This window comes from Diadema setosum, chromosome 11 (assembly GCF_964275005.1).
Source record: "Diadema setosum chromosome 11, eeDiaSeto1, whole genome shotgun sequence".
NCBI lineage: Eukaryota > Metazoa > Echinodermata > Echinoidea > Diadematoida > Diadematidae > Diadema > Diadema setosum.
Genome location: NC_092695.1, coordinates 321,180 through 386,862, shown reverse-complemented (window position 1 = coordinate 386,862; position 65,683 = coordinate 321,180). Strand labels below are relative to the sequence as shown.

General features: G+C 37.8%; 5 protein-coding genes across 5 annotated transcripts in view; 2 read left to right on the top strand and 3 right to left on the bottom strand.

Annotated features, from left to right (window-relative positions):
- Nucleotides 1-13,916: 13,916 nt before the first annotated feature.
- On the top strand, nt 13,917-24,958 carry LOC140235199 (uncharacterized). The gene is made up of 2 exons (XM_072315233.1): nt 13,917-14,231; nt 24,004-24,958. The coding sequence occupies exons 1-2, from the start codon at nt 14,047-14,049 to the stop codon at nt 24,956-24,958; spliced, it is 1,140 nt and encodes a 379-aa protein (XP_072171334.1). The 5' UTR covers nt 13,917-14,046.
- Nucleotides 24,959-34,825: 9,867 nt separating this feature from the next.
- On the top strand, nt 34,826-40,084 carry LOC140234900 (aqualysin-1-like). Its single transcript, XM_072314941.1, has 8 exons — nt 34,826-34,930; nt 35,362-35,502; nt 36,426-36,552; nt 37,507-37,622; nt 38,246-38,387; nt 38,838-39,022; nt 39,500-39,671; nt 39,954-40,084. Exons 1-8 carry the CDS (start codon nt 34,826-34,828, stop codon nt 40,082-40,084), a joined length of 1,119 nt encoding a protein of 372 aa, XP_072171042.1.
- Nucleotides 40,085-42,010: 1,926 nt separating this feature from the next.
- LOC140234899 (aqualysin-1-like) lies at nt 42,011-49,375 on the bottom strand. Its single transcript, XM_072314940.1, has 8 exons — nt 49,259-49,375; nt 48,229-48,369; nt 46,368-46,500; nt 46,099-46,211; nt 45,576-45,717; nt 44,696-44,880; nt 43,061-43,232; nt 42,011-42,144 (listed from the first exon to the last, which is right to left on the bottom strand). Exons 1-8 carry the CDS (start codon nt 49,373-49,375, stop codon nt 42,011-42,013), a joined length of 1,137 nt encoding a protein of 378 aa, XP_072171041.1.
- Nucleotides 49,376-52,233: 2,858 nt separating this feature from the next.
- On the bottom strand, nt 52,234-57,653 carry LOC140234898 (aqualysin-1-like). Its single transcript, XM_072314938.1, has 8 exons — nt 57,537-57,653; nt 56,200-56,340; nt 55,333-55,465; nt 54,731-54,843; nt 53,835-53,976; nt 53,202-53,386; nt 52,697-52,868; nt 52,234-52,367 (listed from the first exon to the last, which is right to left on the bottom strand). The coding sequence occupies exons 1-8, from the start codon at nt 57,651-57,653 to the stop codon at nt 52,234-52,236; spliced, it is 1,137 nt and encodes a 378-aa protein (XP_072171039.1).
- Nucleotides 57,654-62,147: 4,494 nt separating this feature from the next.
- The window catches only part of LOC140234897 (aqualysin-1-like), a 6,641-nt gene continuing 3,105 nt past the window's right edge, over nt 62,148-65,683 (bottom strand). The window contains exons 4-8 of the mRNA XM_072314937.1: nt 64,894-65,006; nt 64,192-64,333; nt 63,669-63,853; nt 62,622-62,793; nt 62,148-62,281 (exon numbers count right to left, since the gene is read on the bottom strand). Coding sequence (XP_072171038.1) covers nt 62,148-62,281; nt 62,622-62,793; nt 63,669-63,853; nt 64,192-64,333; nt 64,894-65,006 — 746 coding nt within the window. The remainder of the gene's footprint in view (nt 62,282-62,621; nt 62,794-63,668; nt 63,854-64,191; nt 64,334-64,893; nt 65,007-65,683) is intronic.

Below are 65,683 nucleotides of genomic sequence, written 5' to 3'. Positions count from 1 at the left end.
TAAAATAACAAAGTAAGACAACATCATATTACATGCCAATTTAACATCAGTTTGCTGTATATTTTCCACAGTTAGGAAAGGAGTAAGACTTATAGACCTCAGCCATTCACCCGTTGCTGAGCTTGCCACATATGATGGTCCGGGTGCTGATGGCCATGGCAATGGGTGTAATGATGCCCATTATGGTTGACACCTCTAATCCTGTTACCACACACAAAAAAAGTGAAAATATAGCCCCCTCTACTTATTCACAACATTGATTTGATTTACTTTAATAATACTGGTTACAGTAAAAAAAAAAATGGCTATTCAGGCATTTGAAGATTCTTGCGGGGTAGAGATGCTGCCTGTATAGGAGAGACAATCCATCATGGAGTTTTCAAGAAAAAAATAACAAAAATAAAAAACTGAGAAGATTTAGAACGCAAAAGGCAAGAATGAATGATCGCAATGGTCCACTTGAGTAACATATCTCTCGATTATAGATGGTATCAAAAATTACACTATATAGTCGTATCAAAAATTTCACTATATAGTCTTATCAAATTTTCCGCAACCCACTAAACGGTGGCTACGTTATAGTAACTGATAAAACTGCGTTCATGTGTAATGATAAGCTTTAATATAATATACATGTACTTCACGGATATCACATGCTGAAAATCTAGATGAATCAATAACCTGAAAATACATAGAATATTACGGATTAATCCATTAATGAAACTTACATATTCTGTTGAGGAATCACTCTGTCCTTCAGAATTGCATATAAGTTTACGTGATCAGGAGAATGCGCGCAACTTCATCATATTGTATCTTGCTTGAATACCTGAAAAGGAAAATCAAGTGTCATGAGTTCAAGGCCACTGCTCATGCGTGTGTAGTAATTTTGCAGAAGAGATGACTTATGTAAATGTGACTACATAACTCTCTCCATGGCAGCTTAATGTATACTTCAATTCTTATGCACTGCCTTGCTGCATACAGGGTGTACTTAAGTCCACCACTAACACTACCTGACTACAGAGAATTATCCCAGCATAAAAATGAGCGTGCAATGTTTGCCATTATAAGTTTAGTTAGTACACTGGTCTTCTTTTTATCCATAAGTTTATCAACAATTATTCATCAACTTTCGTTCCTTTTATTCGTTATTAATCAAGTGTGGTATGGCACGATGCGATGTATTATCCTTGGGGATGTGTGTGTGTGTGTGTGTGGGGGGGGGGGGGAGGGGGCGTAAAGGTTATGACAAAGGATACACTTCTTATAGGAACATCCGATTCCACGTTTTCTGAACTATTTTGTTTTGTTGTTGATCGGTAAATATAAAGAATTATTTGAAATTTGTGATGATGTATGTGTTCACTATATTGTGAGTATAAATTATGCTTGTATATAATTGTGTATGTAGTGAAAATTGTATCATTTATAATGTGTACATGTACATGAATATAATATGTAAGTTTATGCATGTATGTAGATATTCCTATGTGCACGCCCATATACCAACAAAAAGAATTTCCTAAATGAACAATAAATGAATCGGAAATCGGAAATCGGAAATTGGAATGCCATGACGTCTTTAGCAAGACTTTTTATCGTTAAAGCTGATCTAATTCCACAGAATGGTTACGAAACAAAGCAAAATAAAACAGAAAAAGCACGCATAAAACTAGCCAATTTTAACAGAACTCTAAAATGAACGTTTCAATATTACTGCCTACAAGCCTACATTATAAGACAAGGCTATACAACCAAAAACATAATACATACAAGAAATTTGATGAAGGGTAATATCGAGAGTAAGGCCTTGGTCGAGAACATTGTGGATATTTCAAATCATGCTTTACGATGATATTTTAACTCACCATTTTCCACGTAGTAAGAATCTGCGGGGTCTTGATATTTTGAAGTGGACAAAATAATGTTGAAGTCAGAGTTGCAGTAAGCCGCTACGAAAAGCCTCAGAAGAGCTGATCTGCTGTGGAAATGGAATTTGCGCTGGATGCTCAGCTCAAACACCCATGCACGAGCTGTACAATGAGCCATCTGGGAGTCAACTTATGTGCACATAAGTTCGCACGACTCAACAATTCATTGAATCCTAAATCATGTTTAAGAAAAGAATGAACATGCCCACGCCAGGTGACCAAACGACTGGGTCCGTGAATTTACACTTAAGGAAACATCCATGTCATTATTTTGCATCGAATGTATTCTATGGATTAATAGGCGTTAAAAAAAAAAAAAACATTTTCCACTTTTGATTCTTAATAATTCAGTAATTATATATCAGATAACACTGTCATTGATATGGGTGATAGTTGTATAGTGTACAATTTTGTTGGAGGTGGTTTAAAACATAAATCAGTTTCATGAAATCCATGATCAATTTCACAGTTAGGTTACAGATTTTGCTCTATTTCCAACCCTCTGTACAAAACTTTCACTTTGCACAGGGGTCAATGGGTGTGTATGGGAGTATGTGGTTAACACCCTGACAATGTGTTGAACAATGGCCAGGGTTTGAATGCTTTATTATTTATTCATGAGAAATTTCACTATCACAGCTAGTCTTTATTCATTCTAAAATGTGGTGTTTGCAAGCACATGGAAACATGTGCTTACATTTTTCATGTGCATGCATTTTACCCTTAGGCTTTACCGTGCATGAATCCATGAAAAAAAGGAAAAAAATCAACCCTTAAAAATAAATCGTGTAGTTTGCATCCTTATATATCCGCGATTTTGCTCTCTAAATGATTCTTTTTTAATCATTTCATTTATTTTCACTTAATAAAATATGCATACATAAAATGTGACAATGGTATGACAAGTATAAAACTAGAGATTGTAATTTGTCATCACTGACAAATTAAGGTGATCCGATTTTTTTTTTTAAATCAATGATTCGAGTCCTGATCGCAATAGACATGAACATACAAGTTTCATCTGTGTTTAGAGACATTGGCCGTGTGATGTTTGGATTCTCATTTAGAAAAGGGAGTCATATCTGCCATCTTTGGTACCAAATTCTGTATACACCGAATAACGAAGATACAGCAACGAATACATATGACCTTTGACCCACCTTTACACTCCCAAGATGGCATCTGAGTAAAAAGTGGTTATTTTCTGAAATGATTCTTGCGACATCGTCTATATACGTGTGCAAAATATGGTAAAGATAGGACAGGTATTCACCAAGATACAAAATGCAACATTTATGACCTTTGACCCTCATTTACATACCCAAGATATTGTCCAATCAAGTAGTTGTTATTTCATGAAATAATGTACGTGACATGAACTAAACATGTGCAAAATATGGTGGTGATAGGGCACGTATTTCTTGAGTTATTGCAAAGAAGGTTGCAGAAAGAAAGAAATATTTCAATACATCGTTGATGAGCTTTAATTTCAACCAAGTATTTTGACGTGATACCGACATCGTGTGAAAAAAACAAAGGGCACACCCACGATAGCACAAAGTCTCAGCTACATCATATTAAAATCTGTGAGAAAATCACTCAAGTACAAGTGAGCTAGTGCTTCATAAAGATAGTCATGTCAATCTTCACATCTAGAAAAATTCCCTCCCATAGAGATAACACGTAATAGCGAAGATAGAGAAAGAAGTACATATGACCTTTGACCCCACTTTGCACACCCAAGATGGCATCTGAGCAATTAGTGGTTATTTTGTGAAATGATCCTTGTAACATGGTCTTTACGTGTGCAAAATATGGGAAAGAAAAGACATGTATTTACCAAGATACAAAATGAATCATTTATGACATTTGACCCTCATTTACATACCCAAGATGGCGTCTGATCAAGTAGTTGTTATTTTATGAAATAATGTTCGTGACATGAACTAAACATGTGCAAAATTTTGTGGTGATAGGGTATGTTTTTGTTGAGTTATTGCACAGAAAGTTGCAGAAAGAAAGAAATATTTCAATACATCGAAGATAAGCTTTAATTTCAAGCAAGTTTTTTGACGTGATCCCGACATCGTATGAAAAAACGGAGGGCACACTTACAATAGCCCAAAGTCTCAGCTGCAACATATTAAAATCTTGGAGAAATTCACAGAAGCATAAGTGAGCTAGTGCTCGATAAAGAGAGTCATGTCAATTTTCATTTCCATAAAAATTGCACTGCCATAGAGATTACACGTAAACTGGCCAAATTTGACAAGGTTACCTTCAATCCATTTTTACGAGGTGATGCCGTCATTCAATCAAAATTGTGTTATTATATGAATGAAAGAAGATTAAATAAACTACAACATACTGAAATTTGGGTGAAAATTGGCAAAGGATAAGTGAGATACTCTCGAGTAAACTTGGAATTTGGTGACGTCATTTTGAAAATTTACTTTTTTTACTTTATTAAGAGATTTGATATCTTTCAATCATTTTGTCAGCATAGCAAACCCATGAAATGACAATCACAACTCATCAGCTTTCAGAATATGCCAAGAAAAAGGGGGGTCACCGTTCATCCTGACGAGTAAAATCCGATTTAAAATTGACGGTTTTTTGGCATAGTTGCACTGTGTATCAACATTGACGCACGCGCGGAATTTTGAGTTTGACGGGCCCGTATGACGTCATATTGAGTCGGATTGACTCGAAACTTGGTAGAAATATTCCTTGACATTTTGGACATCCGATCCGTGTGAAAAAACTGAAAATTTCTATTGCGTACTAGCTGTGCGTGCGAATATGTGCGCGCGCGTACGCGTCCGTCCGATTTTTTCAATTTTTCAAAAAATGCTCCAAATGATCTGAAACGTGTGCAAAAAAATTTTGAGCTCGATTGGAGCATACAAATATTTCAACGCGCGCGTACGCGCGCGTTTTAAGATAAATATGAATTTTTGAGAATATGAGTAGATCCCGCTTGACTTGAAATATATGTGACGTAATTCACATTGAAAAATTCCATTCCATTAATGAGATATGCATGAAAATGTGTTTTCATATAATGACGTCATAGTGACGTCACGGTCGACTGATCACTGTGATTTTACTTGCGCTGTCGTCTTTGCGACATGATACATATATGGTATAAGTTTGACATTGATAGGCAATGCACTTTCTGAGCTAACTCTTGCACAACTTTTGCGGAGAAATAAAGAAATAAAGAAAGAAGAATAAAGAATCAGTACAGATACAGAAGGTGATCCGAGAGGATACTCGGATCACCTAATGACAATGTGACAAACAAACAAACAAAGCAAACAAACAGCAAAAGATATCAAGTGAAGGGGTGAGTGAGAAGGCAATTGGCCTTATTCAAAACTAATCCCGGAAAAGTAAATATATTGTATATACAGAGAAAAACATTGGCACACACACTCACACATACACACACATGCATACACAGACAAAAACATGGACCAGCGCACATTAACAATACGCAAGATGTCATTTTCACAAACACACCCTATCTTGCTAGTCTCTTATAAATTCGTAAAATGATATTGGTAACTTCCAGAAAACCTTTCAAGTAAAATACGCTTGAAAGCTTTCTTAGAACTTTGTACCGTTTTCTTACATTTCACATCAGAGTGGATGGAATTCCAGATTTGAGGGCTTTGAAAAAATATTGACTTTTTTTTTTTTTTTTTTTTTTTTGCTGTCCCGAGATCGAGTTGCAACGAAAATCTTTAGCGTGTAGTAGGGTTTGACTCCATCATCGCACAGTAAGCATGCAGGGAATGCTGTGACATATTCCATTTTGATTGGTCAATACCAGACGAGCAGTCAGGTATTCTTCGTTAGTTTGTTCGCAGACCCTTTCATCTCAACTTCATTTAAAAATGCTCCGATGAATGATTATGAAATTATGGGAGAGCAGCAAGTTTTATGATGTCTTAAAAAACATGTACATAGTAGCACCACGACGGTATGCAATATTGTATTCAAGTGTCGATCAACACCACATAGGTCTTTCTTTGAGACTAGTTATGGGCTCAATATTGCACCTTAGCAAGAATGAACCACAAACAGGAAGATATGTCTTTGTAATGGTAATTACGTTTCGACATCCCAACCAATAAGAGATAGGTTAGGTGAATGTTAAAGACACGGGGATACACGAATAGAAATTGCGCCAAAAAAAAAAATGAAATAAAACGAACATTATTCTAATAGGCATGCCTGGGCAGTAATCTGATGTATCTATTGATAAAGAATTCTATTTGAAGAATCATATCAGTTTGCTTTGTCAGAATCATGAGGAAAAGTGATAAAATAAGCCGGCTATCCAGGGTACAGTTTAAGCACTTTCACAAGAAACAGCTCTGATTAAGATTAACACTTTTGCACAATAATATTTCTGTTCAGAATTGACTTTTGCTTGATTTGTTTTTATCTTAAAGTATAGGATTTCATTTCATTTAATAGATAAACAAGCAAAATATAGCCAAAATTATGTTAACGTCCAAAATGAATCTTCAGATTGCTCAGCGAGACGGCGGCATCGAATCCCGATCAGCGAAGGCACAAATGCACCTGTGGAATTGTTTTGTACAGCAATAGAAATCTGACGACTATTTGAATAATTACAGCCAGTTGGAACTTCATCTGTTAAACCTCCTAGGTTATGTGTACAATGTGATTGGTCAATACCAGACAAGCAATCAGGTATTCTACGTTAGTTTTTTTGTAGTAGACCCCTTTCATCATGGACTCAACTTAATTTGAAAATATACTCTCGATGAATGATTACAGAATATGAAAGAAAATTAAGTTTCCTGATATCAAAAAATATACGTTCAATAATATCAGCACAAGGATATGTAATATTGCATTTTAGTGTCGAGCAACACCATAGGAGGTCTTTGTTTTGAGACTAATTTGGGGCGCAATATTGCACCGTCAATGACCGTGGCAAGATCGAACCCCAAATGAACCATATAAGAAGCAAAGTTCCACCATTTTCACAAATCGTGTAATTTGCACCCATTTCCGCGACTTCGAACCCTTCTAGCTCCCTTATTGAACCTTTTTTTCTTAGTGTGTATGATGCGGGTTCCGAACATCACTGAGGCGATTTACTTGATGATTTCAATAACTGTGATATAATGAAGAAAGTTATGATTATGATATTAATGAAAGTTTTGGGTGACAAGAACAATGACAGGAATGATCACTCACTAGTGCAAACGGTAGTAAGGCCATAACCCTGTTTCTACTTTCCCTTATACTGTTTTAACCAAAGTCTTGCAATATTGATTCTCTGTTGTTTGTTTTGTCAACTGGTCATTCTCACTTTCATCAGCTCCACGGCTTGTTCAGTTATACCCGATCCTTGAAGATCCGTTTGTTAGGCTGCGTTCACATAGAAGTTTTCGGTATTCGGTATTCGGCATTCGCTATTCGCTATTCGCTATTCGGGCCCCGAATACACCATCGCCGCAACGTCAACTCACCATCCCATGCAGTGAGGATTTCTTCCTCTTACATCCTAGCAAATCTTATTAACAATTTCTAAACTGCATCAGAATGTCAGTCTACATGCTTATTTTTGCTAAAGGGCAAATCCAGACCAAAATTGTCATTATTTCATAAACGAGAGACGGTATACGCTGCAAGAAAATCGAACAAGTTCGATTCCCACTTTGCTATACTTTTCGCAGCTATTCGGTACTTTCGAATAGTGCCCTCCTATGTGAACCGGTGTGAGGAAATCCTATCGTTCGATTCAAGCTATTCGCGTGCCCTCGAAAAACGAGCCCGAATACCCGAATAGTATACTTCTATGTGAACGCAGCCTTACCCACCCATCCCCCCCCCCTTCCATCACCTTAGCGCACTCTCCTTCACCCCTTTATTCTGCTTTCTTTCACCCTTCCTGGTCTGACAGGTTGTGTCAGGCACGCCTCTCTGTCCTCGTTCCATCTTCTTGACGTGTTTTGACCTCATACTGTCTTTCACGTACTCTCCTCCTATCCCCCGAGAATCCCCGACTTGGGTCCCGACACTTCCCCCATCACTCCCTGTCTCCATCATGTCCCCCTCTCGTCATTTTCATTTTTGAAGCCCTCCACTTTATTCTTCTCCTACCTTCAGACTCACCCCTCCCCCCACCACCCATAACTTTGCCCTCTTTCTTATTCGTCTGTGGCGTTCTCGAACTCATACAGCTGCAGTTCCTAACGCCTAAGGTGTGATGAATCGGTTTCTTTGAGTTCACCAAACAATTATCAGTAAAGAAGGCATTTCCTGAGCTACTAATCCCCAGTGAGCCTTGCGCCACGTCCCGGGTTTCCCGGTGCGTCTGCTGCCAGAATTCCTGCAGCGGACAAAAGTATCCGATTTCTTCTCTTTCGTGAGTCTATGAGTCCTTTGGACATAATAATATTCATCAAGTACAAAACGTTTTACCCTACACAGTGATCATTATAATACAGAATACAATAGTAACATACTTAAAGGAATACCGTAGAAGTGCATGGTGCTACATCTCAAAACGAGAAGTAATTGTCAGAAGCACACTATCTCTTCAAATTAGGCTTCGTGATGCTTAAGTTTCAATACAGCGCATTTAAACTGGGTGAGACAACATCAACAATTTACACTTACTTTGAACGCAAAATTTACCTGCAGGTTAATGCAGAGATTATATTGGTATCTGGATGATCGGTTACAATGTTCACTAAAAACGTTTACTAATGATGGTTTACTAATGATGGTCCAGTTTACTAATGATGGCTTACTAATGATGGTCCAGTTTACTAATGATGGTTTACTAATGATGATTTACTAATGATGGTCCAATTTACTAATGATGGTCCAGTTTACTAATGATGGTTTGCTAATGATGGTCCAGTTTACTAATGATGGTTTACTAATGATGGTCCAGTTTACTAATGATGGTTTACTAATGATGGTCCAGTTTACTAATGATGGTTTACTAATGATGGTCCAGTTTACTAATGATGGTTTACTAATGATGGTCCAGTTTGATGCAGTCTTTGTTTGGATAAGTTCTGCTTAAAGAATATTTGTGAAATGATTGTCCTAAATGGAATGTCGTCAAATTTTGAAAATATTTGGAATTTTGAAAAGCCACAGCCATGTTCCTGCTCTCATGTTGTTGTAACTTTTCTTTGTTTTGTATGTGTGTGTGTGTGTTTTTTTTTTTCTGCAGATAATACATCACCTGTTTGCCGAGGTAAGTCTTAGCTAACAGACAAAGAAAATGTTCGTTATTTCTTCTTACCTTTCTCCTATTAGAAAACGGAAGTACTACTTCCTTTAGCACTAATGAATGGCTGAACGTTAACAAAGAATCGTTGGCTGAGTATTAATTGGCGGTTAAATAAACGCTGCATTCTATTAGCACGTCCTATCCCTACATAGGTCCTATATTCACTGGACTACCACCTGTCTTCCGGCAGATTATATGATGAATTTTTCTCGCCGGACGGAATGTCATAATTTTCATAAACCCTGAAATGATTTTGAAATGATTTCTGTCGTTTTGAGGTTTTAGTTGTTCAGATAATGTCAGAGCATGCCGTAATAGATGAAAATATTCCAATGACTGTAGCTATAGAGATAAAGTATTCCTTTGCACTGTATTCCAAACTTCTTCAGCCATGAAATCAAACTAACTACTAGTATATAGCCTGCCCCTGCAAGATCAGCCAAGTGGTTTAAAATCTGTAAGATGATGTCTCCATGAGCTCAACAAAAAAAGAAAAAAAAAGAAATTTAACAAAGTCAAAATTTCTTCTTTGACAACGTAGATATTACGGTGCAAGATCGTGTATGAAAACACATCGCATACCATTGTTCATATTGTCATTCGCCATAAATGTCATATAAAAAAAAGAAGAAAAAAGTATAGCTCTGTGAAAGCCGATAATATTTTCCAAGACTTAGGCCTATAATTATGCTTGAAAGTTATTCTGCTATGTTATGATAAATTTCTTTCGTTACGAATTTGGACTTTGCTTCAGCTATAGGTACAAGACAAGTTGCGAACAAACTGACGGTACACTGAGGTATTCTGTTTTGATAGAGACAAAATGTCACACTATATCCTAGTTTTGCTTCACAGGTGACGTATATGATATGACTTTGATATCAACGATTCAATATCCATCATATCTGAGAACAATAGGCCTTTGTTTACAATGAAGTTGACTGAACCATAAACTTCACTCCAACGCAGCTGTGACGTATGTGCTATGCGGATGATAAGAAAGGGTGACTAAAGACATCAATAAAATCTATGGTATTCCATTCAGTCGCGAATTATGTTTCGAATTGGCAAATATGATCACAATAACGGGTGTAAAATAGTTATAACGTTATTTTTCTGTTCCAGGCCACTTCAGACAGTGACAGACGACTGGTACAACCAAGGAGGTATGAGAGACCTCCTTGGTACAACCTTTCTCAGTTTGGGACTTGCTCGAAGAAGCTATGTCATTGATCTCAAATGCATTTTATTCTTATAGCTTACGCTTGGATATCAAAGGCTTGTTTCGGAATCTGATTTGAACACGTGTCAGATTTCTTTTTTTAAAGACCAAACTATAAGGCTTGTGCTGACGTACATACATCCTACATTGATATATACGCATACATAATGATGATGATGATGGTGATGATGATGATAATAATAATAATAATAATAATGATAATGATAATAATAATAATAATAATGATAATGATAATAATAATGATAATAATAATAATGATAAGAAGAAGAAGAAGAAGAAGAAGAAGAAGAAGAAGAAGAAGAAAAAGAAGAAGAAAAAGACGAAGGAGGAGAAGAAGAAGAAGAAGAAGAAGAATGCATGGACCACAGCGGAGTATAAGAAACAACTTTTGTCTATCCTTGGATGGTAACACACAAACTAGTTATTTAAACCCTGACTCAGGTCTTGGTGTATCCAGCTCTCAGTCACTGATCATTAATCAGTGTACATACGACGAGAAACAAACATTGCCCCGCTCTGTGTTGACATTATTTCTTTATGACGTCAGAGAAGTCACATGTCGACCCCAAAGCATCACGAGAACTCAATTTAGTGATTAAAAACAAACGACCTTGACTGTGAGAATGCAGAAATCGTCCTCAATTAAAGAAGCACTAAACTCTGGAATTCATCACACCTATAGGACACGGTAGAAAATCTCTGATACATCATTTTCTCTTCATAGTTGAAAAAAAGTCTTGAGAAACTCTGTTGAAATTTTTAAAGAATTAAGCATTCATTGCATGTACATGTCTAACAGAAATAATGAGAATGTATATTATAATCATTTATGTTCTTGTTATTTGCTCTAACAGATTATCAATGAGTTTTGACATGTTGGATAACTCATTTGTCATCTACGTATATTTTGCCCTCTTGTTCTCTGCTTTGGTTTTAGTTTACGTGTGTCCTGAAATCATTATTTACATGTGATATTGCTGGATCTTCAAATCGATAAGTAACGTTTTTTTACTTGTTTGGAGAACCATCTATAAATCCATTTTGTCTTGCCATGTCCTGTCAGTATACTCATGTGTTTCCAATACATTCATTTTTATAACTGGTTCGTTTGTTTTTATCTAAAAGTCAAATAGAACACCAACTTAAACAAACGAACAATCTGATGCTTTAATTCGATCATCACAAAGAAAGACGTATAATTGGATATACAAATTCATCACTTTATTCTCCAGATGCCAGATCTTTCGCAAGTTAGAAAGAACTTATAGATATAAAAAATGCCTCACGTCTCTTCATATCCCTCTTATGTCTCTCAACTTTTGCACTAATTATCTTATACACCAGAGAAACATAGGCTAATGTTGTCAGGTTTTAACATTTTGATCCTCCACTCAAAACTTTAAAGATATCCTATATAAGCGTTGAATTTTGAATATCATTGAAACGTCAGTGATAACTCAATGATGAAAACAAGAACATTAGATTGTATTGATATATGTGTGTACAGACTTCTCTGGCATACTGAAAAAGAGAGTCGGCAGCATAACCTACTAGAAATATTGAATACTGCATATTACAGCTATCATTTCTCTTCAAAACTTTTGGTAGAAAGTATGAAATGCAATCGGTAATGGAAACTAAGACTATGATAAACACGGGCACGAAATTGTCATTTTACGTATAGTTGAACGAATTACTAAAAGATTCTACAATATTTCATCATCATCGATTTAGAACATTGCCCATAAAAAAGAACCATTCACGAGGCAGAAAAGACAAGCGATACTGCAGCGACATTGTAATCAAAAATATCTTCTGAAACCTAAATTCTGAAGAAATGCAAATGGAACCAGAGTGAAATATTGTATTGATGAGAAACAGAGAATGAAAGGTAAACAAACACGTATGTTTAGCACACATCGTCACAACTTGAAAAGAGAAGTAGAAGAAGCCAGCACCGAATTATGAGGAAACTTTCTTGTATGCAATAAGTACAAACTTATATGTTTCATTGCATCAAATTTCAAGTCCTTACTTTCAAGATTCGAGATCATAATCAATCTGATCAGTCTGCTCGGTGATAGAAACGTGATCATATTTAGAGTTCTCTTCTCCGTGCTATTGTTTGGGATAGATCGTGAAGGTACTGTGCCTTGCACTCCACTAATGTCTGAATATTGCATTTTGTAAGGAAAGCAAACCGGATTCGGATTCTTTTCTCGTTCTTAAAGTTATTGTGAACTGTACTTCACAAATGTCTGAATATCGCATTTTACTGTTTGTGATGCAAACCGGATTTCGATTTTTTCTCTTTCTTGAAGTTATTGTGAACTGTACGTCACAAACGTTTTACTGTTAGCGATGCAAACCGGTTTCGAAGAATTTTCTCGTTCTGAGGCGGATTCCTTCAAAATTAATTTTGTCATCTAACCTATTTTCCCCTTATATACTGGAAGTCAATAGACGATCAGAAAATAAATCTGAAGAGAACAAATATATCGTACAACATTTCAGCTGCACTTGAGGCTTTCGCATACTTATGACGTGGTAAATAAGGGTGTTTGCGAACAGAGTCGTCCCCCCCCCCCGCCCGCCTTTCCTTGTATTTCTTTCCTCGCTCGTACGTCTGGCATCTCTCATTTTTCGACGAAGTGAATACAGTATGGACCTAAGCCCCCTAACTTAATGAGGATTATCTACATTTGCGTGCAATAGAATTTTGCCATAAATGGATACTAGTACTTGAGATGAAACATATTTTAAGCAGTCGTGAATACATGCAGTTAAAAAGGAATTTCAAGACGCGTAAATTTCATATAATCATTCACTTTCCGCTAAGTAGTTTGTCTGGATGAACTCTTAATGTAACCGTCAAAAGAGGAAAGTTCAAACGCTGTTCCTGAGTTATTTGTAACATCAAATTAATATTGTTTGTTGCAGCAGTGTCATCTATTCTACCGAAAGAAGAAGGCAATGCGGAATTCTTCAGTACTTTCGAGGGAAATAGAACTATTCATACCAGCAAGAGTTTAGCGAGTTCTCGACTGCACCCAGCCAATAGGGGCACAGATTTCGCACAAGTTGTCTGCCAGCGTGTGCTTCAAACAGCGCATGCGTCAGTTTTCTTTGTTTAGCTGTAAGCTGTCTGAGGGTGGGCGGGGCGTCGAAGCCGTGTTTTGACAAAGACGCTCCACGCACAATTACTTCACGGATGATATTGAATATGTTCAAATGTGAGTAGGCAGTGTTGGGTCCATATTGGCCGAGACACACACGTGGGTTTACAGCTCGCTAGACTTGGAAGCACAGCTGTGCAGTGTCCACGGACAGAGCGCGATCAATATTTGCAAAAAAGTAAACAAAGAATTTTAACGGTATAAAAGCACCAGCTGGTCACGGATGCAGCCTTATTAGTATCACTTCCTCGGCCGAAGGTAGACCGGGGAGCAGAAATAGCCCAGGAAGCTTGTCTGTTCATTCAGCGAGAAGGTGGCTAGTACATCTCAGAGTCACGTTAGGCAATTAGGATCAAGTAATTTCAGTGTAGTAGAGATCAACAGATTGAAGTCAGAATGGAATCGTCAGGGAACCAGGAGATTGTATACATGTGCCTTCTTGCCAGTGTGGTGGCAAACATGGCTGTCTTCTGCTACTTCTTCATCTTCACTCTTGCGGATCTATTCGTCAAAACTTGTCACAGTCCCACGTCTAGATTACATCTGGCCCACAAGCACTGCACAGAGTTCATGCGCAATTTGTAAGTATTGAAGTGCCGTCTCATTTTCCCCATAAAGTTTTTTTTTTCTCTTTAAGATATTATGTGATACTAATGATTTTGCCTCTTGTTCACGTTGAAACATGCATTGCTTCTTCCAAGTTTAGGATCAGTATGATTGGTGTTTGAAGAAAATGTTGCCTCGTATTTCCATCCGTGAATAAGCGTACAAGATGTGATGCAGTAACAAACGATAATAATACACAATCAGAGGTAATACCTCGACTGGATGATGAGAAGAAATATACTGTTACTGGTTACGCGCTTCTTGTAAAATATGTTTAATCTTTGTCAAAGATTTGGTTTTGTCAGACACTGCCTAACTCTCCTTTTGAATCTGCATCATATTCTATCTCCCCTGCCCTTGGCCTCTTCTCTCTCGCCCCCTCCCCCTCTCTTCTATCTCTTCCTTTGTCTCACTCAGCTTCGTTGTCTCCAATAGTTTTCATCCCCAAAGAGTGCAAAACGTAAAGATAATCATCCAAAGACCTGAAGTCATGAATGATCGTTATGTGTCATTACAATTTTGGTGTCTTTAAAAGAACGTCTCCCTAGTGACAAAGGCGTAGATTGATTATAAACCTTTCGGTGTAGAAGAGTAATCTGAACTTTCCCCGTCAAGAGATGTTATCATATCCCAGCCAGCCTCTCCCGTGTGCCACTGTAATATCTCGCTTCTACACACTGTGATTCACCATAATCACGAGCTATAAATATTTCCGATCGCTCGTCCAAAATTATCCCTCTTTTTTTCCCGCAAAACGTCGTGCGAGTAATCTTCGTCGCCGAATAATCAAGGGCGAGCGAAATGTTGTGTCATGCAGCGTTAAAGCGCTGGGTTACCGAACGATTTATCCGAACTGTGATTTTCATTCATGATTCACCATCGCCAAGTGTAATAACTGTGTCGCCAGAACATATGTCGTAGTACAATAAGCGATTGTCCTTCCGTTCAATTTTGTGTCATGTATTTTTTTTAATCCAAGAAGCGCCTTGGTTTATGCGCATGGCGGCAATGGATTATGAGTGCTATACTTCTTTCTATGAGCAGCTCTAACAGATTATATGAAAACATAAAAAGAAACTTGTGTGAAACGATATAATTTTAAACAGATTTTTGTTCTTATCATAGTGGAATGAGTCAGTGATTTTTTTTTTATAATTCAGTTCACGTTTCTTTGTAATCATGTTTGAAAGTAGGCCTACATGTATTAACTTTAAACATTTGTTTCCTTCTCAGGATCAATTCAAAAGGAGCGTTAGCACCTTTGATAAATAATATTCGATTCCATTTTGAGTAGTTGTGACAGTTTTTATAACGAAAAGAAGACATTTAATGTGCTTTCTGTGAGAATGTAAATTGAGGAGATACTCCTTCTTACCAACATAATACCTTTGAGTAGATTTCCCAATACATCAATGGCATAAGTTCATTTTTATGAAGAACTATTGAACTGGGGATTGGCTGCTGCGGTCCCTGTATATCGATATCTTATCTCGAGTTTCCCATGTTGCTATGTAGAGAGATCGGATTCGATCTATCGATTAGTCACGTGACACGTTCCATCTTCTGCCCCCACGTACCACCTGTTTAGTGTAACGTTAATCCTGTGATGCTGGGTAATACGTGGCCAAGGTTTAGTTGAGAATAGTTACCCAAACCATGTGGATGGTGATCTCACTTCATAACGTGGGTGCAAAGAAATATGCGTTTTGATTGGTTTGCACGTGAGCACTCTTATCAAAGTACATAATCTAGACGGCATCTGTTTAGGTTAGGCCCATGAAGATAATGTTTATCATGTCGTCTTCCCGTATTCCTAATCTCAGCGAACAAGTGTGATTAATTTTGATGAAAAATACAAATTAATTCGTATCTTGATTTTAATCAATTCATCCACCTAGAAGCTACGCTGCAGATAAGATAATATCGCCTGAACATGCAACATTTTTTGATTATTTCTTTGGTGGTAATCTATTCATCCTTCACACCTCCCTGAGCCAAAGTCAAGTGATTTAGTGCGTAGGCTGGTATGAGCACGAACTTAAGTCCAGATATTGATTAGAATTTGCAAAGTTCATGCGACAAATTTCTAAACCACCTCTGTTTACTGGTTTCCAGGGAAGATCACCATTCAGTAGCAGCCTACTTTAGTACACAAGGCCAAAAATATCCGAAGCCCACGCGTCTTTTTACAAGTGTCTGCCTACCTAGCCCACGTAAAGGTATAGTCTTCATTATCAGACGCTTCTCGAAATCTCGTGCAAATGGATCGAACTATTCATATTCGGCTTCTCGGATTCATACTGAATAACTCTAGTCCTGCTTAATAGTTGAACATGTTTGCAATGGCATACATGTTACCCAAAGATAATGATTGATAAGTTCCTTATGGCCATCTCGTGACTTGGTGGTAATTGCAACTTTTAATAAAGTTCATATAAACACATTTGATATCATAAGCACTTGACTGTGTGATGAATGAATTCATCTTGCGTCACGTTTGCCAACGAGCCAGAGTAAAACGGTGAACAGGAAGGAGCGATGATGTAAATGCAATCAGACTTAGGTCTCTTGCCAGCTGTGGCAATTATGAATCCTCATCCAGGCCATACTCATATTTTGTGGTTTGCGTACATGACGTGATATTTTCCAGTTTGTCAGGAAGTTAATTTTCTTCTCTTCCTCCTCTTTGAGAGTTGAATTCATTAATCAAAGTGGTGTTCTTTCACTTTCCTCACACTCAGTATCACGCTCCAATAAAATTCCGCTCACCCGCGATCACGCAATTTTACGCCATGATCATACCATTTTAAATCTAAGTGTATGGGACTATCATAAGAATCTAGAATGATTTCTGACTTCGTGACCATGGAGACTGTATACGTACAATGACAAGTGAAACTTTTGGCCCTATAACAGTGACATGACGTGAATTCAGTTACATTTATTTCCTCTCTCTCATCCTCTCTCTCTTTTCATTGTCTGTATTTCGTATAATTCCATTAACTATCCCTATATGGCCCTTTCTTCAAGCACTTATAGCAGCTATGTACGAAATGAACATGGTAGTCATGGCATTGACCCTCTACAAAATATTGCTCGCTACCGTTTCTCTCAGGATTTCTATTTTAAGATGACATTGTCATTATTTTCGCCATTGCCCAGAATGATGCATTTCAAATTTCATCTCCATGTGCTAACAGGTAATGAGAGTGTAGATGAGTATTTTAAATTCTATTGTAGCCACCAACTCAGGTTATTTCAAGGTTGCAAAAAGACAGCGAAATTGTGGCTCAAGTAAAGCCAAAGTTTATCGACAAATTTTGCCGATGTATAGTAGTGAGGCTTTTATCAAGTCGTTACAATGAACAAAACAAAAATGCGTCGAAATGTGGTTTCCTTGTGAATTGTTTTACAGCCACAAAGAATACTACGTATGTTACCATCTACATTCTGCATTCTTGCACCAATACTAGGCAGGTCCATTAAAACTTTAAACTCGAAAAGCATTTCCGAATGGAATTTATATCTATTTGTAACCCGCAAGAATGAATCATCTTACATGTCAACGAAATACTTTGCATGGTTGAACTGAGTCAAAAGTCGCGGAAGTAATGATAATCAACAATAAATTACTTAACGGACCCGTGCACGACTTCCGCCGCCTATTAAAGCGTCACACATACCACTCAACCCACCTGAATCTGCCTTGGACTTTGGCCTCCATATAGCGATCAGATGATCGGGAGCATCGTGATTTCAACACCTGCCGTCCTCAAGCTCGACGTAATCATTTCCACGGCAACTATACGGCTCTTATAGCTTTGTATACAACATCAAAGAAAAACAAACAGTACTATTCGATTGAATCAATGAAATATGATGCTTTGGTAGCGTTAAGCAAGTATAGAGAAATGTTGATTACCGATTCTCTGCATTTATGATATTTCTATGACAACCTAGGAGGAATCATGCCATATACTGAACTGAAAAACAACAGGATGTTTTGACATGGCCGTTGAATTCTCTTAAGAAATATTTGCGAAATATCCACTATGTTGAACATAATTACTCATTGCCATCAGGGTATATCATGTGACTATAGACACAAACATTAGATTAATGAGGGAAAACAAAATAATATAAGAAGCAAGTCCTTCCCAACTTGGCACTATCCACATCATCAATTACTAATGGTATCTACCAAACAAGGTCATAACAAGTGTTTTGAGGCTAATGGGACTTCTTCAACAACTGACTCACGTGTTGTCAACTCAATGAACAACCGCAAAGCCAAACAAGTAACGTGTAAAACAATAAGGTGGTCTCATCCGTCAATCACACGGTAATTCTTCCTCTGCAATAAAACTATAAAGGTGAGTCTATGCCAACATTGATGATAAGACAAAAGTCAAGGTTGTAGTATAGACAAATTCAATCTACGCCTTGTCTGAGGCACTGGTATCCCTACGTCTTCTCGCGAGAACCCGATATGATCAAGTGGTGCGCCATCGATGTCGCACAAAAACAACACATATTTACGTGCATAACAAAGATAATCATTTAAAAAGGTATATAAATTCACTTTAAAGAAACTCAATTGTTAGTCCTCATCCCTATTTGCCTATTTCTTTAATATGTCTGGCATAAACAACTTTTCATCACGCTGTTTAGGTTTTTACAAATTAATGCTTGCGATGATAATCGTATATGATTACGTTCAATGACTCCACGAGAGTTCGTTTTGAAGCTCAGTGAAACCAATGAGCTCGTTGGTGAAACAGCAGGTTTATCCCATGGGCGCTGAGCAAAGAATATGCCAACGTCTAACACGTCTGCTACACATCCGCTATACAGAATTTTGAGAAGATGACATCATAATATTTATAGGAGCTGCTCCAAAAAGGTTATAGAGAAGAGGTTATGGAGAAGAAAAGATCACAATCTATTCGACATATTACTGTGAAACGGTCCTTGTAGCTACTATGTTTGAGTCATTGCTCATCGTCTTTTTATCGTGACACCTTGTATCAGGTGGGTTTATTTTTCACAACTATACCTTGTCATTCTTATGTCCAATGACATCTAATTTTATTTGAGAAAAAAAACCCCGTATAGACATGTTTTCTATCTCCCACTAGCTCACAGTCATTTTCTATTACCCTTTCCCCCCTAAAGAAGCGTAAAATATTTGTAAAAATACTCTTCTGTATCCTCGTATTACATATTTTTTTTTTTTTTTTTTTGGGGGGGGGGGTGAGAGTTTATACTTGACGAAGTAACGACTGGTCTGGGCTTTGTCTGCTGTGTGTGCTGCAGACAAAGAAGAAAGAACTCGTGGGTAAACAAGCATGTCTTTATCTCGTTTTCAACGCCCGGTCATTTCCGATATACTGGTTGAATTCTTCCGTCACATGAGAGAAGCAGTGACCAATGAACGCTATTTGTTGGCTTCATGCAAACGTTAATCCTTATTACCTATACATTTCATCTTCCCTGTACAAAGTTAGAGTTCACCTTAATGAAAATATTGTATCATTTAACGGGAATAGAACTGACTGGAAAAGCATGCTATACTAAAAACACTATCCGTTCTGAACTCTTGCAAAAATGACAGTTAATTATTTGTAGCTCACTAAGATGTAGCATTGTCTAACTCTAAATAGAACATAACAAACGATTAGAAAACTATGATTTAGGTAAAATCATCAATCAGACGTTTTCATTCTTAGAAAAAAAGTAATCGTATTTTTTTTTTTTTTTACAGCGCAACATCGGATGCAGTGGCGGATCCAGGCAGGGAGGGGGCACCCGGGCGCGCCCCCTCCCTTTAATTTTGTAAAGGCCCCCCCTTACGGAATTCCTGAATTCGCCCTTTGGATGGTTCTTGTTGTTCTGTGATCTAAAAATTGTTATCATTAGCATTATTTAAATAAAGTAATGTGGTGACCTATAGGGCATCGGGTATATGCAGACTGGTGACGCACATTAATTGAAGTATAGGCCTACACACTACAATGAAGATATTCCTTAGATGATAAAGCTATTAGTGGTAATAATTATTCATTTATTTGAAGGAACTTCCCTCTGAGGTTTCATCAATATGTATTCTCGTTTTCTTCAAAAGCAAAACGCGACGATCATATGACTTCATACTGATTTCTCAACGCCTTTGGAGCCCTAGATAAAGACAAGCAAATTCGTCGAGAATGCCAATGATAGTTCATGGGGGAATGGATAACAAATCACATGGCTACAGCTTAAATGCAACCTTTGAATATTGTTTTTCCCGACAGTTTCAAGAGAAATTAAATTGGAATAGGGTTCACATGAGGTTTATATGACTTTTATGAAGATCACAAGGGGTAAGAAACGGGGCCATAATTGGTTCTTTGCGATGTACCACCTGTTCCATTTTTTTGGCTGCCACAGTGTCGTACCAAGAAAATTGGGCAGTAAAAATTGATAGGGCGACATTGATACCAGCCTCAGAAACTCGTCTGCTTCATATCGCTCTTTTACTTTTTGTATCTCTCTTTTGCCTTTCGCATATAACTTCTACTTTTCGTATCTCTCTTTGAGTGTCCCTATACCATTTACATTAGATTATCCTTCACATAAACAAGCATTTTTAACTGTTTTATATATCCCCATCTTTCGCTCCACTTCCCCATTTCCTCTCGTATGTTTGTCTCTGTATGTTCCCTGTTCTGTTCCTTCGTTCTTCTTTGTTCTCTGCCTTTGTTCTCTCACACAAAGGATGCAAGCAAGCAAGCGATAATATCCTAATGATGCACCTTGTGCTATGTAGACAATGTTATCTCAATTCAATCTTGTCTGGTTTAGGTGTCATCCATCTTTTTTTTTTCCTCGAGAGATCTGACGATCAGAAGGAACAAAAGTGATACCAAAATCGCAAAGACGTTCCGCCATGTATTAAGACCTGATAGACATGGGTGATTCATCCACGTCACCCACAAACACGAGGGTGTGTGTAGTTTGGGAGATTTTTGAAAACAGAAGCGTTGAAGATTTGAGAGTTTGGTGTCATTAGCTAGAGAGAATTTAAAGACACACTGTATCTATTGCAAGCTAAGATAACTGAAGTGAAATGGCGTCCGTGAGTAACATGTATCATGGCACAGGATCACTTCACATCCTCAATAACATTATTCATTTATGAATTTAGTCAATGTTAAGAAATTACCACAGCTTGTAAGGACTGGCAAATATATGTAGTTCCTCTGTTTTAACCCCCCCCCCCCACATTTAAATCAAAATGGAATGTAATTAATTCAAGAAAAGAGTAATGATTCTGCACTACTCCACTTTTATCAACCCATGAACGATGAATGCTTTAACATTGAAAAGGATACAATAAAACCACATGCGACAAAATCATTTCTAGTCACTATCCATTGCTAACGACAAGGAGTGGAGAGGAATGTTGGGGAAGGGGTATGAGGGCTGGTGGGGATGGGTTGGGCGGGGTTTTGGGTGAGGGGCGAAAGGATGAAGGGAAGTGATAGAGAGAGATGATGGAAATGTTGAGAAATGTTAAGGGTGTCAGGGGAGGGGCGGAGACCGTCGTTGTTGGAATTGGAGAGTGGTGTTGGGGAGACGTTGAGATAGGCATTAGGGAGGAACGAAGAGTGGGTTGGAAATGGAGCTGTTTGGGGAAGGGTGGAGAGCGGTGTTGGGGAGGGGTGGAGAGAGTTGTCAGGGGAGGGGTGGAGAGGGGTGTGGTTATAGGGAAGGGGTGGAGAGATCTGATGTTGAGGAGTGGAAAGAGATGTTGGGGATGTTGAGACAGCGGTTAAGAGGGCGTATTATAGGGCTTACTCTTCAGTGATTTAGTACAACATAATGTTTATCTCGATCAGACACCGCCGCAAAAGTTTGACAATGAACAACATACTTTCACATGTTAACAGCAGGACGGTGATGTTTATACATGTATTACGTGTTTGTTTGTTTTTTTCAGAAATGGAAGTTTCATCCTTTCGGCATGTTAAGAATTGTTGGACATTTTTCTCATTCAGAAAGCGATCTGTGAAACTGCTTTTTGCATTGTCCGAATGTAGTGTGAGAAAAACATTCCGGGAAGCATTACAGTTAACATACGATATTGAAGCTCGCCAGTTGCCCGAAACTTATTTGCGGATCATTATTTCTTACTATTGATTACCTCAGCTACCTATTTACAGGCTTTTAGAGTCTGTGCGTAAGTCTGAGGTCAGATAATCTAACTTTTGAACGTGATACGGAATCTAGAATGATTTTAATGGTGTAATCACACGGTTATATGAGTCATCATTAGATGAATATATCCAAGATATTTACAGCACAGATGTTTTGACGTCACTTATCACGAAACTCTTTCCCCCATGAGTTTACCTGAAGCCTCCACAATGTTCACCCCTTCTCCAGCTGTGAGGCGTGGTTCTCAATATCAATCGTATTTTCGTTCCATTCTCTAAGAATCAAGTTTAAACATCTGATCTATTTGATTGCATGTATTTCTGGCTTCAGTCACCTTCCTTTTGACATCTCATCCTTCTCTACTCACAAGATCATCATACATTCGGCTGCTGCATAAAGGTTCACAGTTAGTTAGCCCCCCGTGACGAGTCTTGTGATGATTGCTGGGGAGGGATTTTCCCTCCACACATTGTAATGAGACATAGCCGCAGTCATCCCTACTCCATCCAGACATACTTTAACTAGCCAATTAGATGATCCTAGAATTTATAAGTTTTAGTCCCCTTATCAGTAACAAACTAACTTATCGAGGTTGATCTTTTTTTATTATGTTTAAGTGATGTTAAATATATCATTGAACATCTGTTAAACTTTGAGTGAGTCGACAGTATTTCGAGATGCGCCGTACAAACGTATACCAAGCATGCAAGGTTCACTCTGAAAAGAGATCTAATTTAATTTTCATGCTTCCTTCGTTGTCGAATGCCAGTCGCCTGCTTTCGGGAGCGTGCCACAATTAGCAGCAATTTGTATATTTAATCCTACAGGCTGACTATTAGAGATTTCATTCTCATATTTTAGAGACTTAACAATTTGCGGCTGTCATAATCACACATAGACACCTTTCTAACGACAGGATTTCAGCTCAGTGTTTGCTGTGGTACATCCTGCCTTACTCTCCAACAAATTATCACCTTCTTCTTGCCACGAATAACGCTCGCCTTCCTTATCTCTTTTTAGCAGTTGTCATGGCCCCTTGATAGTCTCCCAACGAGCCGTTCTCTAGTTTCATGCTCAGACGATTGTTTTAGCAGTTGCCGAAATAGCGCAGACAAACGTCGATTCCGTTTTACTTATTTAACTTTCCCTCCCTGTCTAGCTTACTTTGAACAATTTTCTTTTGTTTGTTAAATCATACAGCCCTTTTATAATGTTAACTTTTGTCAAAGTAACTTTTTATTCATTTTGAGTTTTTAACTGTTTTTTTTTTCTGCAACGAAATACAACAAAATACATTTTCTCAGAGATCGGCCTAACTTTGTCCTATGTCATTCATCCATTAATACCATTCATTCATTCATTCATTCATTCATTCATTCATTCATTCATTCATTCATTCATTCATTCATTCACTCATTCATTCATTCTTATATTCATTCTAACCATCTGTTTAGTTCACATAGATTTGAATGATAAGATTTCTTCATCTATACTTTATGCGATGACTAACCATCATATCGCCTTGTTCTGTTGTTCTCCCAAACACAGCTACCTTGAATCTGCCTTCTATACCATCCAGGGAATATCAGCTATTGTCATCACCTTGGTCTACCACGACAGTGTCCTCTCCTTTGAAGAAGAGCTCATCCCACAGGTTCAGCTCCTTCTGGCTGCTTCTCTTGGCTTTCATCTCGTTGCCTTCTGTCGTGTAGCATTTCTCGGGAAGAGCTGCATCGTCAAGTACACCATTCTCCTCATGCAGTTTATGGTCATCCTCACTACCATCGCTGTTATAGTAACACGTGAGGACGCCCCCATCGGCATGATCATGCTAGTGAGTGAAACAGACATGTTGTTTGCGAATATTGGTAAATTTCACAAAGTCATTCGTTTGAAGGGCACCAGAAGATACCGAGTCATTGTCTACATTGGAACATGTGCAACAATCCTTTCCCGTGCTATCATTCCACTCGGCTACCTGGCCATGGCCCTTCTGGAAGGTAGTCCCCTCAAGATGTCTGTATCAGCAACCACGGTGTTCTTTGTCGGCCTGGTCGCCTGTGGTGCCATCAACACCTGGAGGATTAATTCGGCCCTTGCTCGCATCTGCAGGAAAGAAGAAAGGATCGTGGAGGTGATACCTTATGCAAATCTGTCGGAGGAGGGCGCTAGTACAGGTGGGCCCAAACCTGAGGAAGTTGCGGCTACCAACATTGAACTGCCGCCATCATACAACGAGGTCTTTGCGACCCAGGATGCTGTCGACAATACATCTTCCGTTGGTGCTGCTGTCAGCCAAGAAGGTGGCCCACGACTTGCTTTCACTAACCCCATGTCCCAAGATATCTCGGATCAGACAAGTGGCAGCTCCAGCGTTCCTTCAGAAGAGTCAGCAGCAGCGAATTCGAACGCTTTCATTTCAATTAACCTCAGTCAAACTTCCGGCGAGACTGAGCCAGACCTGACCCACCCAAGCCCCGATTTACAGTGTTCTTCTGCATAGACGCTACTCAGACACTATGCTGGTCTGTAGGACAGATTTGCACTTGACAATCGCCTCAGGAAAAATGTTCGAATTAACTGAGCATTGAATGTTCGGTCTATCGGTGCAACGATATCCGAGTAATCTTTCAACTATTTATACATTGCTGCACAAAATGGCCAAGTTTATTTGTTTCCTTCTCATTTTGGCTTTGATTTGTCCGCTGGAGGAGCTCAAGGGATGTGATGGGAATGGACGAGCCAAATCCATCAGACTTGCCTCACTCGGCTGATGACCAACGACGATTTCACTCAGAAAGAGAGTTGAATGATATGAAAACTGCCAAAACTCAAGCGAAAGTTTGAGAGACATCGGACAAGGATAAAAACAGTTGCAACAACTACAAGTCAATCTAACGTTTCATGAGTTTACTGTGGAAAATAACGACATGACTGTTTGATGATAACAGGTGTATGCTTGATGTAAATATCATCGCAGTCTTCTAAACGTTGTAAAATATATTCCTTTGTGCTGTTGTAAGTAGGGATATCGTATACCAGAGCAGGGCAATGTCATTCGAATAATCATGAATAGTGCCTGAAAATTAGGTGTTTTTTTTATTTCTTTTTGTAAATTTGCAGATTTGCTGGCAAATCGAATTCAAGATGTTAATGGCAACAGGGGAAATAAAATGTGTAATTCTGTAAAGTTCTGTATATTATGCCAATCTGTGCCATATCTGATGCCAAAAGAAGGAAAAACTTGTCGTCTACCCGTCGTTGAGTATCCCTGGTAAGAACATTTTAGTGCTAGAGATTTTGTAGCTAATCATAATGTGATTCTCTATTCAGAATATCTGGTGATATGGATTACACATTCTTAGATGAAAGGTGTTCTTATCTGTCTTCAGTTCTGTTAACTTTCATTTCTGTTGGTCTGTTGTTCTGTCTCGTAGACGATCCTTTCTGCTTGCCTGTTACATTCATCTCTGATTTTCTCGTTTGTTTTCATTTTCTTTTTTGTTTGCTTGTTTGTTTTAATCCTGTGTTCTCATTATCGACGATGCGTTCAAATTTCCGAGACCCTCTCAAGCTATACGACCAGTACTCTCTTATCCCTTCTTCGGCAAGAGATAATGAGAATGAGATTGTTTTATAATAAGGTGAACTGCTTGTTAATCTAATTCAAGTATGGATAGCTGCATCTTCGCCTTGCAGCTTTGATCGACACCGTCGAAAAAATCTGTTTCAAACACAGCATCATTTCTTTTCTCTTTTTTCCCCAAATGCAAGCTGAAATCAAAGCGGTGAAATGCGGTAGACTGTGTCATCTGTTCGTGTAGATAGATTTCTTTCTTTTTTTTTTCTAAACATTTTACAGTGACAACGAAAGAAAACTTGGTGAGCGTATGTAGTTGTTTTGGTTTTACAATGTAGTCGACAAGCCATTATTTATTTGAACACGGTAATAAACGGTGTTGGTTTTGTAAAAATTCACCTCACTTATATACGAGTGATATTTGGATTTCTGTCTAAATTTGGAAATAAGTTAAAACGCGAACATTCGTGTGTGTGGGAGAGAGGGAGAGGGGGAGGTGGAGAGGGAGAGAAACCCATTCAAATCTGCCTTCATAAATCTCAACGAAGTAATGGTGTTAAAGTGCCTCTTTTCTCGTACAACTAATGATATGAGAAGACATATATCAACAATCGTTGGTCACATAAATCATGACAATTTGAATTCTTATACATGTACTGCAGGTGTACATACATAATTTATGTCATACATACATGTAGTCTAATTCATGACGGGTTTCATTAATAGTCTGTGTAACTTTCAGACGTCTGATAACTGTCATGCAGAACTCTTACCCCCCCCCCACTGAAATATATACAATGTATCAATGTATGTATATATATATATATATATATATATATATATATATATATATATACATACATACATACAACATACATAGGCCTAAATACATACAAACATACATTGCAGCATACTTTCAAATATGTGTACACAGCCTTTTTTTGCTCCCCCCCAAAAAACAAACAAACTTGCCATCATGCGTATTTTGAACTGATAAACCTCGACAGTACCAAGGAGCTATTACACCCGTGTGTAACTGATAAACCTCGACAGTACCAAGGAGCTATTACACCCGTGTGTAACTGATAAACCTCGACAGTACCAAGGAGCTATTACACCCGTGTGTAACTGATAAAGCTCGACAGTACCAAGGAGCTATTACACCCGTGTGTAACTGATAAACCTCGACAGTACCAAGGAGCTATTACACCCGTGTGTAACTGATAAACCTCGACAGTACCAAGGAGCTATTACACCCGTGTGTAATAGCTCCTTGGCAGTACTCACCTTGCTCACATCCTACAATGATATATCTCCTAATATTCGAACATCCCTTTCCTGTAATATGCACACTTTTGTGTGAATCCGTAACCACGCGACTTTTGATGGTCGGAGTGAGAACTTGAGACGAACAAAGAGGGCTAGAGGGAGATCGTTGAACTTCACTGTGATGGTCCCTGGAGACCCGTACGAGGAAACCCAGATGGGAAAGACGGGTGAGTTATCTCAACCCAAGAAATCAAGACAAAGAGATGAAAGAAGGGAGGAGGGAAGTGGGGGTGGGAGGGAGAGAAAGAGAGGGGGGGGGGGGGGAATGGGGGGGGGGGGGGGGGACAAAACTTTAAATCAGTCATATGCCAGAGCTTGGTCAGATTGGCCTGGGTTTAGGAGGAAAGAAATCAAGATCGGTTGCATGTCATGAAGATTATCATATCACATTTTGACAATTTCTCGTCATGTTTTACAAATGGGTCTATGGACATCGGGGGACAGGCGTAAAAAATTTTAATTCAAGTTGTACTTTCTAAAAGCCCTCGACAATAGAAGTATATGGACTGACCGCAAATTAACGCCACACATATAAATCTCCCCAGACCTCAATCTCGTTAAACCTACGACGTGATTCTCGCTTCCTCCTAACAAACTCTAAAACAATGAACTTTCGATGTTTTGACAAAAATAGGCGGAACAATAACTTCCTACAACATATCCATAAGTCCTATATATATTTTTTCTGGATTTGGCTTCGTATGATACATGTTATTTGATGTGAGTTCATTGAACTCTCACAGACATAGGCGGAAATGGTAAAATCAGGCATTAGAACGAGACACACAAAAAAAAAGAAAGAGAAGAAAAGAGAGGGAAATGGTAAAAATCAGGCATTAGAACGAGACACAAAAAAAAAAGAAAGAGAAGAAAAGAGAAGGGGAGAAATGGAGAGAGATGGTGTGTGTATGCGTTTGTGTAGTTGCATTTGCCTGTGTGTTTGTGTGTGTGTGTGTATGTGCGTGTGTGTGTGCGTGTAGGTGCTGTAGGTGTGAAAAGTTATAATGGTAGTCTTTGCAAGCATAGTGCTGTTATTAGGACCAAAGGTCTACTATTGTCATTACTGACAATATTTTTTTTCACATCAACACACAAACCAACACCCACCCACGCGCACGCACACACACACACACACACACACACACACACACACACACACCTGTCGGCAGTGAAAACAAACAGGTCATGAACCAACTACTCTCATGAAAACAATGGCAATGGCAAACACTGTTGAAGGAAATACGTGTAATTGAATTTGAAGTGAAAACTCTCATCTGGAGGAGTTGGAGCGGTGTAAGCAGTGCAGGCCAGCGGGGTCAGAAAGGGGACAGCTGGGGTCTCTAGACGCCGAAACTCTGGCCGGGCTAACGGGTAAAGAGGATGTACGCTACAGTTCACTGCCGCTTAGGGAATGGTGAGGGAGAGACCTCAGGCTAGCCACGTATCAGGGCCTGGGAAGGAGGGGAGATGGGACTTGACAACGAACAGTTTTTGTAAAGCCAGACCCGTCATTGATTCGGTTATTATATCGCAGCGTCTAATTAGGAGGACATAAATTAAAATGATCAAGTCAAACAACTTTTCCCACTTTTCCATTACATTGCCAGATCTCCATCATGCAATAACAGTTTTCACTTGAACGCCAATTGCCATAGCAACGGCTACGAAACACTTCTCTCAAACTCTTCTTTTATTTTTTTTTACACTATAGCACTATAAAATACTATTGTTTTCGACTTATTCAAACACTATTGTATCACTTCACCTCCGTGACACTGTATAAAAGACACCCCATGAGATTACAATAATATTCAAATCATATTTTCACTTGCACTTTGCTTTGGAGTTTGATTTGGAAGCCCACGACTTCACAACAATGGACATAGTAAAAAAAATATCCACGTCAATATAGTCACCCCGTGACTATGTTAAACAACAACAACAACGACAAAGAAACAAATAAAAACAATACCTGAAGAATTCGAATGAAAGTACAGTTATAAATACAATATTCATTAAATGGCATACGATTATAAAAAAATGAGGGAAAAGCGAGTATACGATGATTCTCATCATGTGTTATTTCATTGAGCCTCCAAGGGTTTTGGCAAGATGGAAGCACTTTGCACTTTTAGCACGAGGCGCCAAATCATGGCATCGATCATCATAATAATGGAGCACGTGGTTTTGATACCTCTTTCTCCCCATCTCTTACATATACATATACATATATATATATATATATATATATATATATATATAAATATATATATATATATATATATATATATATATATAATATTACATTATACATTATATATGAATAACAGCAAAAGGCTTTGGCGTCTTGTCAGGCTAGAGCGATCTTCAGGCAGATTGACTTTCAAAGTGATGTGCTTCTGTGTTTTATGTGGCGCGGTGGATCGGTTTAACGCTTGGGCAGTGTTGGGTGGTTTACGTGTTGCGGCGTCTAAAGTGCACTGCTTTACAGCATCGAACACTTTTTCTTCAATCCTCAACAAACTTGACCCATTGGATTATATATATATATAGTGCGAGAAGATGGGGCATTCTCGCACTAAATAAATAATGAAGGAGCTACACTGGTTCTGTACACGGTCGGGAACCCTTCTCGCGCACTGTATATTATATATATATATATATATATATATATATAATATATATATTATTATTATTATTATTATTATTATTATCATTATTATTATTATATACACTCAGCAAAAAAAGAAAGTAAACACTTTTTCAAGATTATAATTCGCATATAATATTTGGCTGAAAGTTAATGTATTATACACCATATTAAAGATAATTTAATTGGCTATTAACCCGGTAGGTCAACAAAAAGGAAAACTTTACGCATGAGTGACACCTTTGTTTTTCTCTTCAAGGGCACAAAAGTAAAAATTGCAAAACTGAGCAAGTGTTCATTCATGCATAGGCGTTCTTCCATATAACCATGAGAACAAACAATACATTTCACGCAAAAAGCAACATTTAAGTTGCAAAAATAAACCTATGATCTCTATGATATCTTTAAAGCCCCAAAGATAAATGAAGGCTAAAAGTAATGGAGAAGAATGAAGAATTTTCTTTCAAATCTAAATTCAAATGAAATAAGAGAAAAAGCAATAATTATCCAAAATGACAGAAATTTTAGTTGTTTCTTTTGAAATCTTAAAATTTTCAATAATGTTTGGTTCTTGAATTTGTCTTTTGAGTTCTTAAAAGAATAAAAGAATTAAATAAAAAAAGATCTGTTCATTTACCCATGTTTATGCATATTACTCCCTATGTCATTTGAAGTTTAAGTTGACAGAAAATTCCTATTTTCCCCCTCTAGTTTCCCACTTTGTGTTTGTTGGAGGTCATAAAGAGACAAAGAAAACAAAAACTTATTTTTGCTATTTCATTCATGTCTTTCAATGTGTTGAAATGGTCTTTTGTTGTCAATGATATCGTGAAGGGCATTTGCAAATAACAGGCAACATGTCATTTTTTGCAATTTTTACTTTTGTGCTTTGGAGGACAAAAACAAATGTGTTCACTCATGCGTAAAATTTCCTTTTATGTCAACCTACTAGCGTGATAGACAATTAAACTACCTTTAATATAGTATATAATACATTAATTTTCTCCAAAATCTTCTATGAAAAATATGAACTCGAAAAAGTGTTTACTTTCTTTTTTTTGCTGAGTGTATATATGTATATATATATATATATATATATATATATATATATATATATATATATATATGTGTGTGTGTGTGTGTGTGTGTGTGTGTGCGCGCGTGTGTGTGTATGTATTTATATATTCATATCTATATCTCTAAATATTGATATGCCGGGTTAGATTCAATATTCTTGGATAAACTTTCTCCTGCTTTAAAGGTTTGTCCCAACATATCGAAAAGCCATCCAAAAATATCGACAAGCTGTAGTAATCTTCGTTTAAGTCCAAGTCTCTATAGCTTAAAGGTCTTATTTACCTATGGGAGCAGTGCTTTTAAAGTGTTCAAGATATCTCATTTGATGCATATGTGTAGGTCTGTTGTACCACAAAACATCCATGTAAAATGTTTGCAATAAAGTCTAGAATATAGGGAAATATCAATATTTTTCTCAATAAACCATAACTGTAGACGGTTTAGTCAGGAAACTTTTTTTTTTATTATTAACTATATTGTTCACATTTTGTATATTTTACTGGTTCAAATTTTCACAATGGTTGTTTCCATCCCTAACTCACATTTTAGAACTATTTTAAAGCATTAATGTGGGTTTTTGTTTCATCTGCAAATGGTTATGCCTTTAACCCCCAGCCATCAGGAGCATTTGAAATGGCAGCAGGAGGGCTATGGCTATGGAATACCAATAGGCCCTAATCGTTTACCTCAATACAAACACTGTGTTTAGATGTAGAGCATGTACATACTTCACATGACACCTAACTCAGTAGGGATACATTGATAACATAAAGTTTTCCGTGGTCTGTTTTTTTTTTTTCATTTCTTAATAAGATACATCCTTCAAGGAGTCGTAACTTCAGCGATCAGTGAAGGATATGGCACCACCAGTCTTGTGTCTTACTGTAAGGAAAGTCATTACTCCCACTCACGACATTAAGACCATGTGGTTTATGGTATTATGTAACATATTCTATAAGATCAAATGTAAGCAAGGAAAGAAGGACTTCCACAATACATTTCAGCGTACTAAGATGACTGTAACGTGAAAAGTAACATTACCAGTAAGGTGAATGACATTAGAGGGTGAGGGTCGTAACCAGCATTCTTCAAGGCAGCAACCTCAAATAGGTCAATAAAGTTATCTTTCAACACCCTATTTTATGTTGTAACACGCTATTTAGCAGTCTGTGATCATCGCCATTACAGAGGAGACATGCCATTTCCTTCCAGTTCAATTAAGGGGAAGTGTGATGTCATCTACAAAACTGATGACGTCAGTAATCTCAGTTTCACTTTGCATACTGACAGCATTTAGCCGAGTGAACTTTTCGTCCTTTGATGCCCATGTGTTCTCACATTAGGCAGCAGGAGTGTACGTGTGGACAGAGCTCATACAGTGTGCAGACACTGCCACCAACGATTTACATGCTGTATGGACATTCGGAAAATTGTTCACAATACTTTACATGCATGTTACATTTTCATGGTTTGAAAAGCCTGCGATGATACTCTCATAATATTCTCCTGGAATCCCAAGTGAAAAACCTATAGAATTTCACTTTTCTGAAGTATTATTGTTAAAAATGGTTTATATCCAAACATTTAGAGATAATTTAAAGAAAGTTGTGGGTTATGGTGTCATAACTAACAAATATGAGATGATGAGGATTGGGATGATGATATCGGTATATACATATATGTATGGTATATCGCATTTACATATATATTTAAATGTATTTTTATATTGTGGAGGAGGAATATAATTGTTGCCACTGTATAGCCGTGGGTTGTATTATCATTCGTATAGATATTATAGATTATGATTATAAAACGATGTAAATTTTGTATTTTGTGTATCTTGTATTAAACCCTTAAGTGTTTTAACCTGCCATCGATTTGCAAGATACGTTGGACCGGGTTTTTGTATGTATGTTTAGCACTCACTGTCTTGAACTTAGATAAAGTCATGATTAAACAACAATCGTAAGGTTTGTTCTTTTGATTCCATATATTCCAGGGCCTACTGGTCATGCCATGTCATCTGTGTTACAGTACATTCTTTCTTACGTTAACATGCTTGAAATGTAGGTAATCGAAGACGCTAACAAGTCTCAAAATAATCACTTGTTTAATTCCCTGATTGAACCAATGTCCAAAGTATATGTATTGATGTTTTCAGGTTTCAGTTTTTCATTACAACTGGTTTAGTGTGTGATGTTGACTACATGACTCTTATACTAATTTATTAGATCGATGCCAAGATCTCTCCAATTAGTCACATATCTCCTCGATTAATAATTGGTCTGTTATCGATAATTAGATATTATAAATAAAAATTTCACATGACTCCCAGAGTCTAGAGTACGTCTCACTATCACACATGGCTCATTCCCATCACAGCATGCTATGAACCAGGACTAAATTACATTGTAAAGAAAAGGTTTTCTACCACGTCTATGAGGGGACTCACAACAAGCCAGGAAGAAAACTAGCTAAATCTAGGCATGGTGGAATTAATATTTCATCTGACATACCAGAAAGTAGCTTTTGGTGGCGAGCCATATATACCCTTTTAGCGTATAGGCTTACAAAGCGTTTTATACCGCGGGTTTTAAACTTGTGCGTCTCCGCAGATGCATATTTCTTGGGGTATGCGTTTCTTCTGTGTGTGTGTGTGTGTGTGTGTGTGCGTGTGTGTGCGTGTGTGTGTGTGTGTGTGTGTGTGTGTGTGTGTGTGTGTGTGTGTTTTCTTGTTCCTGATAAACTCGCCTTCTTATCTGCTCACTGGCACCTGCTGGTTAATTTAGATTATGATTAATTATCAAAATTATCAATAATGGTTGTAGGAAACGACTTCTACCTTCATTCTTTGCTTGTCCGTCGAGGAGATCATACTTGGTGGTGAGTCTCTCTCTGATAGTCCTTAGTGTCTAATATCAAGCAATCATTATTGTCAAGGTTTCATGTGTTTTGTCTAATCAGGGAGGTGTTTCCAGAAAAGATTTAACAGTTTTAGACTACATCATCATTGCTGTGTTTAGTACTTTGTTTCCTGAGTTATACTATTTTGTCTTTATATAGTCCTACAGCTTGTCAATTGGAATGATCATCGAATGTGGATTCCAGTAAAATGTATTGCAATATCAAGATAACTTGTATCAATATTTTCGTCGAAGCTTATTTTATGATATACAGTAGAATGGATCACATTTATGTGCTAGCACATATTCCTACAAGTCTTTATCAAATCAGCTGGTAATTTACCATCGTTTGATAATGATACAAAAGGACGCGGCGGAACTTAGTAACTTCCAAAAATCACATCTATCAATATGACTGTACATTCTAACATTAATGTCTCTGCCGCTCCATTTCCTTTCGAGAATTTCTTCATTCAAGCGAATTTCTTTACCATTTTCATATCAGACTAAGGAGGTATATAAGACTAAGGAGGCTACTATGAGACTAAGGAGTTCATATCAGACTATAAAGGAGGAATATAAGTGAAGCAAACCTCGTCTCTATACCTCTGCATCATTAGATAATGCTCAGGTTTATTTTCACGTTGCATTCTTGCACATAATTTCAGAGCAATATTTTCGTATGAGAGATTTTCTTCCATCAGATGCCGTCGTGGAATAGGTTTACATTCCAGGGTGCCTTCGATAATTCGCATGTTCTGGTCAATTTGCCCATGCAATGATGCCGTAAATTGTGTTCTTTCTTTGAAACAGAAAATTCGTCACGTGATTATGAATTCCCTTTTCCTGCTGATTCTCCTGGCGGTGGGCGTGACCGCCGACATCTCGGCTGAGAAGCTTGCCGCCATCAAAGATCGCTTCATCATCATCTTCGAGGTGGTGATAAAAACATAACGATAAAAAACACACTCGTGACATTACCATCACTTCATTGATTTATGTTAAGTTACTTCGTAGTGCTGAAATATGGTATATGAAGATTTTACTCTAAATGACTTCATCAAAACAATTGCCATGTTCGAGAAGTTAAACTCAGTGTTTGTTCAGGCTTGCATTCGCTGTTTCACTAACTCACAAAGGACAATCATTGGGCTGCACAATGTCAATGCTAAAATAACATTAACTTTAAAGTTATATATTTGTACAATTTGAATATACTTTTTATGTTCTTTCAGAATTCGAGTCATGCTAAACCTAAGATAATGAGTCAGGGGAAAAAATGAAGTTCCGAGATGAAACATTTTTCCACAGATGATGGTAAAAAACAAACTAGCTCATTATTTTTTTTTTTTAAACGATGTTGGCAGGATGACGTGGACGTCAACGAGCTCATGAGTAGTCTGGAGTTTCAGGCGACATCCATCGGGGGCAAATTCGACGTGGCTTGGAAATACCGTACGACGGTGAAAGGCATGGCAGTCACACTGAATGAAAGATCACTTAAACTTGTAAGATGATCCTTTTAGACATATTCAATTTATCTTCTCATCCTCCTCTTTTACGCATCTTCTTTTGTTTGTTTCTCTTTTGTTTTATTTTTTTTTTTCATCATAAACTTAACATGCTTCCAGATGCAGCTATTATACCTTGAAGGTTTCAAATTGATTTGAACAAAAACGTTTACTCCGACTTACTATTGTGTCTGTGTTTTCGGAAAATATCTTTGTGACAGAAGTGAACAAGAGTGAGAAATGTAGAAATAGTACAATATATTTCTATCTACCTATCTATCTATCTATCTATACACTGATTTTCTCAACATCCTTTGACCATTCATCACATACTGAGTTTGAACAATTCGTCATACCCTTTTTCAGTTCAGTACATTTTTTTTTGAATGTTTCTCCATTGCAACATATAATCAATAACATATATGTACAATGCACGTAAAAGTCAATAATTTTAACACAAGAGTCATTAAAAAGGGGATTACATTATACTTTAGAAGGGGCTCACAATCATTATAATGATAAGTCAGTCAGAGGATAGAGATGGGAACCCTTTGAAAAGCGAATACCCCAAAATAAGAAGAACATACCCTAATTATCCTTGCTATAGCAAATAGTTCCAAGCAGTAACCCCACAAGCATCTACCTCTATCTTAATTTATCTTAATTATCCAATGTGATTGTGACATACTCCAGACTGATTAAAAAGTATTCTATATGATGAAATATCATATAAAGTCTGTTTAAACCTGATTTTCAAATATTGGTTAATGTTCATTGATCTTTAGATGTATGTTTCAAAAATACTTTGTGTGTAATAAATGAAATGAAAATGAAAATGACAGGTCGTGTTGTGCTAGAATTACTCATGTGCAAGAAAAATTATTGGTATTAAAAAGCAATGCATTTGTCCCACCGCCCAGATACGACGCATGCCGGGAGTGAGATACATAGAGACGGACGCCATCGCCACACTTTACTCAGTGCCTTGGGGATTGGACCGAATTGACCAGCGTGACCTTCCCTTAAACAACAGCTTTGAGATCATGGGTAACATTTTCCCTTTTGGAGTATCGTTTCACATAAATCAGTGTAATTCAGTTTGATTCACTTTTTACAATAAAATATCTTTCACATAGACCATGGACAGATGACATCAAAAACCAAAAAGCTATGGAGGAAATACGAAATGATTGCATTATCAAGCTCAACACCATTTTGTTAAAGTCTGAACATTGAAGAAATCGGAAAGCCTGTTTCCAGTAGGCCCTATACTGTTGCATACTCCACTAAAACAATAAAAACACAAAATTTTCGAAAACCTTAATGACAGAAAATGTGATGATATCGCTAATGATCCCATTCTACCACATCTTGCGATTATTTCTTAGAATCAAAACCTTTGAATTAAACGTGGTTTGCCACACGAATAATTCTTAATGATGCCTAATGCCTTGACTCTCATTTTAATTGTAGGATCTACAAAGCATCTAGGAATTTCATTTCATCATGAAGTTTCATGATAAGTTAGGTCATTTAGATATGAATTCTTTTTTTTATTGACTTGTAAATTCATTGTTTTATTTATATTCGTATTTTCGAGGAAAATGCAGTAATGAAAACAACAAGCAAAGAAATCGACTCTGAAGAGGCCAGGTTTACTTGTCATAAGTTTTCACATACTGAAGTATTAACATGTAATCTCAGTTTATTTATTATGATTTATTATTTAGTACCTTCCTCACACTTCTTGTACATCTTTGGTAGATGCTGCATTTCAAAGTTAGGACTCAATGCTTAGATTATAATGTAATCAAGCTGAAGATTGAAGTGGAAAAAAATGAGTGAGAATTTTATCACTCTACAAAAAAAGAAAAATGACTGGCTTTCCAGGTTTGAAATCCTTGAAGTAAAGTCCAAGAAATGTTGTATTGACCAAGAGTTCGTCAGCTCGTATTCCACACTGATATATTGATGTTGGTATCTATGGTTTGATACTAACAGGTAGTGGAGCAGGCGTCACGGTCTATGTCCTGGATACGGGTATTCGTGAGACCCATGAAGACTTCACTGGTAGGGCACGTAGAGGACCAGTCGACTTTGTTGGCGACGGTTTGAATGTAGGAGACTTTTGACTTTCATCCGTTATCACTCCCTAATCTTTCTCCACATTTCTTTTCTGTAATGAACTCTTCCTTATTTATCTATTAAAGGTGATTATAAAGATCAACAGAATTCAAATTTGTTTAAGTCTTATTTCGTGATTACAAGGCACGTGATTCTGCTTTCACAGTTCTACACTGTTGAACCATCATGATGATGGAGCCAGAACACTTGGCTAGATGTTTCTCTCTTACTATAGTCACCATTTTAACAGCTAGCCTTTCATATAAGTCTTTAATTTATTACCTTCATCTGAAATCAGGAAGCCTGTGTGACAATCAAATACTCCATTTCTAGTGCTACATATTTTTTTTTTTTAAATCATTGTCCAGGTGGGCTATAACTCGTGATAAAATTGTGTGCTTTAGCCTAGTATAGGCGATTTCGATCCTATGTTTTTCTTGTTATTTACTAAAATTAAATTTGTTTAAATAATCCCATCATGTCTCACCTTTCATGTTTGTTTGTTTGTTTGTTTGTTTGTTGTTGTTGTTGTTGTTGTTGTTGTTTTTTTGAGCCAGACTCTGATGTATTTTATTGAGGCATATTTCACCAACCATCTAACGATTGCTTGACTCAGGGATACGACTGCCATGGGCATGGTACTCACTGTGCTGGGACAGCAGCGGGCGCTATTCATGGTATAGCTCGTGACGCACAGATAGTGTCCGTTCGTCTCTTTGACTGCGATGGCTTTGGGTCGGCTGCTGATATTATCGCTGGTAAATATTTGTTTGTAATAATCAGGAACTTTGTTCTAAATGATCTAGTCATACCCAAGCCAGTTACTAATGGCTTTTCAGCCGGTAGCACTTCGGGATATATAAGTATATGCCACTGGGTATCAGGCGTAAACTTAAAACGATAATTATAAAGAGAACATGCATGCTGTTATCCGTCTATTTACACCCGCCTTGCTCGTATTCGCGTACTATAGCAACGAACCAAGCAACTTCAACATGAGTATTGAAATCAAAGGTCAGTCTTTGTTCATCTACTCTCAAATCTATGTTATGAATGAAATCAAACCATGTCACGTATTTTGGGCGTTGCAGAGAGGCAAGCGGACAGGGCTCTTGAAGCTTTACATACAAGTTCTTTAGCATTACATAATTCATGTACACTTTATTTATGAAAGTAATCTCTTAAAAATGAATGTTATCGATCTCCAGCCATTGACCACACTTCGGCCAATGCTGACCTGCCTGCTGTCATGTCAATGTCCTTCGGGGTGATCGGACGGAAGTCGGTAGATGAGGCTGTGGACAGAGCAGTGGACCGTGGTATCGTGGCCGTAGCAGCGGCCGGAAACTCTGACGGAGATGCCTGTGTCTTCTCTCCATCTCGCAGTGAAAAGGTCAGTAGCAAGGATTGTACCAGGGAGGTGGAAGTTCTTTCTTACACCTCCCTGGTTGGACGATAACTGGCTAAATGAGTGTTCAGCAATCACACACTGATTCTCGGGCACAGAACCGAAGCAAAATTATTGTAACTTTAAACATATTCTTGTTCAGCAAAGGAAAAGTTTGAAATAATGTACACTAATGTTAAAATAGCAATTTGAGCTCTTACTGAAATATAAAGAATAATTTCATTGCCGAAAATACTGTCAATTGAGCAGAATAACTTAACATTTTACAGACTAATGCTGGTACTCCTATACCTGATACCATCAGTTACTACTACTGCGACTCACTGCTATTCATACTACTCTGTCTAATGCCAATGTGTTACCAATATCATGCCTACTTTTTCTCCAACAAGCAGTTGTATGAAAGTAGACTTTTCAATCCATATTGATCTCTAAGATAATAACTAACGCGTTATACTATAGGCGATATCTGTGGCAGCATCCGACAGCTCTGACGCACGAGCCTACTTCTCTAGCTATGGTGAATGCGTTGAGATCTTCGCTCCTGGTGTTGCTATTGAGAGCGCCTCGCCGGACTCTGATTCAGACACCACCTTTAAGAGCGGGACAAGCATGGCGTGCCCACATGTTGCCGGTAAATTATTTAGTATTATATTTTGGATCAAACAGTTATCCATTAGTGATTGGTTGAAAGAGCTTCACGTGATTTTAGGTATTCAGCTATGTCAGAATGTTGGCATGTTTGACACACCATTTTGATTCGAAATATAAAACAAATATGCTTTGCCGAATTCCAAGTTTCTTGTTCAAACTATAGCTCTCGGTGACTCCAAATGAAGTATTCACTGGTTGGCGCAGCCCTGAAGTGAATACTTCTTTTGGAGTCACCCTCGCTCTCTCACTTTTCTCTCACCAGGGGTTGCTGCCATTCACCTTGGCAACGGTATCATGGCAACCGATGTCCGGAATCAGATCATTGACAGCGCCACCAACAACAGACTCTCCGATACCAAGACGGGAACTCCAAACAAACTCCTGTACATATGAGACTAGATTATCCCTGTTTCAAACTACCACCATTCTTTTGACTAGAAGTACTTAAAGAACAATTTTCCTGACTTACTTTTAAACCTAACGTGAGTAATTTGATGATGTATCAACAGTAGGTATTTGAACTTTTAACGAAAGAATACGACTAAGCCATGATTAAGATAGGACATGTGATTTTAAACAATTTTTCTTCACAGGAGTCTGTGCCTGTGTCGTAACGAAAAATGATTATGCTAATTTATACTCTTCATATCTTACCAGCTGATGCTATACTTTGACCAGCTCTTTCCTCTGTGTTCTGCGAAATAAAACACTGAATAACAAGAAAAGATTAGGTTTGTTTCCTTAAATTTCATAATTTACAGCTGTTTACACATACAGATATACACTGTATAATATAAATAAACATATATGCATATTAGACATATCAATACATATTTATGTATATATAATTATGTGCATATAAACATACACATTTAATGGATAAATCATGATCTACCGGGAAAAAAAAAAAGTTACTCGTGTGTGAAAACTTCATCACAAAGAACATAACATAAACACCAACCAAATCTAATCCCACTTGTATCTTAACTCCCAGAGAGACTCTACCAAAGGGAAATTTTGGCATAATTTTGGCATATGTTCCCCTGCAGTCTCTTAGTTCCTGTAATATAAGGGCAATTCTTATGACTTATCCCATATCTACACTAAACGCACTATTCTGCCATGCAATGTGACAACGTCATGGTGTGGATCTCGCCTCGATCCATGGGTATAGTGGAGTTCGAGTCCTGTTATGACCGAGAGGATGATAAAAACGATACTATTTCCCATTTAGTTTGTGATTAACATTAAAGGGATGGTATAGTTTTCGTTCACACCTAGATTCATGTTTCTAGCATGTTTTTGTGATGTAATGAGAAACCTCTAATGTAATATGAAAGAGCATGGAGTCCCAAGAGGAATACTATTTTTCGTTTATTTAATGGAAATTTGAAAATTGGTTTTGAAATGGCCGAGATATCCAAAACAGAGCAATCCCAATAAAAGGTGGGACTCACGTTTTATTAGGATCGCTTTGATTTACTTTGTTTTTGGATGTCTCAACCATTCAAAAACGGATCTTCATCTAATAAACTGTGAATTCCTCTTAGTATGGTATGCTCAGTATTATTTCAAAAGGGATTTCTTCGTATATCGCAAAAAGTTAATACCCCAATCCTCATCTCCACCAATATTATACCATCCCTTTAAGGGCAGATATGAAACAATATAGGGTAATATACATAATGTATAGTTGTATATATATATATATATATATATTATGTATTATGTATATTTATATGTGTGTGTAATATTTTGTTATGTACTATACAGACGAGTCAATCAAACAACAGCCACCTCTCTAGCTAATCTTTTGAGTTCTTTGATTTTATGTTTTATTCATAGAATGAATGTAGGCCCTACACAATATCATATATCCATGACAAATTGGGATATCAAAAGAGCATAACATTTAGCTAGGTTGACTTATCTGTGGGTCGCTTTCGTGTTTGGCAGTAGCTCCATTATCAGTTGGCTACCCGGTTAGGCGGACGAAGGTGTATAAGGTGCTGACAGTTTAAAAAAAAAGCAGGACTGGTTTGCATAGGTTCGTAAGGCAATCAATGAGATGCTATTATATATATTTTAGCCGATTGAGCTATACTTGCAATGAATGTAATGACTTTCCATAATCTGTATTCACTTGCTTGATTTCTTACCATGACATGTCATTTCTTCTCTTGGGTTGATTTTGGACTCGTATTCAAGATGGATGAAAGAGATGGTCATTATTTCTTCATGAGACGGGGGGGGGGGGGTTGTCTAGGTACACGACATATTTACTTGTATATACTGCACGCTTCCTATGCTCCTGTGAGTTTAATCAACATACAAGAGTTTATTTGGGGTGTCGAACTGGCTGTCGTGAAGGTGATTTGGTGTCGAGACTGTCACCAGACGACCAGGTACATCAAACGCGTCGACTCCTCTCCCCAACAAGATGGCGGCAGCCCCTGTGGGTATGATAAACCATATACTTGCATTATGGCAAAAGACTTCAGTTGGAGTAATATTACTCTTTTCATGATTGTGCTTGCAAAGATATACTTCTGACTCAGTCAAGGATAAGCAATATCAAACTAGTTAAAAGGTAGGCCCTAAATCAAAATGAAATCATTTTATTATACACACAATCACACATACACACACAAATACCATGATTGCTGATGGTGTACTTTTCTATGATTACATCAAGAGTTTACTGTAGCCACAAAGCTTTGTAGTAGAATCAAATAAAGGACAAAGTTATGGAGTCGTAAAATTTGACATGTTTACACAAAACAGTGGTCCCAATCACTCTACAGATTGAAAAGGAAGACGACTTTATTGCCTTACAACTCTCCCAGTTGTTCATTTAGAAAAAGAATCCTTTTTTGTTTATCAATTCAACTTTAGCCCTCCTCTTACAAGCTAAATGTTGGTTTTGATCATGCATATTGTTGCAGCAGTTGTTACAATGTTACATAGAGCATTTCCACGAGATGGTGCTGCAAGTTCTTAACACTCATCAATGCGGTCGAAACTCTATTACATGCTATACGTACTGCTTTCCTGAGTATTTATTTACGCACCTGGGTAAAGAGGAGTTTTGAGGATAAAAAAGTTCTGTTCACAAAGATAGGTGCCATGGCAATTAAGCTCGAACTCTGGCCATCTTTCTAAAAGCTTAGTGCATTATCTACTAGTAAGAGAAAAATCTTTCTTTGTAGAACTTAATTTCTCTAAAAACTTGATGTTGTATAAGAACTAGCAGCTTTCATGATGAAGGAAAGTAGAATGGATTTCAATGAGTTAGACTGAACTGAACTTACTTCTTTACATTCATCTAAAAGTGTCTAAAGAAAAGAAAAAGTGCTTTCATTCCCTTACCCGCGACATGAGGGGTAGCCATACTAGTGCCGGACCAAATGGCCGTCGAGGTGTCCGATGCCGGCGATGCGCTCGTGATGGCGACACCGGGCGCGTAGATATCGACACACGTTCCGTAGTTGGAGAAGTAAGCTCTGACGTCATTCCTGTCCGTAGCTCCGACCGTTATGGCCTGGGATCATGATGAAAGATGACAAAAATTCTCGTTGTCCTCACAGCAGTCATCAAGTGTTCAAGACCATCGGAATATTGTTTGATTAAGCTTCCCCCTTTTTTTTTTTGCAATTTCATGGGACCTTCGCTACCACTTTCTCTCCCTTTTCCACTTCAATCGAAATAATTCAGCCTGAAGGATCAAGGATTGTGTGCCCGTTTTACAACCCTTAAAGGCCTAATAGATTGCTTTCATTTGCTGGCATATTGTAGATAGGTAATTCAAATCTTCCCTCAAAATAATATACTGGAACCTTCTTTATGATGGAGGGGAATAGAGACTACAGATTTAAAGTGATTTTTTTTTTCTGACCTCGAAAAAAATCTCCTCCATTATTTTTGGGACGGGGGGGGGGGAGCGTATTCTAGGTTGACAGGCTTTTCATTTGTTTCGTTTTGTTTTGTTTTCTAAAGAATGAAGTACATTGCCGTAATATTTCTTACGATGTTGGGAGACAATCTTTTTAACCATGCAAAATTTCTTGATGGTTTCAAAGGGATGTAAGACCTTTAACATACAGAATTTATTCAGTTATCTATTAACACCCATTAAGAGGAAGAAGGTCAAACCTACATGTCCTGCCCTCAATTGTCCCTTTCACTTTGACTCTTAGTCTTTCATCGACCAGACCAGAATAGTTTTTCTTTCTTAGTAATTCTGCTTTCCTTTCTTTCGTTTGGATACCAGATAACGATCAATTAAGCAAAAATGGTATGTCGAATGTAACAACAAACACAAAATGTGGTAGCCAAATACATGATGATGATACACTGCATAAAGTCCGGTGTTAAAATGAAACATCGAGCTGGTGTTAAATTCCAGGTGCTCATTTGTGGTGTTAGAATAACACCTCAGGGTGTCATTTCAAAATATAAAATTGTGTTTTGAATAGTTTCTTAGTTACTTTTCTTCGTGTTGATTTTAAACTTCAACAAGACGATCAAAAAATTTCCGATAAAGTACTCGATTAAAAAAAAGTGTAAACACATTTACACCACAGTAACACCAGTTGGTGTGGTCTCCTATTGAAGCTGGACGGGTGTTATAACATTGAAATTAACACTGGCAATATCAAATCAACACCATGCGGTGTCATTTTTTAATTAACCCCAGCGCAGTGTCAAAAATATCACCAGGTACAGTGTCAAATTAACACCACGAAGTGACAGGTGAACACTTTTCAACACCATCACATGCAACATACTTTCTACACCCGTGGGTGTGGTCCTCTATTGACACTTGATCGGTGTTAGATTTAACACCCAAGTTGTTAAATCTAACACCGATGTTTTTGCAGTGTAATGATGAACGATGATGAAGATGATGATAATATTCATATGATAATATACAAACATATGATAATAGCAACATTGTCATCGTGACAATAAATGACTTTTGTCTGTCAGTGGTCAAACCTATACCTTTGGTTCTCCGGCTGGAGAGAAGACACAAGCGTCAATGTCGGAGTTGCCCGCGGCAGCAGCAGCAACTACACCGCTGTCCACCGCGGCTGCCACGGCAGCATCCAAAGTAGCGCTGCGGAAAAATCCAAACGACATCGACATCACTGCTGGACGACTGGTGCTTGAAGTGACGTAATCGATAGCTGGTGAAAGATAAGAATAAGGATAAAGGATGATAAACTGCATACTCACACACAAGCACAGACACAAAGAAAAAAAAAACCCACAGTTTATATTCAACTAATTTGAGAGTGCGTCACATCCCACGAATGAATTCTCTGCCTTCTTTCTTGTGGTATTCATTATCTGCATTGGTAAATGCATACACATTGCAGAAAAACAGACGGAAAGACAAAATTCGTATGAATAATCTCTATTTCATTTTACTTACTTTTCGTATCTTTCATACTACCTATCTATCTTTATACATAGGGCCTACGTATACGCATACATAGGCCTACATAGATTATAGACCCTACACACTTACACACACGTATATACATATATGTATAAATCATATATAAATGTGTGTGTGTAAGTGTTTGTGTAAGTAGATATATAATATCATACATATATATTGATATGTTGATGTTTGTATTTTCCGCGAATAGTCCTTGAAATACAACAAATTTTTTATAGTAAACTATAGCAAACTATATCATAACTCGGAGTTTTTGTTTGAGATACGGCAAATTTTCAGACGCCAGCACAATACAGGAAATGACCAATGAAATAATCTAGTACCCTGATTATTTTAAAAGATGTTGTGTTCACAAACTTATACGAACAGTCATCATATTGCTTCATGCGTGTCATGAATAAATGAGAGCTCTATCACCTGCGATGGTGTCTGCCTGAGCCCCGCCCCCTTGGCAGTTGAAAACACGGAGGGAGACGATTCTGGCTTTACGAGCGATACCGTAGATTCCTCCCGCTGCTGTCCCGGCGCAGTGAGTGCCATGTCCGTGGCAATCATACCCCTGTCATTCAGAAGCCATCATATTATGTCAATATGATACGAACAGACCTCTTTAAATCATCGAAATACTACATTAAAACAGGCAAATAGACAGACAGACAGACAGACAGACACACACACACACACACACACACACACACACGAGGATGTATGATTTTGAAATAAAGCCAATAGGTCTCATACAGTTATCGACTTCAAGCATGTCAAGAGGGTTAAATGAAAAAAAAAAAAAAAAAGGTCCAAGAACACTTTTGATCAAAACTAAAAATTATTGTTGCAACAGGAATTCATGGTGGTCACAGTTGTGTCCCCATCTGCGTAAATATGATGATAGTCGACATATGAACAAGATTTTTATGTCCTAGACCCAATCTCAACTCACATTCCAGCCGTCTCCTATGAAATCAAGGACGTCGTCAACCCTGCCGTCGAAGTCTTCGTGAGTCGACCGGATACCTGTATCGATCACGTAGACTGTCGTCCCTTCACCCTCACCTGCACATGGTGACATTTAAGGAAGAAGAACATGATGATGATAATAATAATCATCATAATGATGTTGATAATGACAGTGATTTTAACAACAACAACAACAACAGTGGTTGAGAGACACGGGAGATGAAATAGAATAGAAAAAACAAATCAAGGCACCTTGGATGTCGAAATCGTTATTGAGCGGTAAATCTCTCTGATCGATGCGGTCGAGTCCCCATGATGAAGACTCTACGTCCACACTTCCCATGGAGTCAGGTTCTACTAACTTCACTTCGGGTAGGCGTCTCACCTGCAGACAGTAAGCAGAGATCGGATTTTTGAGGGAGGGAAAACTGAATCAAAGTTCGACTTTCTGCTTGTCTGTGTTTTCCCCTAAAATAAGCTTAAGACAATGTTCTATTTACCAACTGCCAGGCTTTAATGCGAAGTCCGAGTTGGCTTAAATAAAGAGAGTAACTTTACGCAAACAGGACATTAACAGTTTTATATCTACCCTGATATAAAGAAGTCATGGTAACAGAATGTCTAAAATCTCACACGATTTACGAAACAGTGATTTTGGCAATTTTAATTAATAGGCCTATGTGTCTAGAGGTGATGACGTCATCACAACGTTTGACTGATGTCACTGTTACATAAAACTCTGTCTTCCTTTGAAATTCACATGTCGAGCACAGAGTAGAATTTTCCGTTTAGTAATGATACGTGATAGAGTTTTTTTTTTTTTTTTTTTTTTTTTTTTTTTTTAAAGTCGGAATTATCATCTATAGGGCTTTTTACACTTGTGTTTCTTAACCCCGGACTTTCTCTGACCCAGGACTATCGTTAGTCCCGTACCAATTTTTTCAGCTTTTTACACTCGCCAATTAGTCCCGTACTATCTCTTGTCCGGGGCTAAGGAGAAAACTGACCTTTTTACACTCGTATTTCTTAGCCCCGGACTTTCCAAACGACATGAATATTCATAATTACGCTGTGTACTGTACACGAACACGCACGCACCGGCAGCACTTGATTACCTCGTTTCTGATTGGTCAGTGAGGGTCGGACTTTGTCTCTGTCGCTTAGCCCAGGATTATTTTTTCGTTCTGTTTACACTCACTTGCTTGGCACCGCAATTGCGGTGCTAACCCCTGCTATTTTGCAGGGCCAGATAGTACCGTACTATCGGTGGGGCTAGCCCACTTTGGCAAAAACGAGTGTAAACAGAAAGTGGGCTAAGGATAGCGCCCCCCCCCCCCCCTTAGCCCCACCGTTGGTCCGGGGCTAAGCAAAAATTTACAAGTGTAAAAAGCCCTTATAAGGACACCGTAAGCAAAGTATCAAATTGCTTCTTAAAGGTAGGGGATACCTTTTACAGACCTCCCAAAATACAGCAAAACATTAAATATGAACATCAGGGGACTTGTTTAGGCCACTGCTGAGAAATTTGGAAGTCAACAGTTATCTACAATTTGAATAATGCACAAAACTCAACTACTCAGTAGTTCTGTGTGTCAGCCAAACTCAAGCATTTTTGTTGCAGTCTTCTGTATCTTTTATCTATAAACACAAATCTAAAAGTATGAGAGCTGATGTAATAACATATAGAGTGTGTGGCAAGAATGTATATAGAAATGTTTGTAAGTTTTGATGAACTTTCTTCACAAAATATACATGATAGACACACATGCAGTACATGGGTCTGCAAAGGTAGCCTAGTAATGCACTGGAATTTACGGTGAGCCCCGAAAAAAATTCAATTCAAAATCTTACGGTCAATAAAAATGTACTAAATGTTACCTTCCACTTTCAATACTTTATGGGAGTTTCTAAAATGATACTCTCTTCAACATACCACTGTATTTATATAACTCTTCATTTAAGGCATGCAAATGGGATTCCCTACCTTTAATGTGCGTTAGATTTCTCGAAAGTTCTAGCATATTCTATAGGAACTATACATTTTCACTCTTTTTTTTTTAAAGTATGTTCTATAATTGGTATTTCGACGATACAATGTAATTTTTGGACTCACTATTTCAGCGACGGCTTCAGGCATCTTCACAGCAAAACCCCGTATAGCTGTGTAATACCTCCTGAACACAGCAAACTTTAGTTTGGCTGTCTCCATGTCGATTTCGAGGCGGTCGATCAGGCGATCAACATCGACATCGTTCTGGCCATGTCAAGAAAGAAGCAATTTCATATCAGCTGTAGTTTTTTATTTTTTTTTTAAATTTCATGTTACATCCTGATTTACAAGTATAAACTGCAATTAAATATTGTCCCAAACCATCTACTCAGGCGAAGAAATCAGTTGTTGGTGTGAAAGACATTCAGAGGACAGAGAAAAGCATCTTCTACAAGAAAAAAAAAAAGAGATTATGCAACATTCATGGTCTGTCATTGAACTTGACATTTGCAACTTATTCTCACAAACACACAGCCATGAATAGTTTGTAGGACCTATACCTAGTTACCTATAGGGTGTAGACTATGATGTTTGAACTGATAATGTTGTTGTTGTTGTCTTAAAGAAAGAAGAGAGAAAAAAATGGGGCCCTATACAACAAATAATTTGCCCCAGACAATACTAACTAGAACAAACGTAATAAATCTGAGAGATATTAGAAAAAAAAACTAATAAAAGAACTAATAATGGGTCGTAACTTCTTTATTCCTGTCAAACATATATGGTCTTGAAATGTCTATAAAGTCCTTGTCTCACTGAGTACAAAAGGTTATGCCATCATTTCACTTTAATGTTTTAATCTAATTTGACAACGACTAGAAGGGCTTCTCATGAGACTAATAAATCTTACTTGATAAACCAAATGACAATACCACCGAAGAGAGATTGAAAATGAAGGTTAAAATGAAAGAGAAAGAAGGAGAGGAGGAGGATGAGATCGTATTAGATGGCATGTCAAGCTATGATTGATACTGGTAGTCCATTCACTCTTCCGTATTGTCACATCAAGAAATGTCGACACACCTATATAGAAGGCAGAGTTGGCTAGCAATCTTTATTCACTATAGGAACACGTGTATATTGAGATACTTACTTCTAGTTGTACGATGTACCGGTCCTTGATGGTAGAAAACTTGTTGCCTGCCACAATGTTACAACTGACCGTCACCAGCAAGGCGAGAAATGCCGCCACAGCACACACAGCCTTCATTGCTTAGCAAGATTCAGTTATAGTTTCTAGAATACGAAACAATTACAACGTCATTGATTTAATATTTGATTTGATGTGATTTGAGTTTATTGGAATTTATTGATGTCAAGTGTACAGAGAGAGAGAGATAGAGATAGGAGATAGTTGAAGTAATAGCAAATTATTCAACTCGTATAGTAATGTACTTGATAATGTTTTAACAGCTGATGAACATTTTGATGAACACCACAAGAAATGTACAAACTAACATGAAATATTGGACAAAGTCAAGTAGGAATGCAATGTTCAAACTTACCTTACGCAAGGCGATATCTCCGATCTAGTGATTGCAGTAAAAGACGATCTGATTCTTGGCATCACCACTGCTAATCAGTGGGTCAGGTTAGTTGATCGCTGAACCCTAATCGAAACGAAAACTTTGGGTAATGTCCGGTCAATTATTCCTCATCATGGACTTTGAATTCTAGAAGAGATAATTACTGATGGTATAAGAGTCGGAATATAAACAAAGCGTGTTTGTATATTGTTTAATATTTAGCTCCTGACACCAGAATTGTATACAATAGCTTAATTTCCACCGATATTTTCTAAGATAGACGATGACATAACGTTCTCTTAAAATGTTTGTTTCATCTATAAAAGTGATAAATTGCCTGTAACTTGTGCATAAAGATAAACTTCCATTAATGCATGGTTTCTTTATTAGATCATCAAAAACAGCATTCTCAGTCAACAGTATCAGACAACTTCCCTGTTCAGACCAGCTAGTGATTCGCAAAGTAAAAGAGTAACAACAGCAGAGACTTGTTTTTTTTTCTGACTGATTGTGACGTCGTAAATGAAGTTTGCAATACGATTAAAGTAGGTGTTTGAGTATATAGTAGGTGTATGAGAAATGACCCATCGAGATTGATGGGTGGCCTAAGGAGGGGGATGGCACAAAAACATTTATCGTATGGCGTCTGGTTGATATGTACAGCGGAAAAATAAAATGGAAACACTTACAAGGACTTGCTTGTTATTCCGCATTTGATCATAAATCAATCATTTCGATATTAAATATCATATCAGACCTGCTCTGTTGATGTGAATATATAGTCGTTTCCCTGTGGAGGTTTAGAGCTGGCAAAGAAGGATTAGTTGACACAGGATAGCGTTTTGTTTCCAGACAAACATATATTCCGATTTTTGATTGGTAAAACTCGGTTTGTCATGTCTACCTTTTAGATAGATGTTGATTTTAGATATTTTCATACTTTTATATATTTGAAATAGAGCATGATAATATCGACAGGACTAAACGGCATATAGCAATTAGAGAGGATTAGATTCTGTAGCTTTAATTTTGGATTTGATTTTCAGTTGCTTGACAGAGTCCATAATGAAATCCTAAAACCTCGCACTTCTTGGAAGATCAGTATACGGAACACATACTTAGGTTTGCATAGTTAAATTTAGATTAATCATGTGTGGACTACACATCTCTTCAAACATAACGATTACTTCTCTTATAATCAAGCTCACACCTTTCCTTCAACATGTCAGAGAACAACAAAGATTTCAATTTCATTTTTCATTTTCAGCGTGTGTATTTTCACATTTCTCGAGAAAATGTCGTACAAAAATACATTCAAACAAATACAGAAATTACAAAGAGCAAATTATGTGAAACCTTCTTCTGAATGTACAACTGTCTCGATATGAAGATAAACATAATGGTCTGTTCACAGTACTATTGATAAACATACATACATATTTTCTCCTGCCATGATTTTTCATGTCTTTTATCAATATGTATGGCTTATGACTTATGAAAACTTGGGCATGATAGGATATTGTGATGACAGAAAAGAAAATATTACATCATCATTACAGAAAATAAGTGCGACCATTCCCTTGATTTATGAGACGTATCATAAATCTGGCATTATACTATTATCAATATTATCAAAAAGGTATTGTTTGATAAATTGTTCTATCAATCCTCATCACACAATGTCCATGCAAAGACTCCGTGATGGACACATTCCAGTCAACATGCAAGGAGACCACGTGGTACGGCAGACCAATATTGTCTAATTTTGATCGTTATTTGAGTTAACTTATAAACTCTATTTGATTTGATTTCTGCATTCAACTCCAAATACGATAATAACTGAATGACACGGTGTGCAAACATGCATAAAATTACAACTATACATGGGAAATACTACATTTCACAACATCATGATTTTCATAACAGAACTAAGTTCAGAACAAAATAGCAAAACACGTGAGGAAAACAACTTGTCGACTTTCCATTGGTTTCAACCTGAAAACAGTTTTGGTCAGCAATACAGCAACTCCGACACCCCCTCCAACATTATCTAAACGATGTTATTGTCTAGCTATTACAATTCGTATACTATGATGTAATACTACAGATGTAATCATTTTTCTGTGTTGAATTACAAAACAGGGAATAAAGTGAAGAAATTGTGCAAGTCAACGGAAGACTTGGAGCACGGTGACAACATAATCACTTCATGTTATCATTTTATTCGTTTTATTTCACTGACTTTATTCGTTAATCATATAAGTTTCATCTGGTTCTTCACTTAAACTTGCTGGCTCGATTTGTTCTTTTGTAACATTATTTCATATCCGCCTTGATACCATTGTGCACATATCAAAATAATGCTTGTTTCGTATCATAATACGTGATGCACATTGGTTTGCTGCTATAGTGGGTTGTGAATTTGAATGAGTCTGTGAGTGTGATTGGGTTAATATCTGGCATGGGTTCAAGCCGTTCGGACTTTGACAAATTTTGGGTTTATTCTTACAACTGGTAATTATGTACCTATATTATATTTGGGTTAGTCAAGATACAGAAGTTTATTAGGAGTGTCGTACTCATTATCGTAAATGCGATTGGGTGTCGCGTCTGCCACCAGACGACCAGGTACATCAAACGGGTCGACTCCCCTCCCCAACAAGATGGCGGCAGCTCCTGTGGAAAGGGCATAACATCAGAAAGACTTAACAACTGTATTGATGTTATATGAATGTTCAGCTCCGAACTGATCATGATCTATATGACATGAATAGACTGCACAAATTTTGCTGGATGGCAAAAATTGTTATTGTTGTGAAGTGAAAGAGGTTATAATTGCAGTTCCAATAAGAAAATTTGTTTGTATGTTATTTTGTTTGAGACTTATACTGTTAAACAGTAAGGAGCATAATGGGGTAAAAAATAATCAAGATAGGAAAATGAAGAGGAAAAGCATTATCAACGATGATGTCCTGCCAATTCCCTAGCGGTGGTCATTTCCTTACCCGCGACATGAGGAGTAGCCATACTAGTGCCGGACCAAATGGCTGTCGAGGTGTCCGATGCCGGCGATGCGCTCGTGATGGCGACACCGGGCGCATAGATGTCGACACACGAACCGTAGTTGGAGAAGTAAGCTCTGACGTCATTCCTGTCCGTAGCTCCAACCGTTATGGCCTGGAAACAGAACATTAGGAGTAGGATTCTACAAACATCCCTTTCTTCGAAGTGCCAAATGGGCCAACTAGGTACATTTTTATATGGAAATTTCTGCTGTTGAAGATGATGTCATACAACCATAACAATCATATAAGCAATGAAATCAACAAAACTTAATATTTTACTGCGGGAGACTTCAACTGCAACATGAACTACTACAATTACCCCAGCTTATATGCATCTAGGATGCATATTATACTACCATCACTAAAAGTGTGAGCTATGACTACTGTAACTCCTATAGCATATATCCCTACGAATACTAGTGTGAAGACGGAGGCCGGCCTTTACCTTTGGTTCTCTAGCTGGAGAGAAGAAGCGCGCGTCCATGTTTTCATTGCCAGCACCGGCCACCGCGACTACCCCGCCGTCCACCGCCGTTGCCACGGCCTCGTCCACAGACGAGCTGCCGAAAAATCTGAACGACATCGACATCACGGCTGGACGAGTGCCATTTGAGGTGACGTAATCAATAGCTAAAGAGAGAAAAAATGTGTACAGGGGAAAAGTAGACAATTCGAACAACTTTTCCTAACCTTATTACTATTCACCTGTATCAAAATAAGAGAGAAGCTTCATCACGTTTAGAATTTCTTCAATGTCTATCTCTGATTATGAAGAGTGAATATTATTGCTGGAAAATATAAACTGCTACAGTTCGTCCATTTGCTAGTTTTATCATATGCCTATGTATCTATATGCGCTACCATGATACCTGTGTCTTATACGTATTTTCTATACGCATTAGGACCTCCCACCAATGGGTGATTTCAAGTTCGGTGCTAGTGCTAGTGCTATCTTAGCACTAGCACCGGCGATAAAACCGAGGTTAATCGAGGTTAAGGTGCTGCGAAATAACCGTTAGAAATTGAACTGATTATGGGAAATCACTGAATGAAAGACCGTATTAGAGTTCTGCCTCACCTGCGAGGGTATCTGCCTGAGCCCCGCCCCCTTGGCAGTTGAAAACACGGAGGGAGACGATTTTGGCTTTACGAGCGATACCGTAGATTCCTCCCGCTGCTGTCCCGGCGCAGTGAGTGCCATGTCCGTGGCAATCATACCCCTGTTATCACCAAAAAAAAAAAAAAAAAAAAAGTAAAAAGAAAAATCAGTTTAATTGCTAGTTTAACACCGTCACCACAACAAAAACACACGTTTTCAAAGGTTAGTAATCGTCTCATGTTTTAAATTGAAAACACTATGAATGATTAGGGATTCACTTAAATGATTTATGATTTCGTGATCAAAAACCAAAACTTTCTTTTGACATGACAGACATTGGTGTTTTTTGTTTTGTTTTGTTTTTTGACTGAGAGCGCCAGCTGAAGAATGTAGGGCCTACATAGAACGGCGGGGAAAGTGTGAAATTACTTTCTACATTTGCTTGGATTGTAAATATGAAACGTTGTGAACGCATTTTAATTGTCCTTGATTATTATCAGCAATTTGCGTCAATATGGCATTCATTAAAAAAAGGTGGCCATTCCCGAGACAAATCTCAACTCACATTCTCGAGACCTAATCTTAACTCACATTCCCGAGACCTAATCTCAACTCACATTCCCGAGACCAAATCTCAACTCGCATTTCCGAGACCAATTTTAACTCACATTCCCGAGACCTAATCTCAACTCACATTCCCGAGACCTAATATCAAGTCACATTCTCGAGACCTAATTTCAACTCACATTCCCGAGACCCTAATCTCAACTCACACTCCCGAGACCAAATCTCAACTCACATTCCAGAGACCAAATCTCAACTCACATTCCAGAGACCCATCTCAACTCACATTCCAGAGACCAATTTCAACTCACATTCCAGCCGTCTCCTATGAAATCAAGGACGTCGTCAACCCTGTCGTCGAAGTCTTCGTGAGTCGGTCGGATACCTGTATCGATCACGTAGACTGTCGTCCCTTCACCTTCACCTGTGCATTGGTGCGAACGAAACGCCGATTGATAGCACGTTGTTAGGGATTACTGTATTTAAAAGTCCAATTCTACTTCTACCGTAGTTCATGTCACATGCAAAACAAATTTGACTTGATACCAGCATATTTTATGCTTACATTCAAATGATACCCCCCCCCCCCCAAAAAAAAAAAAAAAAATGGAAATTGAGGCACAATGCAACATCTTCGCTTTTTGGGTCTTTTAATAATGCATTTGCCTTTATTTTCTTGTTCTTTTTCTTTATCACTTTTTGTTATCGCTTGTGTGCCGTAATCAGTCGTAAAGCTAATCTTTAATCTCATCATATATTTGCGGGAAGCGAGAGAGTTGTAGACATCCACACATATACGCAATCACACAAGCATGTAAACTCACACGCAGACACATGCAAATAGATATTGGGGAGAGATAGAAGAGATAGACAGAAATGCTCAATAAGATAAGACTGATAGCTGTGATGATACCATCGATGTCAAAATTGTCGTTGAGCGGTAAATCTCTCTGATCGATGCGGTCGAGTCCCCATGATGAAGATTCTACGTCTACTGTGCCAATGGAGTCAGGTTCAACAAACTTCACTTCTGGCAGGAGCTTCACCTACAAACAGCGGACAAAAATGAGATTCTTGAGTGGAGGAAAAACTAACTAACTGTTTTGAACACTGGGTTCCAGAATAAGGAGTAGGGGTAATGATGGTTGCTATTCAATCAAGAAACCGACCCTATTCGTATGGTTGCTATAGTTAATATCTAATGATCATAACCGTCATCTAATTCTAAACTACCTATAGCTCTAATTCCCTGACTTTTATCATGCTTACATAGCTTACATACAATGTCTTAGGTGAGTACAGGGTTCAGATCTTTCCAATGCAGACGTGAATTCACATGCCGGTGACAATATACTCGAGGCCCTAAGTAAGTTCAGACAGTTTCTCTTCCTTTAGGCTCTGATACCAGTCACGTGTTGTTGGTGTACTTGCCATAGAACTCAAATCCATCATATCAAAATTAATGACAACTTGTCGATAATTCAGTTATTTATTTATACATCAGTCGCACTTCTGTATCAAATCTGTAATTATTTCATTGCCTTGCTTTTTGTACATATATGGTTGTAAAGGAAAGGAACGTCACGGGGCTGCGGATTGTGCCGAGAGACAGACAAACAGGTCAAGGAAAGCCAGGATAGAGGAACTAATCTTCATCGAAAAATATGAGACTACAAACTTCTGTAAAGCAATATATCAATGAATTCAATATTGAGCTTATGTAACATGAGCATGATTATAAATGTATACATACTATGCACAAAATTATACCCAGACTCACTATTTCAGCAACAGCTTCGGGCATCCTCACAGCAAAACCCCGTATAGCCGTGTAGTACCTCCTGAACACAGCAAACTTCAGTTTGGCTGTCTCCATGTCCAGTTCGATGCGGTCGATCAGGCGATCAACATCGACATCGTTCTGGTCATGTCAAGAGATAAACTGTTAACTCCTAAAGTGTTCAACCCTTCGATTACTTTCAAATCAAGTAATAAGGTTATTTCAATGAAACCCAAAGTATCATTCTGAGACGTATAAGAAGCAAAGTTCATCACACATGAACTGACAGCAATATGTGCTAGATGTGTGCCTTGATATTTTCTTCACAGCAACAAACATTTTACTATAGCAGAATCATTTGTCGATAGATCCATGAGTGAAAAACTTTCTAGTCAATGTAGTCTGTATCATCAATTGCGTTGACGAGTCAAATAAATAAAGCGCCAAATATCAACAAACCAATTTAAAGATAGGAGGAGAACGAAATTTGTACTGTTAGTTGTCTTTATCAGGCATCATGTGGTTAATTTGAACTTTGGATATTACATGGTGTAGATAATGTATAACTTCGCATCTAAACAATGCGAGGTCGAACTGACGAATTTGGGTTTGTGAATTCATGATCAGATTCGGGAATTGAAAAACGCGTGCGTCTATGATATTCCTGGCAGGTTCTACATAAATATGTTAATATCCAGAAATAATGAGGTTCATGATGAATACCTGGAAGATGTAAGAACAGTGTTTATTCAGAGTGCAGAAAATGGTCACAGCGTCTGAGCTGTGAGGAGCGGTGTTTGTAACATTGGTAGGACTGAGATTCAGAATCTGACCCCCTTCAATCTCTGCACTAATTTGCCTTCTTTGGATTTTGACCCACAATGTTTGCTTTAAGATACTTGAATATGAAAATTATTCATGCAGTGTAATTATTGATCTTTTCATGCTGACATACCGATTTTGTTTGAGCTGGCCATGGATATTATTTTGTCTACGACCTGAAAAGAACGAAGTATTGCCCTCTATTATATTATATGTATATTTCACGACACGTGGGCAAGACAAACGATGAACACTTGAAACAATAAAAGAAAAAGTAAAACAAAAAGTAAAAGAGAGTTATAGAGATGAGGAGGAAAATGAGAAGAGAAGTAGAGGCAGGGTGAAAGAAAAAGAAGAGGAGGAGGAGGTGAAGGATTAGGAGAAGGCTGAGAAGTAAGACAAAGAAAGAAAATGAGGAGGATGCGCTGTAGCCACAACACCGTCACCTTAGTATGATATTTTACTGTGTGACTAATCAACAAATTCACGAAATCTATAACGGAGAAATGACTTACTTTCAGTGTTACTATATATTGGTCCTTGATGACAGAAAACTTGTTCCTTGGCACAATATCACAACTGACCGTCGCCAGCAAGGCGAGAAGTATCACCACAGCCCACAAGGCCTTCATTGCTCAGCGCGATGAAACTGTAGTCAAATCTATGTAATACAAAAGGGATAATAAACATATCAAAGTAATGAGAGATAATGCATTCACCAGAATGTATGGCGAAGAAACTAGAGAAAGAGAAATGAATATCACTTTCAATAAGATTGCTTTGATATACTAACAGTTGTCAGGTAAAAACAAATCGAATTGAATCGGATTTGACAAACTTTGTCGAACGTTGATTACCAGTCAGGTTATGATTATCATTGGCACGGTAGTCTTGGAGTGTCACTGGGGAACTGAAAACCAATTAGGATTAAAGCTCTGGTCTTACCGGCAGAAAGGAAGAATCCAGCGATGAGGTGATTGTTGCAGGTGTGAGGATTTTCCTATATCATCAACTGATACGGACAGTCAGTTTCAATCCATGGAGATCCGCAATGATTCAATACTTGTACCTTCTTGGTTCTTTGTGATGGTCGCTCATGCTATATTCTGAACTTTGATGTTGTTCAGAGATAATTCCTAATGACAGAGACGTTCTCCAGATTATCTCTGCTTGGGCAAAAGGTTGTTTGGGTTACTAATCTACCCGGTAGGTCATGTCAGATAACGGGCATTCCTCGTCAAACCAAGACTACTTACCTATCATCGAACTAGTTAAAGACAGAACACAAATAAATTGTATAAATTACCACCAATAAGTTCAGTCATATTCCTCGATAACTGACATTTAGCCGCTGGGAAATCTGCAAATCATTTACATCACCGATATTATGTATAGGTGGTAGATAACCTCTATTTTATCAACTCCGCATGAACCTTCTGGCGTATCACCATTTATATTTTCTCTATAAAACCCTTGACAAATTTTCAACAAACTTGGCAGGTAGCATTGTCATGGTGATAGGATCTCAATTGTTTGAATTAGCCCCCTGGGGGGGGGGGGGGCACGATAATAAAGCCACTTAAAGGCATTATTTACCATTTGCAGATGAAACAAAAACCCAGCTTTAGTGCTTCAAAATGGTTCTAAAATGTTGAGTTATGGATAGAAACAACCAATGTAAAAATGTAAATCGCTACAATAAATACAGTGAATATTGTTAATTATTATCCATACAGGGGATTTTTAGAGCCCAAATACGTGTTATTTTGTCGACACACCTCATAACCTCCGACAAACTTAGAAAGTTTGTTGAACTCGACCAATATTTTTTGCTGAGGCAACCAATATTTAAAATATTGGACGGCAAGAGGGGGATTCCCCAAAGTTTTTTATAAACTGCACTGTGACTGGTTGAGATATATACGAGATGACCTGAAATATGAAGTAAAAACGTCTGTGATTGGTCAATCGCGAATTAACTAAAATATCGTTTCTTTTAAAATTCTGTGTTTATGCAAACAAATTTCATATATCAATTAGTTGAAATTGTTCTTTCTTTTTTCAAAAGATCACTTTCATAAAGGAAATTAAATTTAGGTTTGATGAAAACAAGTTGCATTTGTGTGTGTGTGTGTGTGTGTGTGTGTGTGTGCATGCAGGCGACGATTGATCAGCTCAGCGCTACTGTTAGATAGCCCGCGCGCGATAAACAAATACATGTAGCCGGCCGCCGCTTGCATTTGCATGAGCGATATGCATATTACAGTACGTTATGTGTTACTAAGTACAGTAGACTACAGTACTAGTAATTCGATCTTTCACGATCTACGGTAGATGTGACGTGAATTGTGTCTCAGATCTCGTAGTGAGTCGGATACAAAGACATCTAATTCTGGTCTAAATTAGCTAGATCTTGGCCAAACAGTAACATGACGGCTACCTTGGATACATAGATCACTGTTTTATCAGAGACTGAAGTGGATTAACTTGCACTGAAGAGTGTACATGTAATAACAATTGTACCATACCCCATGACAGGATCAAGTACAGTAGGAGACCATACAGCACTCGGAGACAGAAAGGGTAGGCCTAACTTCGCCGTAAGTGAAAACATTCTTTTCTAAAATCCTCTGTAGGATAATAATGATAATATTGGATGTCCTATTTTCGGTTAATACAAGGAAATATTGGACTTGCTAAGCAAAATATTGGACTCGTCTTCGACTCGTCCAAAATTGTGCATAGCTCGTCCAATATTTCCTTGTATTAATCTCAAAGCCATCCAATATTATATAAATATATGAACAATAATGATAATCAAATTGTTTTTTTTAGAATAAACCGTCTGCTTTATGGTTTATTGAAAAACGACAACAGTGTTCTCTCCTTATATTTTAGGTTTTATTGCGATCTTTTTTAATATTGTAGGATGTTTAAATTTGTGATACACTTGACTTACACATATTATGCATTGAATGTGAACTTGGACATTTTTTTTAATCGCTGCTCCCTATGGTAAACAGTGTCTTTAATGGCATATAGCACTGGAGAGGATTATATGTATAATTCATTATATGTATAATTCATTTCTGGATTTGATTTTCAGTTTTTTTTTAACATAATCTGATGAAATTTTAAAAACTCGGACTTCTTCGAAGAGCAGTACGAAACGCTTCAAGCTTGCATAATTAAATTTCAATAATCGTGTATGGAATATTCATCTCTCCTAACATACCGATTACTTCTCTTATAATCAAGCTCACACCTTTCCTTCAACATGTCAGAGAAAAACAAAATTTTTAATTTCATTTTTCAATTTCACTATATTTCTCGACAAAATGTTGTACAAGAAATACAATTAAACAAATTCAAAAATAATGCACAAATTAGGTGAAATCTTCTTTTGAATGTACAACTGTATCGATATGAAGATAAACATAATAGTTTGTTTACAGTATAGTATTGGGAACATAGATTCGCATTTTCTCCTTGCTTTTCTTGTCTTTTCACAAGTTTGGACGTGATAGGACATTGTGATAACAGAAAATAAACTATTATGTCATCAATTCAGAAGACAACAACCACTCCCTTGATTTATGAGACATATCGCAAATCCGGTATTATATGATAATACAGATTATTAAAAAGGATAAACTGATCTAGGCAACAGCTCATCGTCATTACACAATGTTTAAAGACTCCGAATGCCATGGAAAAATACAAACGTGACTCCGTGATGGACACATTCCAGTCAACGTGACGTCATGGAATAAGACCACGTGGTGCGACAGACCAATACTGTTCAACTTCGATCGTAATTTGATTTAACTCTACTTTGATGTAATTTCTACTTTCAACTCCACATCCGATAATAACTCAATGACTGCAAACATGCATACAAATTACATGGGAAATACTACATTTAACAACATCCTGATTTTCATTATAGAATTAGTCCAAAAAAAAAAAAAAGCAAGGAAAACAACTTGTCGATTTTCCAATTGTTTCAAAATGAAGTCAGTTTTGGCCAGCAATACAGCAACTACACTGCAAAAGGTTCGGTGTTAAATATGAAACAACGAGCTGGTGTTAAATTTTCGGTGCTCATTTGTGGTGTTTAAGACCACAAATGAGCACAAATGAGCATCTAATAGATCAACACATCCGGGAGTCACTTCAAAATATAAAATTGTTTTTTTAATAGTTTCTTATTTACTGTTTTTATTGTTGATTTTGAACTTCACCAAGACGATCAAGAATTTTCCGATAAAGTACTTGTTTTTGAAAAAAAAGGTGTGAACACATTTAGATCACAGTAACACCAGTTGGTGTGGTCTCCTATTGAAGCTGGGCGGGTACTATACCATTGACATTAACACCAGCAATGTCAAATCAACACCATGCGCTGTCAATGTCGAATTAACACCAGCGCAGTGCACTCAAAAATATCACCAGCTACAGTGTCAAATTAACACCATGAAGTGCCTGGTGAACACTTTTCAAAACCAAAAACATACGTTCTACACCTGTCATCTGCCTGTGGGTGTGGTCCTCTATTGACACTTGATCGGTGTTTGATTTAAATGTTTTTGCAGTGTATGACACCCCCTCCAGCATTGCCTAAAGATATTATCGTCAAGCCATTATAGTTCTACAATGATGTAATGCTACAGATATAATTAATTTTCTGTGTTTAATTACAAAACAGTAAATAAAGTGAAGATTTGTTTTTTTTATTTTTTTTTTAAGTCAGCCGAAGACTTTTGGAGCACGGTGACAACATCATCACTAGTGACTTCAGGTAATAATTTTATTCGTTTATTTTACTAACTTTATTCTTTGATCAAATGAATTTGTTTGGCTCTTCACGTAAACTTGGTGGCTCGATTTGCTTTTTGGCAGCAATATTTCAGATCTGCCTTGATACCTTTGTGCGCATGTTAAATGCTTGTTTCGTATCATTCATGTCATAATACGTGATGCATATTGGTTTGTTCCTATATTGGGTAGTGAAGTTGAATGAAATCTGTGAGTGTGATTGGGTTAATATCTGGCTTGGGTTCAAGACGTTCGGACAAATTTTGGGTTTATTCTTACAACTGGTAATTATGTATATTCTAGTTGGGTTAATGAAGATAGAGGAGTTTGTTTGGAGTGTCATATTGATTATCGTAAAGGCGATTGGGTGTTGAATCTGCCACCAGACGACCAGGTACATCAAATGGGTCGACTCCCTTCCCCAACAAGATGGCGGCAGCTCCTGTGGAAAAGGCATATGTTTTTAGAAAAGACTAAACAACTGCATTGATGTTTTATGTTCAGCTGCAAATTAATTATCATCTATATGGCATTAATTGACCGCAAAGATTTTGTTGAATTACAAATGTGGTTATTTCAGTTACTGAAAGACTTTATTATTGCATTTTTGACATTGCATGAAGACTTTTTGTTTTGTCTTTTTGAGACTTATGCTATCTAAATATGAAACAGTGAAGGAACGTAATAATTTGGTGTAAAAATCTAAATAAGAAAATAAAGAGAAAAAAATATTTGTCAAGGTGTCCTGTCAGTTCTACATTATAGCGGTGGTCAGCTCTTACCCGCGACATGAGGAGTTGCCATACTAGTGCCGGACCAAATGGCCGTCGAGGTGTCCGATGCCGGCGATGCGCTCGTGATGGCGACACCGGGCGCGTAGATGTCGACACACGAACCGTAGTTGGAGAAGTAAGCTCTGAGGTCATTCCTGTCCGTAGCTCCGACCGTTATGGCCTGGAAACAGAACATTAGGAACAGCATTCTACAGACAAACATCTCTGTACTCGAATTGCCTATGACGGCAAAAGCATTCATATGCCAACTGGGTACAATAAAAAGGTGAGATCATACAACGATATCAGTCATGTTAACAATGGAATTTGTAAAACTATATTAAGGGCTTTTTACACTTGTAAATTTTTGCTTAGCCCCGGACCAACGGTGGGGCTAAGGGGGGGGGGGGGGGGCTTAGCCCCACCGTTGGTACGGGACTATCCTTAGCCCACTTTCTGTTTACACTCGTTTTTGCCAAAGTGGGCTAGCCCCACCGATAGTACGGTACTATCTGGCCCTGCAAAATAGCAGGGGTTAGCACCGCAATTGCGGTGCCAAGCAAGTGAGTGTAAACAGAACGAAAAAATAATCCTGGGCTAAGCGACGGAGACGAAGTCCGACCCTCACTGACCACTCAGAAACGAGGTAATCACGTGTACAGTACACAGCGTAATTATGAATATTCATGTGGTTTGGAAAGTCCGGGGCTAAGAAATACGAGTGTAAAAAGGTCAGTTTTCTCCTTAGCCCCGGACAAGAGATACTACGGGACTAATTGGCGAGTGTAAAAAGATGAAAAAATTGGTACGGGACTAACGATAGTCCTGGGTCAGAGAAAGTCCGGGGTTAAGAAACACAAGTGTAAAAAGCCCTTTATAGGCCCTGCTGCTACCATTTTCAACTACAACATCAACTATACCCTAACATATAGCTAATGCATCTAGGATGCTTATACTACATCACTAAAATTGTGAAATATCACTACTGCTAGCCTATTCCTATAACATAATTATACGATTAACGAGTACTAGTTTTGATTAATAAAGTCGACATACTTTCGGTTCTCTAGCTGGAGAGAAAAAGCGCGCGTCCATGTTTTCATTGCCAGCAGCGACCACGGCGACTACCCCGCCGTCCACCGCGGCTGCCACGGCCTCGTCCAGAGAAGAGCTGCGGAAAAATCTCAACGACATTGACATCACGGCTGGACGAGTGCCATTTGAGGTGACGTAATCAATAGCTAGAGAGAGAGAGAAAAAAAAATGTGAAAATGGTAAAAAGTAGACAATTCGTACAACCTCTCCCCACCTTGCATGTATTTTGTTCACCTTTATCAATATCCTCACGTTTGATAATAAGCGTTTCTTCAGTGTCTGTCTCTATTACATTTGGTAGGAAAATACGGCATTACTAAAAAAACAGAGTGAATATCATCGCTAGAAAATATAAACAGCTATATATTTTCGGGCATCACAATTGCTAATTATATCATATTCTTATGTATCTATGCTGTACCCGTGTCTTATGACCGGGTGAAATCCTTGAAGGAAATGACCTGGTATTTAAGTTGTGCCTCACCTGCGATGGTGTCTGACTGAAACCCGCCCCCTTGGCAGTTCAAAACACGGAGGGAGACGATTCTGGCTTTCCGAGCAACACCGTAGATTCCTCCCGCTGCTGTCCCGGCGCAGTGAGTGCCGTGTCCGTGACAATCATATCCCTTGTATTACCAAAAAAGTACCCCAAAAACAAAAAAAACAAAACAAAAAAAAACAAACCCAAAACAAAACAAAACAAAACAAAACAAACCCAATAGAAGTGTTTGTTACACAGCGTTATCACGATAAAAACACATATATATATTTCTTAATAGATGTAATCGTCTCGTGATTCAAAGTGAAAGCTCATCAAGTAATAATTTATTATGAATAAATTTAGGGATTCACATCACTGATATAGGCATATTGCCTTTTGACCAAGAACCGAAACTTGATTTTGACACGACAGGCTTTTTTTTTTTTCTTTGGACTGAGAGCGCCAAGCGAAGAATGCATAAAAAGGCGGGGAAAGTCTGAAATCACTTTCTAGAACTGCAGGAAATGCAAACATTAAAAAGAAAATGTTGTAAACGCATTTTAGTTGTCCTTGATTATTACTAACAATATGGTATACGATATTCATTAAAAGACGGTGGTCACTCAAAAGATCCAATCTCAACTCACATTCCCGAGACCCAATCTCAACTCCCGAGAACATTCCCGAGACCCAATCTCAACTCACATTCCAGCCGTCTCCTATGAAATCAAGGACGTCGTCGACCCTGTCGTCGAAGTCTTCGTGAGTTGGCCGGATACCTGTATCGATCACGTAGACTGTCGTCCCTTCACCCTCACCTGTGTATTGGTACGAAACGCCGATTGGTAGCAAGTTGGATATATGCGATTAACTAAAAGTCCAATTCTACTTCTATACCGTACAACTAACGAGTTTAATGAATCTTCAAGGAGTGATTATCACTGAACCATTCAATAAACTAAAATAAAATACAGACACAACAACTGGTCGGCCCACAATTTAGACTCTAAATGCAGTCATACGAGTATATATATATATATATATATATATATATATATATATATAAACGAGAGTAAAGAGGCGGTAGACGTTGCTTAATCCTCACAAGTGAGTTTACTCAAGCTTTCGGGCTTCCTGCCCTTTGTCAAGACTGGGGACAAGATACAAAACATGGATATCATATACACAAATAGAAAATAATAATGATGATCAAAACAATAGCGGAACTGATAACTACAGTGAAGGAGGTAGAGACGGCAGGGAATAATTACACAGGTGGGGGTGGGGGTGAATATATGCATCAATCTTGCATAAAATAACATGCAGATTATATACAATCACAAACGAGCATACAAAATATAAACATTTACAAATACAGTGTACGTATGACTTAACATCTGCACACACACATAATGGGTACGGATGTGTGCGCACAATCACATGTGAAATTCCTCGCACATGTCAAAGCAGGCAACCATAATATAAACAATAACGG

Coding starts and splice junctions, on each gene's coding strand:
- LOC140234898 (XM_072314938.1), bottom strand. CDS start 57,653: ATGAAGGCCTTGTGGGCTGTGGTGATACTTCTCGCCTTGCTGGCGACG. Junction 53,387..53,834: donor TCAGGCAGATACCCTCGCAG/GTGAGGCAGAAC, acceptor TTCTCTCTTTAG/CTATTGATTACGTCACCTCA. Junction 52,869..53,201: donor CTCCAGCTAGAGAACCAAAG/GTAAAGGCCGGC, acceptor TTCTGTTTCCAG/GCCATAACGGTTGGAGCTAC.
- LOC140234900 (XM_072314941.1), top strand. CDS start 34,826: ATGAATTCCCTTTTCCTGCTGATTCTCCTGGCGGTGGGCGTGACCGCC. Junction 34,931..35,361: donor GCTTCATCATCATCTTCGAG/GTGGTGATAAAA, acceptor CGATGTTGGCAG/GATGACGTGGACGTCAACGA. Junction 39,672..39,953: donor GGCGTGCCCACATGTTGCCG/GTAAATTATTTA, acceptor TTCTCTCACCAG/GGGTTGCTGCCATTCACCTT.
- LOC140234899 (XM_072314940.1), bottom strand. CDS start 49,375: ATGAAGGCTGTGTGTGCTGTGGCGGCATTTCTCGCCTTGCTGGTGACG. Junction 45,718..46,098: donor TCATAGGAGACGGCTGGAAT/GTGAGTTGAGAT, acceptor TCTGAATGACAG/GGGTATGATTGCCACGGACA. Junction 42,145..43,060: donor GGCTACCCCTCATGTCGCGG/GTAAGGGAATGA, acceptor TCATACCCACAG/GGGCTGCCGCCATCTTGTTG.
- LOC140235199 (XM_072315233.1), top strand. CDS start 14,047: ATGGAATCGTCAGGGAACCAGGAGATTGTATACATGTGCCTTCTTGCC. Junction 14,232..24,003: donor ACAGAGTTCATGCGCAATTT/GTAAGTATTGAA, acceptor TCCCAAACACAG/CTACCTTGAATCTGCCTTCT.